At 39.7% G+C, this 67,789-nt stretch overlaps 2 protein-coding genes across 5 annotated transcripts; one reads left to right on the forward strand and one right to left on the reverse strand.

Moving 5' to 3' along the window:
* Positions 1-5,221: 5,221 nt before the first annotated feature.
* Positions 5,222-42,697, forward strand: SCG3 (secretogranin III). Its single transcript, XM_068536125.1, has 12 exons — positions 5,222-5,614; positions 6,300-6,352; positions 6,852-6,897; positions 6,993-7,208; positions 11,930-12,072; positions 12,899-13,048; positions 15,927-16,104; positions 18,601-18,717; positions 22,813-22,896; positions 24,774-24,911; positions 37,923-38,003; positions 42,374-42,697. The coding sequence occupies exons 1-12, from the start codon at positions 5,524-5,526 to the stop codon at positions 42,490-42,492; spliced, it is 1,416 nt and encodes a 471-aa protein (XP_068392226.1). The 5' UTR covers positions 5,222-5,523; the 3' UTR covers positions 42,493-42,697.
* A 3,082-nt stretch (positions 42,698-45,779) lies between these two features.
* LYSMD2 (LysM domain containing 2) lies at positions 45,780-57,844 on the reverse strand. 4 transcript variants are annotated; one of them, XM_068536129.1, is made up of 3 exons: positions 57,572-57,844; positions 47,258-47,586; positions 45,780-46,230 (listed from the first exon to the last, which is right to left on the reverse strand). In XM_068536129.1, exons 1-3 carry the CDS (start codon positions 57,842-57,844, stop codon positions 46,188-46,190), a joined length of 645 nt encoding a protein of 214 aa, XP_068392230.1. In that variant the 3' UTR covers positions 45,780-46,187. The 4 variants fall into 4 exon arrangements, with proteins under 4 accessions (XP_068392230.1, XP_068392257.1, XP_068392238.1 ...); XM_068536156.1 differs by having other exon boundaries at positions 57,585-57,609; XM_068536137.1 differs by lacking the exon at positions 57,572-57,844 and adding an exon at positions 57,228-57,338.
* Between the last annotated feature and the right edge of the window lie 9,945 nt (positions 57,845-67,789).

Raw genomic sequence — 67,789 nt, forward strand, 5'->3', positions numbered from 1 at the left:
AAGGTGATAAATTCCATTCGACAAACATTTACTGACTTCCTTATAATATACTAGGCACCAAGATAAAAAGATGAGTCCTGACCAGCTCCTCCCCTCAAGGAGGTCACAATAAAAAGGAAATATAAACAATGACCACGCACTGTAAAAATCATTTAGAATGGCATTCAAGTAGTAGCAGAATGTCATAAAAGACAAAAAAACCCTTGTACTAGATTTTAATTTCCCCTCTGCTGACCTTATCACAATCTATTCTCATATCCCAGAAGAAGATAATTCATTACAATTGTCTGAAACACAATAGAATATGTTTTTAGTATATAAAATTGAATTATTGAATTGAATTGAATATAGATTATATTGATTTATTGAGTTTTTTTTCTGATTATAAAACGAGTACATATGCATGTTGAAAATTCAAGGAAAAAAAAAAAAATTCAAGGAATTCTGAACTGCCTAATTAACAAAGAAAAAGAATCCTAACCTGGCAACCACTGTGACATTACGGGAAATAAAATTTTCAAATCACTATTTACGAACACACACAGGCACACACACACAATTTTTATAATAGGAATCATACCGCTAATAGGCAACTTGATTTTTTTTACTCAGTAATGTTTAATCTATCTTAAATATCAATTCTACAGCGTAGTGAGCATCTGTTGTTTTTGTTTGCCTTACGCCCTCCCCTGATTCCTTCTGGGAAACTGCTCTACACTTGTATGTCTGGAGAGAGCCCTTGTATGACTCACACATTCCTCCCATGACCTCTGGAGCAAGAGATTGACACAATCTGGTTCAATCATGGTACAAATGAGGTAAGTGAACAACAAAAATCTTTGCCATCCAGCCGCCTTCTCCTCCTTCCCACTCTCAGATTCAGTGTTGGCACTTTGCGCTCTGTAGGTGGCCTATCACATCTTGTCATTTGGGCCCATTTTCTTTATTCATATACTCTTTTCACTTCCATGTTTTTACTTTCCTTGTTTTAGTCTTTTTATTTACTCATTTCCGTCATCCTTGGTTACTTCAACTTTCCTCTAATGGTGAATTTCCAGATTCCAAATTTCTCTTTTGAGCTACACCAGTAGCCATCTCTAGTGTTGGCATCCTGTGTCAGTCTTTTCAACAGCAATGGATCCATTCCTATAGCTCTGTAGCTGTGTGAGCCTTTGCCAGCTCTGGCTCTCTATTCTTAGGCCTTTCATGAATACTCTTCTGCAAGACTACTCTTCTGTAAAGAAAATGCTGAGTGGATAATCATGCTGACAGAGTGACTAACAGCTCTTGAAGGAACTGGCAGCTCCTGGCCCTGCAAGACTGTCATGATCCTCCAATGTGGGACAGCCATCATGGTCTCAGCATTTGAAGACCAAAGGTAAACAGGCAACCCTTCATCACTTCATTAATTTACTTAAGCAAATGGATTTCCAGATGCTGTAAGAAGGGCTGAGAAATGAAGGGTAAGCAAGATAAGATCCTTTCCCTTAAAGAGTTCACAATTTAGTGGGATAGACAGCTAAATATGTAAGGAGATAATTACAGTGAGAGATACGATTTTATAAATATGTGTGTAAAATATCTTCTTAGAAAAACATGCACCAAAAGGAAATATGCCCAAAGTTAGCAGTGGTTATCTCCATCAGACGATTTTTCTCCCTTTTTGCTTACTGTCTTTTCAGAATTTTTCCTTCAGTGTATATTTATTATTTTTGAAATGAAGAGAAAAGAATCATGTACAAAAAGCAGCACAATGGGATACATGCTACATTGGAAGTGTGCACAGTATTATAAGGAAGCAACTTGTCTGGGGAAGGGAAAGAAAACCTTGCAATATCTTATACTCATATGGGTCTCTCACATGCCAACCAAATGCAACATATGGCCTTATTTGGATTCTGGTGTAAGCAAACCATCTGTAAAAATATTTATAAGGCAAGTGGGGAAATTTGAACTCTGACTGGATATGTGATGATACTAAAGGAATATTATTATTATGAGATATGATAAAGGTATTACAGTAATGCTAGGACAAAAAAGAACCTTATCTTTTAGGTAAACATACTGACATACTTGTGGATGAAATGATATGAAGTTTGGGATTTTTACACGTAAATCATCCATTGGTTGGGAATATAAAATAAAAACAGTGGTCATGAGTTAATGATTATTGAAGTTAGGTAATGAATTCAAGGAGTTTGTTTCAGTATTTTTACTCCTTTTGTGTTTGTCTGAAATTTTCTATAATAATAATTAATATAATTATATAATTAATATAAAATTAATTATAAAATTAATAAATTAAAATTAATAAATTATTAATATAATCATATAATTAATATAAAATTAATTATATAATTAATTATATAATTAATATAAAATTTTTCCTCAAATAAATATAAACAAGTTCAAATATCTCTATCTTCAAGACTCAGCACAAAAGGCATCTTCTATACCAGTGAATGAGCATACAACAATCAATCCACGTGTGTGTTCACACATATACAAGCAGCATTGACAAAGTCACTGTGCATTGTATGTTGTCTATTTCATGATCACCTGATCTGTGTCAATGACACTTGTCTTGCAACTTCAACATATATTTTTATATTATTCAATGTTTATAGTGTGCTTACACACAATAATCAAATATCTTAATTTTTTATTATTAAGGAAAGAGATCTTCTCTTTGAAACCTTTCCTGATCATTCACTCCATTATTTGCACCCCACCTGAACTCTGCATGTACAACAGGGAACCCATAACACACTCTCATGTTTATTTGTTCACTTACATTTAAGTGAGATCAATGTGTAGCACATGAAACCTATTCAGTAAATAGTTGTGGTGGTGCTTTTATAATCACAGTCCTTTCTTTCAGGCTATAAGACCAGCAGTGACCATACCTTACTTATCTTTGTATACCCAGCATCTCAATACCTGGTACATTTTGAGTACTCAATAAATATCTCTTAAATGAATGAATGAATAAATGAAACTTAGGATTACTCCACTCATAGACCTATACTACATCTGGCAGAAACATCCGTAAGACTGAGGAATGTAAATGAATTCATGCCTTACAGTTTACTCAGTGCTCCACAGCTCATTTGGTCAGCAACAGAACATGTTCTTAGATTTAACACAGTCACTTTGAGTACAAATGGCAGAGAAAAGTCAAATACCTTTTTCATTTTTGGCAAGCAATACATTGTGCTCAGTAGCCATCCCTTCCCTTAATTCCATCCTGAGTCCCTCCCAACTGCAAACATACATTGTGGGGAGAGGTAAGTTAAGGACAGGACAAAGGATGCAGTGAGGCTGAGGCGACAGAGTAAATCTCAGTGACTGGCTATTTCACCTAATATTTGGTAATGTTTCTGAAAAGCTGAAAACACTTCATAACTTATTTTTTAGGCTGTGTCAAAATATTCCTGGCATCAAAATGATTTGATCAAGACATGTACTCAATTGTTCTCCACAATTACACTGTAAGGTAAACAGAGCCTGCCACCTCTGTTTTAAAGAAGAGGAAAATAAGGAAATTTGCCCTTCACTTGGCTGGGATTTCAAATTGGGAGACAATTTTTTTTCATTCAGCCTACTGGGATATTAATGCTATGTCATCACTGCCAAGAAACAACTATTTGTTTTGAAGTAGGTGTTAGATCTAAAGTACTCTTTAGATTCTTAAAGAAAATATTTGAGTGATATCCAAGTTCAAAGACCTCCAGAATGAGGGAGATTCATTTGTTTATTTTTAGGTACTTGAACAACTAACTTGCTCCTTGAAAAGCAGGGGTGCAGAAATCAAAGGCCTGATTGTGCTGAATTCTTCTCTTTGGTCATTATTCAGACTAGTTCCCAGCATGCCACAGTCCAAAGGAAAGGGTCCAAGCTCTGTTTAAAAATCAGAGACTAGGGCTTCCCTGGTGGCGCAGTGGTTGAGAATCTGCCTGTTAATGCAGGGGACACGGGTTCGAGCCCTGGTCTGGGAATATCCCACATGCCGCGGAGCAACTGGGCCCGTGAGCCACAACTACTGAGCCTGCGCGTCTGGAGCCTGTGCTCCGCAACAAGAGAGGCCGCGACAGTGAGAGGCCGCGACAGTGAGAGGCCCGCGCACCACGATGAAGAGTGGCCCCCGCTTGCCGCAACTAGAGAAAGCCCTCGCACAGAAACGAAGACCCAACACAGCCAAAAATAAATAAATTAATTTTAAAAAAAAATCAGAGACTAAACAGCTTACTCAGCACCCTGCTCACATTAGTGTTGCTTGTATTCATCATTTTAAAGTCTTTTTATAGCTCCTTTTATGCAATAATCTTAGGCTTCTGGGAATATTCTCAAAATATAGGAAGAACCTCCCTGACCTAGTTATGATGAAAAATGCTTTTCATGACTACCCACTCTCTTCAAGGAACGCTGGAACAACCAAGTCGTTAGGCATAATTGAATCCTAGGGAAGAATTTTACAAAACCGCTGCTTTTTTTTTTTCTTTTCTTTTTTTTCCTTTCTTTCTTTGAAGAGGGGTTTCCCATGGTGAGAAAGGGGAAATTTTTTATTGAAACTGGCCCCCTATTGCTCACCTACCCTGGACTGATGAGGATATTCACCCTTAGGGGAACAAACAATGATTTTTGTTGCTGTTGTTCTGTTTCCTCATCTAGGAGAGTGAGAGTGTGCTGCAGCAATCTATTTGAAAGAATGTTCCTTAAATATCCCAATTCAAAGGACTCCACAGAGCTGAGACACAAATAAGAGCACTAAGGGAGCCCTGGTACGTCAACCCAAATCACAAAAGGCACGGCTTTTCTAAGAATATAAGAATTATATCTACCTTTTAGGTACAGAAGGTGGAATGGAAAGAAGGGCTTTTTAGAGAAGGTATCCCAGAATAATCTCTGAGCAGAACCCCTTGCACAAGGTTATGTAGCTTTCCTTGACAGGTGCACGGGCAGAGAAGGCATTTGGTCCCTGAGGTAACGTTTACTTGGGAGGTTACGACAACAATGTCCACGCTTACAGCAATCCAGGTGACCGTGAGCGCAGGAGCACCCCTAGGACTGCGGCGCAGAAAATACGCTACCTAGTCTGCCGTCCTCCCCCCTTCCACTCGCTGTGGGGATTGGAGCTGCGTCGGAGTCGCTGACGCCATCCCTTCCCGCCTCTGGCTCGCAGGGAGCATGCGCTTCGTCCTCACTTCCTCTCAAGGAGGGAGCGAGAAGAAGGCAACGCCCTAGCAGACCCGCTGCCCGCTCCGCGTCACAGGAACTTCAGCACCCACGGGGCGGACAGCGCTCTCCTCCACCTGAAGGCCTGAGTCCCGAGCGCCCAGAGTCTTTCGAATCCCTTTACTCCGGAGCCCCAGAGAGCTCCACCAGCTCCGAGTCCCCGCCACTCGCCCTCCCCGCGCCCGCCCTCCTCGCTCTTCCTGTTTTTACGCCTCCTTTTCATTCATAACAAAAGCTATAGCTCCGGGAGCCCGGCGCCAGGCTGTTTCTGAAGCCAAGCGTGGAAGAATGGGGTTCCTTTGGACCGGCACTTGGATTGTGGTGTTGGTGCTCCACAGCAGCCCAATTCAAGCTTTCCCCAAACCGGCAGGCAGCCAAGGTACGTGGACGCTTTTCTTCCCACCTCCCTTTTATTTCGCCATGAAAAGGTACAGCTTGGTATAATCCGCGAGCTGTAAATCACCTTGCCTCATTTTCTGATCACGTCATATCCGTGCATGTTGACAGAGAAATCAGTTCGAATTTAGAGCCAGAAGACAGATTTTCCTCCCTCACTTTTTACATGATAGAACAATAACATAAGTTGTTTTGAAAGATCTTATTTTGAAATTGGGAGGCGGTGGCTTTCCCGCCTAATATATGGCTTGTTTTTTGGTTTGGGTTTTTTTTTTTTTTTCCTAGTCATCTTACAACCTTTCTCAGATATTCTGTTCATAAAACGTGCAGTGTATGAAGAAAGCTGTTAATGTGCCAATAATACCAATCCAGACTATGCTCTGTCTAGTTGAGAACAGCTGGTAAACCAAGTGTTAGAACAATATGTTAGATTTCTGGTCAAAAAAAAAGAAGTGTAATTCTATTAACTCAGGAAATACACCAAGATAATAAGCAAGGCAACACTGATAATCATCGTTATTGTATAATCTTGATAATCTTTGTTAATATATATTTTTGTTTCACAGTCATCCAAAAATATTCCTCCTTTTTTTTGAAGATTTTATTTAATGAGACATATTGTCTTTCCAATGAACAATTAAATTTGTATTTGTGTGTGTTTATTCCAGACAAACCCCTACATAATAGAGAATTAAGTGCAGAAAGACCTCTGAATGAGCAGGTAGGTCAGAAGTAAAATGATAAATGCTATTCCATTTTATTTTAGTTATTATTATTTAATGTAATTATGCTGTGAATTTCTAGCCATTTTGAATTCACAAACCTCAGGAGCTTAATAATAAACATTGAAATTATGAAGGGAAATATAATTTTGGTAATTTCTCTGTCCCAACAGTTAAATATAGAGTTCAGTATAATACAAAAAGCTGACTGCATAATAACCCAGTAAGCTCAACATCACATCCATTCTATTGTAAGATTTCTTTATCAGAGATTTATCTTTTACCAATATTATCAGAGTGGGAATTAATATTTATAGACCATCTGCCCTTTATTTTATCTCATTTAATCCTTATGACATACTTTGAGATAGAAATTATTAACTACATTTTACAAACAAGAAAGCTAAATCCCACGTAGATTAAATTATTGAGCTGTCATATTTGGTAAGTGGTGGAGTAATGATTTAAAACCAGGTCTATCTCCTGTTTCTTTCACAGATTGCTGAAGCAGAAGCAGACAAGATTAAAAAAACATACCCTTCAGGTAATAAGAAATTACACTGATGTTAATTTAAATAATGTAGGCTATGAGAAGCTTAACTAAAATGGGTGTGCCTGGCTCGGGGGCTTTTCTTCCAGAAAACAAGCCAGGTGAGAGCAATTATTCCTTTGTTGATAACTTGAACCTGCTAAAGGCTATAACCGAAAAGGAAAAGAATGACAAAGAAAGACAGTCCGTAAAAAGTTCTCCAAATGATAATAAATTGAACCTGGAAGATGTTGATTCAACCAAGAATCGAAGACTGATTGATGATTATGATTCTACTAAGAGTGGACTGGATCATAAATTTCAAGGTAAATGAAGAAAAAGAAGTTTTGCTACCTATTTTCTCTAATTTGGAGTTTCCCATTATGGGTTAAGAGAAAGTCCTATATTTTAAAAATATCTCTTACACACTTACAATCCTTTATTAGTCATGTCCAAAATTGAGATAAAGCCCAAACTTACTGATAATGTGCAAAGCTCCAGCTCCACAGAAGCCCAGATGTTATTTTCTCTTTAAAGGTTCCTTTACTGATGCTTTGAAAAAAATTTAAATCTACTCTCTATATTTTATGTTATTGAATTCATTTTAACATTCCAATTTAACTATTAGTACAAGCAAAATATCATAATTCTCAAACAATTAAATCAACAAAATACCCCCCCCTCCCCAAGTGGAATATTCGTTACTCCTTTTTCAGTGTTCTCTTCCTAGCTATATCCTTTCTCCCTAGGTCATTCTAACCTTTCCACGGCTTCAGTTACCATCTATATCCTGATGTTTCATATCACTAGCCCAGACTTCTCTGAACTATAGACCTATATCTAGCTAACTACTGACTTATCTTCCCTTGGAAGTCTCAGATGCACCTCAAACTTAACATGTCTAAGATTAAATTCATAATTTCTGTACACCTTACAACTTAGCCCTCTTTCCTGTAGGAAAGGCACTACTATACATCCAGTTTGTCAATACGAATCTATGAGTCAAACTATTTCTTTTTTTCCTTACCTCTCAAATTCTAATCCATCAGTCTTAGCAAGTTTATCTCCTATGTATCTCTCAAAATTTTTTTCTCTATCCCCGGTCACCTCCATCTTTTTCCAAGCTCCAATCATGTCTCACTTGAACTAGAGCAAAATCTCCCAATGGATCTTCTAGCATTCGCTCTGACCCTTTCCATCTTATTCTTCATGTAGCAGCCAGAGTGATCTTTTCAACACACAAACATGAGCATGCCACTGTTTTGCATAAAACTGTTAATATATTCCCATTTCTCTTAGGATAAAACCCCAAATCCTTAACATGGCTTCTACAGTCCTACATGGGCTGTCTACTTTTCTAGGTTCATCCAGCACACATGATCTGATAGAAACCTTATTTCCTTCCTTCATGGCACTTATTGCAGTTTGTCATTTTACATCCTTGAGTATGACTACTTATGATTTATCTTTTTCTCCTAAACTAAACTGAAAACTCCATGAGAACAGAGATGGTGTAGTCCAAGTGTCTGGAGCTCATGAATTTGTTGCATGAATTGATAAATGAACAAATGCACAAATAAAAGAATACATGAGGGAATAAATTAACTATTGTACCTAGGCACTGAGGTCTTCCTCAGTGTGTCTTCCATTCTGAATACTGGTGCTTAGGAGTGACTACAGATTTTCTTATGTGTCTTAATTCTTTTCCACGGACCACAAGAGAATTATACTGATTATCTCTGTCAGAAAACAACTGCCAATTAAATGACTTTTATAGGCTATTGTAGCCTGAGGAGAATTCAGAAGTGTGTTTTATATGTATCGGGTGGGGGAGATGGTCTATATTTTGACACATTTCATATTGTATACTATTCAGGGAAATTTTTTTGGTTTTTTTTGTGTGTGAGGGTTTTGTTTTTGTTTTTGTTGTTGTTGTTTTGTTTTGGCTGTGCTGTGCGTGGCTTGCGGGATATTAGTTCCCCGACCAGGGATTGAACGCGGACCCATGGGAGTGGAAGCGATGAGTCCTAACCACTGGACCACAAGGGAATTCCCAGGGAAATTTTTTTTTGAATTCTACTTTTTAAACTAAAGTATTTGGGCTAGAAATAAATAGGCACTGGGCATAGCCCCATGAAAAATAGATTTAACCCCTTTGATTGAATCAACCATTTGATTTAATAAAATAAAAAAATAGTCTAAAGTTTGTTTGACTGCATTTTTTGGTCAGATGGGCTGTACATGCAGACAGAGGCAGATCTGTTTGTGATCTATCACTAACTTGAGCAACTTATGTTTAAATTGTTCAACATTTTATTAACATGCAAATAGGTTCAGAACTACCAAGTGCTAGTTTTGATGGTTCTAGGTTTACCCTAGGGGTCATTTTAAGACCACTTGAGTATACAGAAAAGATTCTTGGAGAGAATGATATGAGTGAATTGCTGATTTTCTCTCATACCCTGGTAATCCTGGAACCAGAAGGTTTGGGACCACTCAGGTGACTAGAACCTCAGAGGTATGCAGACTTACATCCCAGAAGGGAGGGCAAGGGGCCTAACTTCTGCAGGGTGCTTTTTATACCTTTAGGAAACCTGTAAATGGGCTTGTGCTACAGGACCCACCAATTCTCATTCTCAGTGTTTTCTACAGTATGTATGATGCAGGATTTTTGTAAGTTTCTTTTAGGAAATAGTGCTTTGTGGCTCCTGTGTGCATTCACCAAACAAATATTCATTGAGCAATTACTATGTATCAGTCTATGAGCTACACAGTAAGCTCTGTGCAGTTAGGGACCACATCTAAACTCTTTATCACTCTATTTCCAGTCCTGGCCCATATTAAGACTTTAATACAAATATATTGAATAAATGAAGGTCAAGTGCCATATTAGATGCCTGGAGATTCAAATGTAACTGAGCAGACGACAACTTTGAACAAGGCCCTTTTGCATCCACTTAGAGTTGTAAATGCTTTAAAAACTTATAAATGTTGAACTCATGTTTGGTTTCCCTCTGAGGTCTGTATAGGAGGGTGAAACACCCCTTCACAAGCAGTAGAGAAGCCATTCTGAGTAATTCTGTCCATTGTAGAGGAGCAGGGGAAATCACTGGAAGGCAAGGAGCATTGCCCAACTGCTCAACTATCAACCCCGTCTAGCTAAGCTCTGCTAGGGGAGCCTGAAGTTCCTGGCTCAGGAGAATACAACAATGCAGAGGAGGAGGCTGTTTCTTCAGAGTGTTGCTAATGTTCTTCCTGTTGTGAAGTAAATGAACTGAAAAACAGTCATCTCGTTTATTTTCCAGCTTCAGCAGGCAACCACTATTCTTCCTTTTTCAGATCCCGAGGGATAAGTGGGAAGGGAAATAAATGCTTCCACCTCTGCATAGACCCAGGGAAGTTTCTGCTCCACATATTCCCGAGAGTCTGACTTGCAACCCACAAATGGAAAAATCAAACCTAAGTGACAGTGAGTCTCTGCTCCTGAAAAACATGGGTGATGAACCCAATTTTCAGTCAGCCAGGAGGGGAACTGATTTTACAGGGTTTTCTAAGGGACTTTTCTGCTCATTCGTCACTCTGCTACACAGGACTCAATGGGCTCACAGCTCATGGGTTGGCCAACAATTCAGCAATCATATACTGTCAGAGAACTTCCAGCCCTCTGTGTGTACTCACCCTGCTCATTTTCCTAAGCTTCTTTCCAAACAACAAGAAGAGGATATTCTGCCTGAGGCTGCACATACTTCCAGCTTCATAGAGTCTAGAAGAAGTCTACGAATCCCCAGGAGCTATGGAAGAAAAGGAGAGAATCAGAATAGAAATATGTACTAGGTTCTTCTTTCTTTGAGTGAATATGATCAGAATTATTAGGGCAGGATTTGGCTAGGGATGCAATGTCTATTTTCTCTAGAAGATAATTGTAGTTCCTTTATTTCAGGTACAAATCTACGGTCCATCATAATAAAACTACGTTAACTTTCATACGATACTTTGCAATTTAAAAGGTGCTTTTACATCTTATTCCATGTGATCCTCACAATCCCATGAAATAGATACTCTTATTAACTTCCTTTACAGTGGTCCAAGGATATATAGATAACAAGAGGGATCACTGGAGCTAAATTTCTGATCTTTCCAAGCTGCCTAGAAGTGACAGGTTAAGTGCCTTGTAAACTTGCATATATGAATATACTGTTCCATGTGGCATAGATTGGAAAAGACCAATTAATTCCTGGGAGTGCTCTGTGGACATAGTGCAAAGCTTCCTTGCCACCAACCCTACTGTATCCCTCCTTTCCCTCAGGAAGGCCCTTGCTTTCTTTAGTCTGGAGTAGTGCTGCCAAATGTATTCCCAGGAAAGCCAAGGATACATATCTGCAAGCTTCTCTGCTGAGATTTACATAGATTTACATATTGCTTTGTGCAAACCTGTGATCACATTTTAAAAGCTTAAATTCCAGGCACATAAAATAAGTTCCCTATTCTCTGGAGAAAGAGGCTTGTCACATTAAGCTGCCTTACATAAAGGTGCCCTGACACATACAAGTAAACAGTTATTCCAGGTAAGTCATAAAATCTTCAGTACATACTCTCTGATTCTGGGTGTAAGGCAGACTTCCCCACCCTCAGCCCAGGAATTTGCCTGCAAAGAGAGTATATGTGCAGATAATACCAATCTACTCTTGTGGGGAAATGGAATATCAAATTATATAATAAATAGAAGAGTGCTTTGAACAATACTGCATACTATCTAACAGTATTTTACTTTTTGTACTATTAGTGCTACAAACGGAGAGGCCTTTTGGGTTGTTTTCAGATCTTCCTCTTATAATCACATAAGAAGCTTTCAGAATTTCCATTATCATCCTAGGTTCTTAACTTGAAGTCAAATTTTATTTTAAACCAAGAGTTTACATGGACTAAGCACCACCTTAAACGTATTCCAAACATATTTGAGTGTACAAGATATAGATTATAAATCTAATGTAATCCAAGAAATAGGTCTGTGATCACCACAACGTGAAGTTGTGATTGCTCTGTCTAGATGATCCAGATGGCCTTCATCAACTAGATGGAACTTCTTTAACTGCTGAAGACATTGTCCAGAAAATTGCTACCAGGATTTATGAGGAAAATGACAGAGGAGTATTTGACAAGATCGTTTCTAAACTGCTGAATCTTGGCCTAGTAAGTCATATGTATGAGAATAAACCAAATCTTAGGTTGGAATATGCTAAGAAGCCAAGCCACTTCATTCAAAGAGCCAAATGTTTATAATGCATCTACTTTATACCAGTCACCATGGGTCTCGAGGACAAGTAAGACACCATTCTTTCCCTCTAGGAATTTATGGTTTATCAGAGACACTAGACAAGTACACAAGTGCTCATGATGCAAGGTGCCTAAGAACCATCTGAGTGGTTCAGTGTGCCAGAGGATGGATTATATCCAGTTGTGCAATAAGGAAAAGCTTCAGAGGAGGAGGTGTTTGAAGTGAGCTTAGAAGGATGGTTAGGATTTAACCAGCAGAAGTTTAAAAAAAAAATGTGTTAGATGAGAAGGAAGTAAGATGCGCAAAGCCACGCAATGATTGGGAAGCCCTAAGCAATCCAAACTGACCCCGCCCCAGCTTGGCTCCCAGATACTAACACAGACCTGGCAGGCTTTAGGAGAGCACTAAATTTGCAGGTTTCAAAGGTTACCTACTATGATCTGCAGCTGAGGACTGAGAAACAACCCTCAAGTTGTTTCTCAAATTAAGTATTCTGTGGGTTCCAACAGACAGGACTGATGCTTGCACAATGGGCCCAAAGACACTTCTTCCCAGGAGTGCTGAGCAGTCACTGTGAAGGCCAGCATGTAGTAGAGGCATAATCAAGGGATGTTCAGAAGAGGGACCAGAACATTCTCTTGTCTTCTAAAAATAGGTGTTCAACTGAAGAGTTTAGTCTAGATTTTTTTTTAAATCACAAAAATGGGAATAACAGTTATATGTTTTGACTCTCTATAACAGATCACAGAAAGCCAGGCACACACACTGGAAGATGAAGTTGCAGAGGTTTTACAAAAACTGATCTCTAAGGAAGCCAACAGTTATGAAGAGGAGATCAGTAAGCCAACAAACAGGACTGAGAGTCAGGCCGGAAAAATACCAGAGAAAGTGGTATGTATATGCAAATGTATATGCATCTATTATGTATGTGTATATGCATGTGCATGGATGTGTGTGTATACTTGTATTTGTATATAATTAATACAATCTGTGTATAATTAATACTTCAGTTTGTGCCAAATAAGAACTGGGGTATGTGACATTTTTAGCCCCCTTAAAATATATACATTAATGAAATACCAATGAGTTTAAAGATATAAATGAACTCCACTTTGAAAATAATATAAAGATGCATGTTATATTACATAGTAAAGATTATGCCTTATACCCCAGAGTAAAATAACACATAATATATCGTGAAACGGTTATTTCACATAATAATTCATATAATCACAGTGTGCTGGATCCAAGTATTTCACAGCAGAAGTTGGTATCCAACTTCTGTTCACAGTGGATGTCATCATCTGCTCCCAAAACCCCAAAAAAGAAACTTGGGCTGATTTGATCCTTTTCCACACCAGCTTTTATATTCCTCAGAGCTAGTTGCCTCATGCTGCCTCTCTGTCTACCCTGTGTTCTTCCACTTGCTCCTTCCTCTTTCCATTGGCTCAGAGGCCTGTCTGTCATCCTTTACTTAGACTTGCCATTCATTCGCCCTTGTCCTTGCTGGACTCCCTGCCTCTTCATCTTTTCTTTGGCCTCAGCCAAACTACTAAAATCATTCTCTCCTCCTTGAATTCTTTTTAAACTTCTAGATGGAGCTAACTATAGGAGGATATAAGAGGATATCAAACTCCTCACCTCTCCTTTCATTTTCTCCACCAGAGCACCCATACCCCATGGCTCTCCAACATCCTATCCCAAATACACGGAAAAAGGGTGTATAGACTTATGGTCCTATTTTAGGGAAGGCTAGAAAACAGAAATTGCTATGGATTGTTTTTGTTTTGTTTTTTTACTGCTAGCCAAAAATTCTCCTTTGCTCTCCCTACTTCCAATCCCCACCATCTGCCATTTTTAAAAACAGCTTTTGAAGATCCACCCACCCTAAAAAAAAACTATCGAGATTTATCACAGAACTCATGGCTTTTACTCAAACTTACCAAACTGAACTAAAACTGACATAGCAATTTTCATGATCCTTCACTCCCATTATGTACTCCTTACTTCCCATCTCTAAAATGTCCATATGCTTGACCTGCTCACTCATATTATCTAAATGCATAAATGCAAACAAAATATTCTTTCAGTAAATGTTTATTGAGGTACCACCTATGTACCAAACACTGGGGATACAATGCTCATTTAAAAAGATATAATCCCTGCTCTCATGATGCTTAAGGTCTAAGGGAAGAGGTAGATGGTCTTCAAATAGTCATGTATTTTATTTTATTTTACTTTATTTTTTTAATAAATAAATTTACTTATTTATTTATTTTTGGCTGTGTTGGGTCTTCATTGCTGCACGCAGGCTTTCTCTAGTTGCAGCGAGTGGGGGCTACTCTTCGTTGCGGTGTGCGGGCTTCTTGTTGTGGTGGCTTCTCTTGTTGCAGAGCTCGGGCTCTAGGCGCGTGTGCTTCAGTAGTTGTGGCACGTGGGCTCAGTAGTTGTGGTTCACAGGCTCTAGAGCTCAGGCTCAGTAGTTGTAGCACACAGGGTTAGTTGCTCCACGGCATGTGGGATCTTCCTGGACCAGGGCTCAAACCCATGTCCCCTGCATTGGCAGGCGGATTCTTAACCACTGCACCACCAGGAAAGCCCAGTCATGTATTTTAATTGTGACTGCATTAAGTGCTCTGAGAAAAGAAACATGGTTCTACTAGACCTCATAAAAAAGGAACCTGTCTTGGACTTAAGCTTGGGGAAGGCTTCCTGGAGGAGGTGACTTGAGCCAAAAACTGAAGGCTGAATAGGAGTTAACTTATGAATATGATAGGCAATATGTAGAGAAGGATGTGTGGAGTACCCAAGTAACTGAAACAAGGACAGTGTGGCTGAAACACAGAGAGAGCAATGAGAGATGGGACTGGGGAGGTGGACCCAGGCCAGATCAGCAGGGTCTTATCAGCCATGTACAGATTCTGATCTTTATCATAACAGCAATGGGAAAACACTGAAGGATTTTAAGCAAAGGAGTTACATGATCATATTTTTAAAAAGATAACTGGCTAGAACGTGGAAAATGCAGGGCTGGGAATAGATTGGAAGGTGGGTGGTGTACCACTTAAAAAGTAAGGAGTGAAGGTAGCTTGGACTAGAGTGGGGTAGTGGAGAAAGTGAGAAATGTACAAATTTGGGATAAATTTAGACAGTATGGCCAATAAGGCTACTGATGGATCGAATGCAGGGAGATGAAGAGGAAGAGGCAAGAAAGGCTCTTACATTTCTGTCCAGTTCACTCAGTGGAGAATGGATCATTAAGATAGGGAACACTGGACACACATCAGGTTTAGGAAGAAGAGTCTTATGTACCCTTCCAGCTGGCGTTTAAAATGTCACCCAGGAATCACTAAGGTATGACTGCTCTGCTAGTATTAGACATTGTGACAGGCTTTCCTGTATCTTGGCACCATCCCTCTTGGTAGATTCTATAAACTCAAAGCTCCCCTCCTTGGTGAAAGGCAGTTTTATGAAGAAACACTCATGAGAACTGGTGGAGGGAAACTTGGCCAGAGCAGGAACCTGTCTATTCTCCCCTGAGCAGGAGCCAGGGTCTTCAGGTCAAGCACCTGTCTCTAAATCCCAATGACCTTCCCATGTAACTAGATGCCCACATGCCTGCAATAGAGTTTGATCCTGCAGGAGCTTACAAAGGAAGAGATGATCTTGCACTTCACATTCAAGGGCATCACAGAGGAAAGAATCATCCTGGATTGTCATCAATTCTAACAAAAATGTTTATTTTGTATTGATTTTTCCCCCACTGGAGACTCCAATGGCAGCAATTCAAGATGGTTTTGCTAATGGAGAAAATGACGAAACAGTATCTAACACCTTAACCTTGACGAATGGCTTGGAAAGGAGAACTAAAACCTACAGTGAAGACAACTTTGAGGAACTCCAGTATTTCCCAAACTTCTATGCACTACTGAAAAGTATTGATTCAGGTAAACATTGTTTTCTGACCATGTGGAACAGAAACAGTAATTCCAGGAAATGTGTGGGTGGGTTTTTTTTCTTCCTGTTTTCAATTTCTAAATTCAACCATCAGTGACATATATTATGGCCTCGGGGAAAATAGTTCACATTGATTTTTTTCAAAAGAAGTGTACTAGCCATGGAAATATTTAGGAAAGGGTAATCAGGAAAGGTGGAATTTCTGGATAATTTAATCTTCATGTTAACAGAGGGTTCATTTATTTGTTCAATAAACAGGTATTGAACACATGCTGTGTTCCTGGGATTGTAGTGAACCTTGTACCCATATAGAGATGAATCAGAGAGCGTTCCTGGCCTGACCCAGTTCAGCCTCAACTTTTATTGCAAGTCTCTTTTCAAAAAGGCTTTATTTTCCTCTCGTAGTAAGAAGTGTATGGAACATAATTTATTATTTTTAAATGATTCAGAATTTTGCTTTTTAGATATTTTCAACTTGTCTTCAAATGAATTGAACTAAACATTGGACTAATGAAGGTCAGGAGCCCAAAACACGCTTGGGAAATGTTCTGCTTTTTTTTAAAAAAAAAGTCCTTAATGTGTTGCGCTCTTTTCTATGTGCACCAAAATAAGTTGACTGAAGATTTCAGTTCATGTTTATTTTTGGTTAATCTGCAAGGAGGATAATAATGTGCCAGTTTTCTGTTGTTATTGTCCAGATAGCCGCCCTGCGCTGCCTTATAGCTTTTCTTCTTTCTGTTTAAAGATTCATCCCCAGATTGAACATTTGTAATAAAGATTTCTGTAATTGTAACATCTTTCCCCAAGAAGTGACCTTAGAGTAGACTTCATTTCTGGGGAGCATCCTTTGGTCCTTCAATCCCAGACATTGGCCAGATGGCACCAGCCCCCCTGCTGGTGCCTGCAGGGCTTGTACATCTTGAGGGTCTATTCCGATCCATCTTGCCCCACTGGTTGGCAGATACCCAGCTCAGAACCTCTGTCATCCTGGTGAGTCATTTCTTGTCAGTGAAGTGTATCAGCCTAGTACCAAATATTTATATGGATGTGACCTTGAGCAAATAATGTGATTGCTGAAGTTATTATTTACCTGCCCTTTTCCAGGATTTCTCTCCCCCACCTCTTCTCCCACCTTCCTCTCTCCCAACTTTGTGACTTTTGTGGTATTTTTAAGATTCCACTGTATGGAATATTCTTTATTTTGTGTGTTTTTATCTTTCAGTTTCCTTGACTCCATTCCTTATTGCCTTTGTTTTTATAGACTTTTAATTTAAATACGTACACTGAGGTCTTTGATAGTACCCATCTTTTTTACCCAAGGTCTGAACCAATTGAGAAATTTTAAAACAGACAGAAAACCAAAATATCTTTGCTACTGATACAGACCGGGTTGTAGAATGTAGCTTGGTGTGAGAGCCAGCAGTGGGCTTGTCTACTCCCTACCCTCAGTCTAGCTCTTGGAACAGCCGATCCTGGAAGAGTTTGAGTCTGCACAGCAGGCACATTTTTCAGGTCCCTGCCTTCCACTGTTCCAGGGGAACAGAAAGAAGAAAGATTCCAAATCCCCATCCATCAAGAAAAGTAGACTAATGGCTGTTGGCTACCAACCTCATCTGTGAGGAGGATGAAAAAATGGGGGTAGAGGCTAGAAGTATGTAGAGAAAATCCTTCCTGGCAGCTGAAAGAATAGGGAAGCTGTCCTCTAGCAACTTAGTTTTTCTTTCCTTCAAAAATGGAAATAGATTTTTTTTTCTGATTTTAGAATTAATATAGCCACTGAACTATTATGGAATCATTGGCCATCTTGTTCTATCAAGATACAGAACAGTATGTCAAATATGAAGAGTTTCCCAGAAACTGTTAATAGTGATTGCCTATAGGAAGTAGGAGCTGTGGGGAGGGAGAGGAAGAGAATATTGCTTTCACTGTTCACTTCTGTACCATTGGAATATTTTCACTATATGCGTTTATTCTTTCAAATGAAATAAATGTTAGAAAGCAATATATACTACTGTTAAAAAATCAACACTGCATTTAAAAAATAAAGAAACATGTGTGTTCCTATTTCAAATATTAAGCTTGATTAATGAAAACAGGTCATTCCTTCCCTCAAAAACATACAACCAGAGTAGAGAAAGGTTGTTGGGTTACCAATCTTCTAACTTTCCTTTTGAGTTTATATTATCTCAGGTTGCAAACTGTCTCTATCATCTACTCCATCAATAAAATATTTTAGATTAAGGTAAACCTTTTTGGAGAAGTTATAATTACCCATTTCTGAAAAAGTTCAGTATACCTGTACATTGTTCTGTATTCCCAATCAAGTCTTGGGCTTTTCAGAAATTAAATATATTTTAGCTATAAATGGTTTAGCTACAAATGTAGGGAGAACTATTTCAATAAGATGCTGTATTTCATAAATTAACATTGAAAGATGAAGCTATACTCCACTAGTTTTTAAAAAATTATTTTGTCCTTTTATACAGAAAAAGAGGCAAAAGAGAAAGAAACCCTGATTACTATCATGAAAACGTTGATTGACTTTGTGAAGATGATGGTAAAATATGGCACCATATCTCCAGAAGAAGGTGTTTCCTACCTTGGTGAGAGTCCTACCACTTTTGTTTTCACAGTGGTTAGTTTTCATTGTCCAAAATGAATGAGAGATTGGGCAACAATTATTTTACTAATTTGATAATTTATGCCAAAGTAGCCTGAATCATCTGGGTAATCAGAATTGCCCAGCTTGACAACGCATACAAATAAAATTAACCAGACGTTTTCAACTCTTTATATTTATAGATCCAGTTCAAATACAAACATTTTACCTTTGTTATATTTTGTCATATTCACATGTTCAAATAATCTCCTCAGAGATAATATTATTAAAATTTGACTTTTTTTTTTTTTTCCAATTGTGTTTGCATGGTTGGGACAAAAAGAGTCTTGATTTTAACCAGTGCGGCATGTGTGTGGTGAGGAGGAAGGAGCACTGGACTAGGCATCAGAAGTTCTGCTTCCTGGTCCCAGCTCTGCCTCAGACCAGGTCTGTCATGCTGGGGAAGGCACTCACCTTTCTGGACCTCAGTTTCTGTATCTGTGAAATAAAGGACTCTGTTTCCTCTAACCGGGGCTGGTAAACTACTGGCCAGGGGCCAATCTGTCCCATCACCTATCTTTGTATAGCACACAAGCTAAAAATAGCTTTTACATTTTTTAATGGTTGAAAAAAAATCAAAATAATAGTGTTTTGTGACATGAGAAAACTACATAAAATTCAAATTTCAGCATCCATAATCAAGTTTTATTGGAACACAGCTGTGCTTCTTTGTTTTAGTGTTGTCCATGGCTACTTTTGTGCTACCATGACAACGCTGAGTAGCTGCATATGGCCCACAAAGCCAAAAATACTTACTAACTGGCCCTTTATAGAAAAATACTTACTAACTGGCCCTTTGATTCCTTGAACTTTATAGATCAGCTGAAACAATCTTTGATTCTGCATGTAGGTTGTTAAAAGAAGAAAAGCCTTTTGTTTTCCTGCTTGGTTTAGTTAATCACCAAATACCATTCATCTCAGAGGTCCTTTGGGCAAGATGAACTCATGGCCCCTTACTCTGATCACTGATGGGGGAGGGAGAATTAAATGGAAGAGAAAATCTCATAGGATAGAGTAATCCAGAGTTGTTCTGTATAAATGCCATTTTTTTCTACATGAAAACTAGTTTTACTGTTTTTTTTCTGATTATAAAAGAACATATTTATTTTAAAAAATCAGTCAATGCAAAAAGATATTAAAAGACAGTGAAAAATCACTCATAATACTAGCATCCAGGTAACATTCTGATTTATATCCTTCCAGATGTTTCTGTGTGTGTGTGTGTGTGCGTGTGCGTGCACATACACATACATACCTATGTCATTTTTTTCTTTTATCTTATTTAACAAAAAATGGGCTTAAGTTACACACGGTGCTTTGTGGACTACTTTACCCACTTAATAGTAGATCTAAAACATTGTTTCAAATCAATCATTGTTTCATATCAATACCCTGTGACTCACATTTCACACTTAAGTCATTTATCCTATGAAAATAAATTAGAGATGCCGCAAAGCCTTGTGTGCAAGCCAGATATTTCCACTATTATTTATAGCTGTGCTGTCCAGTGTGATAGTCACATGTTGCTATTTAAATTAACAGTAATTAAAATTAAGCAAAATTAAAAATCTGGTTTCTCAGTTGCTCTAGGCATATTTCAAGTGCTCACTTGCCACAGGTAGCTTGTGGCTACCATACTGAACAGCACAGAAGTGAGTATTTCCATCATTGCAGAAAGTTCTATTGGACACCACTGGCTTATAGAAACAAAACAATAGAAATAAACTTGCTACCCCACAAGAGGAGACTATATAAATTATTAATTCTTGGGCTTCCCTGGTGGCGCAGTGGTTGAGAGTCTGCCTGCCAATGCAGGGGACACGGGTTCGAGCCCTGGTCTGGGAAGATCCCACATGCCGCGGAGCAACTGGGCCCGTGAGCCACAACTACTGAGCCTGCGCGTCTGGAGCCTGTGCTCCGCAACAAGAGAGGCCGCGATAGTGAGAGGCCCGCGCACCACGATGAAGAGTGGCCCCCGCTTGCCACAGCTAGAGAAAGCCCTCGCACAGAAACGAAGACCCAACACAGCCAAAGATAAATAAAATAAAAATAAATTTTAAAAAAACCCACAAACTTTAAAAGAAATAAAATAAATAAAAAATAAATAAATTATTCTTATTTAGACTAAATTTTATTTTTTAATGTTTGCGTTTTTAATCATTGTATGTTTATAAATTGTGTTTTAATATTGTTTATAAACAATATTTTATAAACAAATTTTTAATAATTATAGTGTTTATAAACAATAAATAAATAAATATTGTTTATAAAGACTAATGATGGGGGAAATGTTCATGATATACTATTGAATGCTTAAAGCCATTTAGAATATGACCTTAATTTTGGTGTTAAAAAATGGATATGCATAAAGAAAGAAAGTTGGAAAAAAAAAAAAGTTGGAAAGAAATATACCAAAACATTATCTGGGCATAGTAAGTGTTATTTTTTCCTTATAATTTTCTGTTCATTTTCGTATATAACTTTTACAATCAGAAAATGAGTTGTATGTAGAGAATTTTTCTGTACAAGCATGTTGGCTTTTGACTGTCGCTGCCATGAAGGTACACCCTCAGAGCCTCGAGGGCTCAGGGGCAGCATGGGTAGAAGAGAGAGGATTAACTAACCTCCTCTCCTCCATCTCAGCATGTGACAAACAATGATCAGTGATCTACCCTTCTGTTCTGCTCCCAACAATGTATGGTGACTACAAAGTTTGCCAGCTGTGGTCGCTATTTCAAAGAAGAAAGCAGAACGTGTCACACAATAGGATATAGTGATTTTCTTCTCAAAAAGGGATGGGGTAGGGTAGAAGGAAGAATTTTCTTGGGGAGAAGTAATACAAAGTAATAATGGAATCTTTATAGACTAATTGCAAAGAAATGCTTGTTTGCAAATAGCCCTGTCCTATTAGTAAGATGGATATGTGACTGGTTAAATAACTGAATACCAGGGTTGTGGATTCTAATTCATTGACTGCCTTGAGGTGGTCACAGTCTAGATTCCTGCCTGGTAACACCTACAAGATGTTACTCCAAAGAGCAGAATTAGGACAAAGACAAGAATACAGATTTCAGCTTAATATGAATAGAGAAATTCTCGCCCTTAAGACATCTAACATGATGGAGGTGTTAGCTAACCGTGGTAATCATTTTGCAGAATATAAGTGTATCAGATCAGTATGTTGTACTGTATCTTAAACTTACACAATGTTCTATCAGTGAAAAAAATATTTTTTAAGACTAACAATAGAACTGGCTGCCTCATGAATTAGCAAGAGCCCTGAATGACAGAAATCCAACTGTTTGGCTTAAGCAAGAAGGGAATTTATTTCCTTATGTAACTGAAAAGTCCAGGGGTGGGGGTAGTCTGGCTTCAGGTTTGTGAAGCCCACCACAGTGTGAGGAATCTATCCCTCCCCATCTCACTGACTTTTTGTATGCTGATTCATTCCAGATAAACTGCTCCATTCTGGAAACAAGATGGCTGGTACAGCCCCAATCTCACATCCGCCCAGTATAGTAATCCTAGTGGAAAGAGAGCCTCTTTCTCTTAGCATTGAATCTCACTGGCATGGCTTGAGTCATGTGCTCCTACTTGAACCAATCACCATAGCCTGAGGGCTGGAGGAGCCAGGCCTGGGTTATTCAGCCACCAGTGGAGCAAATATGCTGAAAGTGGGAGAGGTCTGGGTTCTCCAGAGGAAAATCAAGGTGTAGTTACCAGAAGGTGTTGAGTAGGCCAAAACCACAGCTGTCCATTATAGGCCCCAATCCTGGATGTTTTCTAACAGTGGTCACAGAAATGTGGAAGGGACTTCTGCAATTAACTGAGTAGGAAGCTGAACTTGAGGATCTCAAATTGTATGCCTTTCCATCTTGAGAGTCAATGAAATATAATCCATATCAAAGCCCCTTACTGGCAGTGCTAATATTGTGGAATTGCTGTTGTGCTATTTCTGGTGAGATTTAAACATTTTTAGTAAAACTTTGAAATCGTCTTTTAGGACATAAAATTTTATTTCTTCTCCTCCCCCCTCCAGAAAACTTGGATGAAACAATTGCTCTTCAGACCAAGAACAAGCTAGAAAAAAATGTTACTGACAATAAGAGCAAGCTTTTCCCAGGTATGATTTATTTTAGTATTCTTCCCCCAGCTTTTAGCAAAATAACCCTTTTGAGTGGTAAATCATGAACTTCAATAAACACTGATAAAGAATTACAGATTTCAAAAAGTTTGAAAACCTGAAATCCAACCATGGGATTAAGTAGCTATGACCTTGGCTAGTCAGCACAGAAATTTAATCCCAAGAAGCATTGAAAAGAAATGAGGACTTTGGGCTTCCCTGGTGGCGCAGTGGTTGAGAATCTGCCTGCCAATGCAGGGCACACGGGTTCGAGCCCTGGGCTGGGAAGATCCCACATGCCGCGGAGCAACTAGGCCCGTGAGCCACAACTACTGAGCCTGCGCGTCTGGAGCCTGTGCTCCGCAACAAGAGAGGCCGCGATAGTGAGAGGCCCGCGCACCGCGATGAAGAGTGGCCCCCACTTGCCGCAACTAAAGAAAGCCCTCGCACAGAAACGAAGACCCAACACAGCCATAAATAAATAACTAAATAACTAAAATAAATAAACCCCCCCAAAAAAAAAGTTAAAAAAAAATAAAAAAAAAAGAAATGAGGACTTTACTGAAGTGGTGGCTGGTGGGCAAAGGTGAGAGCTATATCACAAGTTGAGCAATCCTTCCTAAAATTCTGCTTTAGGCATCTGTTTTCTCTCCCCAGATCACCACTGTCCCTGACCCTCTGTCCCCTCCTGCTGCTGCCTCCCATGCTGTCCCCTCCCAGCTCTTCTCTCTCCTCTGGGACAGTCTGTGCCCCCGTGTGGTATGATTTATGCCCTTCTCTTGGTTTCTTCACTTCTGCATCTCTACCCATCACCCTGCTTAGCGTGGCGAACACCATGGAGCAGAGCTGTCTGTGCAAAGGAGAATTTCAAGGATGAGGAAGGCGCAAAAAGAGAAAAGATCACAAACTCTTAACACTTTAATTTTGTGTGCCTATCACAGAAATTATGTACCCATATTTGATAGAATATACAGCCCTTTAAAATGTTTTCAAGCAGTTTTTAATAACCTGGAAACATTCTTCCATAATGATGCTAATGACAAAAGCAAGGAACAAAACTGTGCCACAAGTATGAAAAAAATATGCATCAAAAAAGTATATATATATATATATACTACAACACTAGTACTGGATGTTTAATGAGACAATAACTGATTTTTCTTTTTTCCTATTTTTCTGAACTAATAAACCTTTTATTGAAAAAAGAAAAAAGCTTATTAGACTGCTTGACATTCCCTATTTTACTGACTACAGGCATGCATTACCATTGTTTTCAAGGGGTTACCTACTTCAAGTTTTATGATTCTTTAATTCAATATAGGATTTCTAGAAGGAAGTATAGTTATTTTTAAGTGAGAAGTGAGCAAGCGTTATTATTGACAGCAAGGGTCCAGCTTAGGTGCTACTCTGAGTAACAGACTGTTCTTCAGAAACAACATCAAGGAGAGATGGGGCAACTACAGAGTTATTTTCATTTGGAATCAAGACTCAAATTTACTTTGGAAACTGACCTATCCCACTTGAATGCCAACATTGATTAAAATAAGGAGAATAATCTACACTCTAATAACACAGTGTGGCAGAACAGAAAAAACGCAACCAGAATCCAGAAAGCTGGGGTTGGGGGGTGTTGGCCCAGCTCTTCTGCTAACTCAACGGGTGGCCTTCGGCACATCTCTCCCCACTTTGGGCCTCAGTTTCCTCTTCTGTGAAATGGTGGGGAGGGAGGAGTCACACTAGATAATCACTAAGATCTCTTTCAGCTCAAAAAATGATCTGACCTCAAACTATACCTTTTTAATAAAATTTATTTCTACACTAGGAATTAATTAATAGATAGGAAATAGGGTTATAATAGTGCACAATTCTGATTACAGTGCCATCAGAGAAGAGTCATGAAGAAACAGACAGTACCAAGGAAGAAGCTGCTAAGATGGAAAAGGAATATGGAACCTTGAAGGATTCCACAAAAGATGATGACTCCAGCCCAGGAGGAAAGACAGATGAGCCAAAAGGTATGGAACTGACAGCTCTACGTTGACAATGAAATTGGGGAAGCAAAAACTTTCACTTGAAGGGTCATCCAAAAGTCAAGCCCCACCAAATCAGAGAAATTAACATCATCTGTAAACAGAAGATTCCACATGTGGTACCTTTATTTGAATAGCAATTTTTTTAATGGTCTTGAGTCTCCTGGAATGGCAAACTGGTTTCATCTTTTGATGGACTTTAACGTCCAATGGGCTTTTGCACTTTGGGAGGAACACTCATGACCATTTGTGCATTGTTCAATGTCCAATTTATGATCTTATGAATTTATTAAGCAATATTCATTTAAACATAATTGACACTCCTCTTAATAGTCACATACTACTTATTTAACAAAGTCATCAAAATTTATGGATTTAACAAAGCAAGTTTTCTTAATCATTTATACTGATTGCAATCTGACACTTTCAAAGACTTGATTAAAAATCATAAATCAAATATATTACATTTCCTTAAACAACCTAAATACCTTAAAAAGCAAAAAAGCACACACTAAACTAGCCCAGTAATTATAAAACTTGTTTTTATCCTTATTCTTACACATTCCTGGGGTCAAATTTTTACTCAGCTCTAGTAAGTCTATATGATATAAATTCACATCTTCCAAGGTTTGAGAAACTTTACTATACCCAAAGAAAAAGACCCTATGAAGTTGCAAGTTCAAAGTCATTAACCTTCTGATTTCAGGTCAGGATGCGGGATCTGGTTGCACAGTCCAGTGTTTCAAGCCCCTTTAATTACAAAGTGTGCTGGTGACATCACAGAACATTTATGTCTGTATCTCAGATAGATATTCTTTTTCTGAAACTCAGTGTCTTTACCAGAAGCTGTGAACAGATGGCTTAAACCTACTTTATTTTTTTGTCATGATATATTGAACTCTTTGGTGTAACTGGAACCCTATTTATATCTTTTCTGTATCTCATTAGTAGGGTCATCTAGAGGTTTCCTTCCCTCATAGCTCAGGGAATGGGTCATTGCTCTCTTGGGGGAGGGGGTAGCAAGTGTGACATTCAGCTAATTTATCATCTGGAAACACACCATTGGGCTCCCTTTTCATTGTTCAGTACATATAATCATTAGTGGCAATGAACTGACAGACTTTGCTTATTCCTTGCTGTAATATGATATGAGACCACAAAAGCTGATCATGTTCATGGTATAGCTCTTAATTTTGAAGAGACTGCTTGGCCCACATACAAGTTCCCAATCTCTCTTGCTCATACAGATAGAAACAGGTTCACATTCATACTTGATAATAGACCCATGCTTAACAGTGTCTATGTATTAAGTAGAAAAGAAAGAAGATAGCTATGTATTTAATACCTTGTAACTTAATAACAGCAATAAAAGTACAAACTACTTCTCTCTTATATTACTACTCTTTGTTAACACTTTATATTAAATTTCTCCATTTATGTAAGTTGTTCCAGTTAATGATGATAATGACGACGATGATGATTTTTCTGTTTAAATTGGTGTAGCTTGGGCAGTAACCCTGCTTCCAAGTTTCTCCTTTGTCCTTTTTGCCCTGTACCCAGTGGTTTTTAAAGCAGCTATGCTCTCTGGCAACAACAGGCTATTTGTTTTTTAACTGAACTACAGAAAAATGTTGTATTAGTTTTAGGTATACAGCAAAATATATATATATTTTTTTTTATTCAGATTCTTTTCCATTATAGGTTATTACAAGATACTGAGTATAGTTCCCTGTGCTATACAGTAGGTCCGTGTTGTTTATTTATATATAGCAGTGTGTATCTGTTAATCCCAAACTCCTAAACAGGCTATTCTAGACCTACTCTGAATTTTCCTGTCCCAAAACTTGAAATCAATTCTCCTTCAAAGAGTTCTGGTTCCTTTATGTAGAAAATATAGAAAATCCAACCTGAGTTACATGAGCTCAAATGAGTGGTGATATTGGCCAAAGGTACTGCTTGTATTCCAGTTATTGGGACTTTTTGACACAGGGCCGAAAAAGAAATTTTTTCTTAATATATCAAGTTCATGTCGAGTTTTCCTATATCATGAAGTTTTAGATTATTACACCCTTCTTCTCTCTAGGATGGATTTCATAGACCACCACAATTTTCTCCTATATTGACATTACTGACATATGAACTCTAATTGTTTGCTAGTAGCCTATGTTGGGAAAGGTTATGAGGTTGCATCTGGACTCAGGAGGAAAGAATGTTGCGATGATTAATAAATAATGTTTGTCATGGGCATGGAAACGAGGAATTGGTGATATATGTGTCGCCTTTGCTGACCAGTCATGCTGCCTTGATACTTCCAATCAACCCTAGGCCCACTTTGGATGAGTGGTAAACTTTTTCTAATATCTTTTTAAAATTATAGTAAAATATACATAACATGAAATTTACCATTGTAGCATTTTTAAGTGTACAGTTCAGTGGCATTAAGTACATTCATATCATTGTGCTACCATCACCACCATCCATTTCCAGAACTCTTTTCATCTTGCAAAATTGAAACTCTAAACTCATTAAATAGTAACTCCTCATTCCCCATCCCTCTTCAGCCCCTGGCAACCACCATTCTACTTTCCGTCTCTATGAGTTTGACTACTCTAGGTACTCCAGATAAGTGGAATCATGCAGCATTTGTTCTTTTGCGACCAGCTTATTTCACTTAACATAATGTCCTCAAGCTTCATCTATGCTGTAACGAGTGTCAGAATTTCCTTCCTTTTTCAGGCTGAGTAATAGCCCATTGAATGTATATACCACATTTTGTTTATCCATCTATTTGCCTATGGACACTTGTGTTGCTTCCACATTTTGGCTATTGTAAATAATGCTCCTCTGAACAAATATCTCAAGACTAAAAAATATTCCATTTGGGCAGGGGGAATATTCCTAGAAGTGGAATTTCTAGATCATATGATAATTCTATTTTTAATTTTTTGAGAAACCACTGTTTTCCATAGTGGTTTCACCCTTTTACATTCCCACCAACAGTGTGCAAAAGTTCCAGTTTCTCCATATCCTCACCAACACTTTTATTTTCTGGTGGTTTTTTGTTTTGTTTTGTTTTTATGGTGGCCATCCTAATGGATGTGAGGTGGAGGATGAGTGGTAAACTTCTGAAAGATAGCTAAGCAGGAAAAGAGTAGTCCTGTGGCCTGAGATAGAGAGCTAGGAATTGGGCAGCACAAAGGACTACAGCTCAGTGTGCCTGGATCATCTCCTCCGGGAGCAACCCACGTGTGATGACCATCCTTCCCTAGAACAGAGCAAGCCATATCTATCTAGGTCAACTGACTCGCCGAGGCAGTATACTCATTGCTTAGGACGACACCTTATATCGCTGTGCAAATATCCCTAGGAATGGGTTCTACCAGGTCTCTTACTTGTTTTAGGAAAGCATTATGTAAAAAAGGAATATGAAGGAGTTGATTCTTGGTAGCCCACTACTTCCTATTTAGGGTGTGAGTGTGTGGAGACTAATGATGAGGTTAGATTTCTCATTAGGATTTCCATCAGGTAATAACGGGGAGAGAGAAGAGTAAAACTCCATCCAGTTAGTGTTAATCTTTGTAATGGCTCTCCTGAAACATTAGGAAAAGTGTAGGGATTGGGGCTAAAATTAGTCCCCCCCTCCATTATTTAGAGACTTAATTTACTCATGCTACCCGTGATCCTATTTACTCTGGGATAAGAAAAACTGATTCTAGTATGGTTTAGAAAACACCAAACTGAGCTTAAGCCAAGGGCCAACATTTCTTGGAAAAGATGTAATTAATGCCCAAAATGACATATTATGACATGTATCTTTGTATTCACAGTTGCTTTATTTGCACTTTTCTCAAAGGCTATTTTGCTTCTCTGTTATAAAACCCAGGGAGAAAACACCTGTTGTCTCTAGGCAGAAAAATAAAAGAATCTACGTGGGTGAAGGCAGGGTTGGCTGGGTTTCTTGAGACATTTATTCAGCAATAAATAAACACTTATTCCAATGGCATGTCTGGCACTGTGCTCAGAAAGCTACAGAAGGAATTTAAGGACCAATGCCTGCCTTTGAGGACTCAGGCAAGCTCTGAAATGACCTAAGAATAGAACTTAAGTCATATGTAGGCAAATACAACACAAGCCACATATGTCTCTCCCTTACTGATGAGTCAGCAGCATGCAGAAGAGGCTCCCTTCAGAGAGAAAGCTGGAGGACATTACAGAGCAGAGCAAGAGATGAGGTAATAGCTAAAACCACTTAAGGAAATAATTATAAGCAGGACACATTGTCAGGAATATCTGTAGGGAGTCTGTTTTGGTCTTGCGATGTGAAGTGATGGCCCCATCCAACAAAAGCAAATATTGATTAACCATGCCAAGCATATGCTGAGGCCTGTGAGGAAGAGGAATAACAACAACAACAAACTACATTTATGTCACTCTTCAACTTACAAAGCAAGTTTACATGCATCTCACTTCAGGCTAAATGTAAAAAATCCAATTTAATTACCAGTGATGAAAAATGACACGTTTACCTTTGAAAATATTTTTAGACTATTTAAACCCTTGCTTTCTACAGGGACACTAAGAATAATATTTTAAGATATCGATTTCTAGTTGGTGCAGTTATTTGAATGATTTGATAATTATTCCTAAATATAGGGATATGCCCAATGAAGTCAAATTTACTCCAATTTCAACCATATCTATAATGGTGCTTAATTTTTCAAATAAATTGCTCTCTGGAGACCGAAGAACTTTAAAGTTTTATTCCATGATCTAAGTGGGGCTCTTTTTGCCAGTTTGATGTTTACTTATTCACTTCTGCTCTATGAGTCACTGAAAATCTTCTTAAAAAATCATCCAAGGGGTGAAATAAGCATTGCAATACCCATAAACTCATTCCAATGCTATCATTTGTCAAGTTTATGGCTAGATAATGGAATTAAGATGAAAAGGTCATCTCTAAGATAACTTTGCCCTAAATATCCTATCATCCCCCCCTTTTTTTTTTTTAATCTTTTAAAAAATTTATTTATTTATTTATTTTTGTCTGTGTTGGGTCTTCGTTGCTGCATGCGGGCTTTCTCTAGTTGCAGCGAGCAGGGGCTACTCTTCGTTGCAGTGTGTGGCTTCTCATAGCAGTGGCTTCTCTTGTGGAGCACGGGCTCCAGGCACGCGGACTCACTAGTTGTGGCTCGCGGACTCTAGAGCACAGGCTCAGTAGTTGGGGCGCACAGACTTAGTTGCTCTTCGGCATGTGGGATCTTCCCAGACCAGGGCTTGAACCCGTGTCCCCTGCACTGACAGGTGGATTCTTAATCACTGCGCCACCAGGGAAGTCCCCCCGTATCTTCTTTTCAGAAGCCAGAAAAGAGAACACAGCTTATTTAATTAATAAATTGATAATAAGTTGACTAACTCACGGGGATGCTTTTATTTTTAAAGCAACACAGGAGGGGAAAATTCGTGTCTTTATTCAAGCCCCAAGGCATTCTGTTGGAAATGTCCAAAAATAGTGAGGCCGTCGTCTTCCCTATGAGTCAGCAAGTGTGCCAGGAGCTAAGGCAGGCCAGAGACCTACCACCAACACAGGATTTTCCAGGACAGCAAAGGAGAATTTCTCCCCATGTACAGAAACCGCGGATCTTCTTTTCAGAATTAACTCCTTAATTTACAAATAAGTAAACCAAGCCTTAGAAAATGAACAGTCTCTCCCAAGAGCTCATAGGCAAAGAGTGGCAGAGCTGGGGCTTGAACTTCTGTCCCTTGACTCCCACCAGCACTCATCCCAGCATCCCATGCTGCATCTCGCAGGCACGTCAAATGGCATCATTTTGCACAAGTTCTTTTTTTTTTTTTGGCAGCACCATTCGGCTTGTGGAATCATTATTATTATTTTTTTTGGGGGGGGCTGCGTTGGGTTTTTGTTGCTGCCCGTGGGCTTTCTCTAGTTGTGCGAGTGGGGGCTACTCATTGTTGCAGTGCGCGAGCTTCTCATTGCTGTGGCGTCTCTTGTTGCAGAGCATGGGCTCTAGGCTCGTGGGCTTCAGCAGTTGTGGCACGTGGGCTCAGTAGTTGTGGCTCGCGGGCTCTAGAGCGCAGGCTCAGTAGTTGTGGTACACGGGTTTAGTTGCTCTGCGGCATGTGGGATCTTCCTGTACCAGGGCTCGAACCCGTGTCCCCTGCGTTAGCAGGCGTATTCTTAACCACTGTGCCACCAGGGAAGCCCAGCTTGTGAGATCTTATTTCCCTGACCAGGGATTGAACCCAGGCCCTCGGCAATGAAAGCGCCAAGTCCTAACCACTGGACCACCAGGGAATTCCCACAAAAATTCTTTAATTGAATGGCTCTGGAGCCCACCTTGACATCCATGATACCAGTATCAGTTGCTTTGTTCAAACCTATAATCATATAATCTTTACTATATGGAATTTTAAGCATTATATCAAACAATTTTCATAAGCACTCTTTTCAAACATCTAATATCTTTAGTATATCCAATATTCAGTAGGTTAAAGCTATTGATTTCTACAGAGTTGTTTGTTTTGTCTTGGTTTGCTTTGGTTTGGTTTTTTTGAGGGGGATGTTTGCAGATCAGGGGAGCATATCAGGATCAGGACAAATTCATGTATAATAAAGGATATTTCTCTTGCAGGGCTGAGAACCAGAACAGCCAGAAAAATAGGGCTGCATCTTGACTCTGGCCCTCTTCCCATCTGCTTCAGCATACGTTTTAAGGCTTGTGCCATATTACCTCAGCCATGAGCTATTTTTTTCCAAAGGAAGCTGAAATTAATTTGAAAAAAATAGGCCAGTTTTCCAAAGTGGACTCTCATGGGCTTTTAATGCACACTGTGTAAATAGAAGATTTGCTTTACAGCTCCCGAGAAGAGAAAATGTAAACAGGAACCAGCTGCTTGTCTCTAAGAGCAGAGGAACACCTGCTTTTATTCCCGTTGTTTCCAGTCCCCCAGCAAATGTGTGGAGGTCCCACTACTGGTGGCAGTGGTTCCCAAACTTTGCCCCACATTCGAATCATCTCAGGATTGCTTTAAAAAAATCCTGATACTTAGTCCCTCCTCCAGATATTCTGATCTATTTGGTATGAGGAGTTACCCGGGCATCAGAACTTTTAAAGCTCCCCCAAGTGATTCCAATGTGCAGCCAAGCTTGAGAACCACTGCCTGTTGGCCAGTTTGGTAATGACAACAACAGTCACTAAATCTCTAGTCGAAAAGGTGAATTTTTACCCAGTTCCACTCATTAGAGGTTCCAGATTCATTCTGGTTCAAGATCAGGCTCTGACCCTTACTCAGCTGTCTGCTTGGGCACATCACTTAGCCTCTCTGAGCCTGAGTTCCCTCATGAGTAAAATGGGAACAATAATGCTTATTCCATAGAGCTCTGTGAAGATTAAGTGACACATGGATATAGTATGTTTAGCACATTGGTAGGTGTTTTATTTATTTATTTATTTATTTATTTATTTATTTATTTATTTATTTATTTATTTTTGGCTGCGTTGGGTCTTCGTTGCTGTGCACGGGCTTTCTCTAGTAGCAGTGAGCAGCAGCTACTCTTTGTTGCGGTGCACAGGCTTCTCATTGTGGTGGCTTCTTGTTGTGGAGCATGGGCTCTGGGTGCTTGGGCTTCAGTAGTTGTGGCACGTGGGCTCAGTAGCTGTGGCTCGCGGGCTTAGCTGCTCTGCGGCATGTGGGATCTTCCTGGACCAGGGCTCTAACCCGTGTCCCCTGCATTGGCAGGAGGATTCTGCCAATGCAGAATCCACCTGCCAATGTGCCACCAGGGAAGCCCTCGTAGGTGTTTTAAGTTGTTTCTGATGTAATTATCATTTAAATTCAGAATCCATTGAATTTCAAGTCTTGTAAATAAACAATTCATTTTTTGAGGAAGGAGGGAAGGAAGGAAAGAAGGAAGACTTATACCATTTATTCTTTTTAAAAATTGTAGTTTCCCTAGTTTGGATTCCATGCTCACCAAACAATCTTCTGATTATGATTAGCTTCTATATAAGAAGCCTTCATCCATTTACTCACTCAACAAATATTTACTTAGTGCCTATTGTGTATTAGGCTTTATTCTAGGCATGGGAGTACATCAGCAAACAAGAAATATTTCTAAGGGAGGAAGACAAATAATAAGCTTAATAAATAAACTATGTGATACGGTAGAAAGTGATACATACTATGGATAAAAATAAAGCAGAAATGGGAATGAGGGTGATGGGGGCGGGGGGATTCTATTTTAAGTTAGAGAAACAGCCCTAATCATGTATGTTATGATCCACAAGATAGTAGTCTTTTAATGGATTACAGCCTAGCTTTCTTTAAGCTGCAATAAACTCAGTCTTTATTGTGGGATGATAATGTTAATATGGTGAATAAAATTATTTTTCATGCATTTCATACTTCTAAAAATTCAACACCATTTTTATAGGTAATTGGTCACTGAGCAGAAAGCAACCTGACAAGATGACGCTGAGTCCCCTACTTCCAATTATCTTAGGTTGGGTTCCCTCCAAAGCAGACTTAGAGGAGGATTTGAGGTGGAGTTTTTAGTTGGCAGGTGACCCCAGGAAGCTCTACTGGGGGATAGGTCCATGAGACAGGGAAGGGAAAGAAGCCACTGTGGTGTGTTAATGAGCAGACTTCAGCTGTGGGTGTGGGGCTCAGTCCCGTGAGGACCTCTGGGGACCATGTGGACCGAGCCCGAGGAGTGAGGAAGCTGGGGTGTGTATCTGCCAATCCTGTCCATCACTGGCTGAGGGCTCCTCTATTAGCATATCTAAAATACGGGAAGCATGAGGGTGGGGAATCAACAGTGTCTGCTACACTATGGCCAAAACCTCATATTTATATTTTATGCTCCTAATTCAGAATTTTTAATATAGTGCCTAAACAGAGTCTAAGCTGGGATATTCCTTTTCCCAAATAAGCTCTCCACAGGGTGTGGAGAAAAGGGAAACCTCCTACGTTGTTGGTGGGAGTGTAAATTGGTGCAGCCACTATGGAGAACAGTATGGACGTTCCTTAAAAAACTAAAAATAGAACTACCATATGATCCAGCAATCCCACTCCTGGGCATATATCTGGAAAAAACCATAATTCGAAAAGATACATGCACCCCAATGTTCATTGCAGCACTATTTTCAATAGCCAAGACATGGAAACAACCTAAATGTCCATCGACAGATAAATGGATAAAGAAGATATGGTACATCACTCAACCATAAAAAGGAACAAAATTGACTTATTTGTAATGAGGTGGATGGAACTAGAGTCTGTCATACAGAGTGAAGTAAGTCAGAAAAAGAAAAACAAGTACCGTATGCTAACGCATATAATATGGAATCTAAAAAACGGTATTGATGAACCTAGTGGCAGGGCAGGAATAAAGACGCAGATGTAGAGAATGGACTTGAAGACACGGGGAGGGGGAAGGGTAAGCTGGGACAAAGTGAGAGAGTAGCATTGACATATATACACTACCAAATGTAAAATAGATAGCTAGTGGGAAGCAGCTGCATAGCACAGGGAGATCAGCTTGATGCTTAGTGACGACTTAGAGGGGTGGGATAGGGAGGGTAGGAGGGAGGCTCAAGAGCGAGAGGATTTGGGGATATATGTATACATATAGCTGATTCACTTTGTTGTACAGCAGAAACTAACAACATTGTAAAGCAATTATACTCCAATAAAGATGTTTAGAAAAAATGTGGTATGTAAATGGAATACTACTCAGCCATTAAAAAAAATGAAATAATGCCATTTGCAGCAACATGGATGGACCTAGAGATTATCATACTAAGTGAAGTAAGTCAGAAGGAGAAAGAGAAATATCATATATCACTTATATGTGAAATCTAAAATATGACACAAATGAACTTATCTATGAAACAGAAACAGACTTATAGACATAGAAAACAGACTTGTGGTTGCCGGTGGCAGGGGAGGGGATGGATTGGGAGTTTGGGATTAGCAGAGGCAAACTATTATATATAGGATGGATAAACAACAAGGTCCTACTGTACAGCTCAGGGAACTATATTCAATATCCTGTGATAAACCATAATAGAAAAGAATATGAAAAAGAATGTATATATATATGTGCATATATATAACTGAATCATTTTGCTGTACAGCACAAATTAACACAACATTGTAAATCAACTATACTTCAATAAAATAAATTTTAAAACTTAAAAAAAATTAAAAATAAGGGGACTTCCCTGGTGGCACAGTGGTTAAGAATCCTCCTGCCAATGCAGGGGACAGGGGTTCGAGCCCTGGTCCAGGAGGATTCCACATGCCGTGGAGCAGCTAAGCCTGTGCTCCACAGCTACTGAGCCTGCAGTCTACAGCCCGTGAGCCACAACTACTGAGATCACGTACCACAACTACTGAAATCCGTGCACCTAGAGCCCGTGCTCCGCAGCAAGAGAAGCCACAGCAATGAGAAGCCCATGCACCGCAACAAAGTGTAGCCCCTGCTCGCTGCAACTAGAGAAAGCCCACGCGCAGCAGTGAAGACCCAATGCAGCCAAAAATAAAAATAAATAAATAAATTTATTTAAAAAAATAAGCTCTCCATATTAGGATATAATATCATAGGTAAGATTGTGGGAAGAATGCTTAAAGTTATTCAAAGAGCAAGACTTTCTTTTTTTTTTTAACATCTTTATTGGAGTATAATTGCTTTACAATGGTGTGTTAGTTTCTGCTTTATAACAAAGTAATCAGTTATACATATACATATATCACCATATCTCCTCCCTCTTGCGTCTCCCTCCCACCCTCCCTATCCCACCCTTCTAGATGGTCACAAAGCACCGAGCTGATCTCCCTGTGCTATGTGGCTGCTTTCCACTTGCTATCTATTTTACATTTGGCAGTGTATATATGTCAGTGCTACTCTCTCACTTTGTCCCAGCTTACCCTTCCCCCTCCCCGTGTCCTCAAGTCCATTCTGTACGTCTGCGTCTGCCATCTGCGTCTTTAGAGCAAGACTATTTTCACACATCCTCAAAAGTTTCAGAAGCCCTAATTACCTCACGTGCTAATGACAAATCATTATTATCTATTCATTAAAGCAAGCCCTATGAGAACCACTAATTTGATTTAAATTCTTTAAAAATAACGAAGTTGCATTCTTTAGAAATAGTCTAAGATTTCTTTCCTTCTTCAAAATGCTTTTTTCTAACCGAATTAATTTGAAATAATGCTGTGTTTTTTGGTTTTGCTTTTTGTTTGTTTTGTTGTTGTTACCAAATCTGATGACCTTCTTAGCAAATGGGCAACAGACTATGAAAATCTCTACATTCATTGTGCTGCAATGTTATAACATCAGTCAGGAGGACATTGGTCTTTCACATGCTCTAACATTCTTAAAAGCAAAGAATTAAAATCATTTACACAGGCAATTGAACTGAATAGGGGCTGAAAATTGTGGCTCTCTCCTTTTGTCCACTTACCCCTTTTTGCAAAGGAGTTTCTTTGTGCTTCACTGGGGACCAGGTAACATGGAACCCCAGTGGTGACGTAAGAGTGAGCTCACAAGATCAGGAAGAAAGATGCTCAGGAAGTCACTTAAGTAAATGTTGTGGTGGAAATTGGAACATCAGCAAATCTTAAGGCAATGTTACTGTTCATGGACTGTAGTCAGATGTACCCAGATTCAAGCCTGGCTCTACTACTTACTAGCCTTGTGATCTTACTTCACAAGGCTAGTAAGTAGTAGCCTTACTTCCTCTCTCTAAGCCTCAGTTTCTTCACCTCTAAAATGGGGATTAAATAGGACTGCGTCAAAATGTTGTTGTGAAGAATGAAAGAGAGAATGTATTTTGGAGCACAAAACACAGCCCCTGGCACATAGTAAGCACACAGTACAGGTAGCTCAACCAAGAGGTCTGGGCAGTAGACTAGGGGTAACAGGGTTCAAAGGGGGTTCAGAACAGGTGGTCACCACACTGAGCTCTGACAGCCATTGCTTCTGCAAAGGCCCTGGACTTTAAAGGCCTCTTTTCTTAGGCCATCCGGTACTCTCCAGATCACCTGATCTCTTGGTGCAGACACTCTGAGCATTAGGGACCCACCTGATTAAGGGGATGGTTGATTTCTTTGAGACAGAACAAAGGTACATCAGTGCTCATGTCTGAGTACAAGTTTTATCTTTCAGATAGTGCAGGTAACAGAAACTTGGCCAGACTAGAGTCCAAATTTCACCTCTGTTATTTCCTGTATGGCCTCAGCCAAATCACTTAGCTTCTCTGAGCCTTAGTTTCCTCATCTCTAAGTTAATGATCATACCCACTTGCAGACAACAAGGCATCTAAAGGGTGTCACAGGGCGGGTGCTTCAGTGATGCCTGGTATTCTCCTGCCACACTTAAAGCCCATCAGAGAATGTTTACATCCAGGGGAATTTTACTAGAAGGAGTTCTAAGTTTCACTATCCAGCCTTGAAATGAGGTTCAGGTCTCTTCTTCATCTGAGTTTTTACATACTCCCTAACAGATTGGGCAGAAGACCTGTATAGCAGCTTACACAAAGCCACAAACTTGGACTTACTTATCATTTATTTGGTGATGGAGTCTTAAGTATCTGCCACTCAGATTCAGTTCTTGACCTGATAATACTCTTCAGTTTGAAAGAACCATCCCTAACTGGAAATGACCCAATCTGAGACTGGTAGGGACCCACCCATCCAGTGAACTGAATCAAAACTCTTCTCTGCCAGGACATCAAACTATTTATTTGTGTTGGGGGATAATGGCCTCTTGACATTGCCAGCCTGGATCTGCCTCCTGGACTCTTATCCCACCCACACACAGAAATATTCACACCACCTCCTAAGGGACGGTCCCCACCAAGTGCTTGATAAGTCCAATATTTGTTCATGGTCTCAAACATAAGTGTGGTCTTTAAAAAGGGATGCAGTGATATTTTTATGAGTGTTTAATATGGGTTCTCTTGCCTTTTCCAGGGAAAACAGAAGCCTATTTGGAAGCCATTAGAAAAAATATTGAATGGTTGAAGAAACACAACAAAAAAGAAAATAAAGAAGGTAAGGAATTAGTGTCATTATAAATTGCAAACTTCACCAATTTGTCAGGAGCTCTTATTTTTTATTTTTTTATTTTATTTTATTTTATTTTGGCCGAGCGGCTTGTGGGATCTTAGTTCCCCAATCAGGGATTGAACCCGGGCCCACGGCAGTGAAAGCATGGAGTCCTAACCACTAGACCGCCAGGGAATTCCCAGGAGCTCTTATTAAAGATTCCCACAATCAAAGTAGGCTAAAGTCCCCTCTCAGAGCCCAAAAGACTCTAGGTGCTTCTCAGATGCGGAAGGGAATAGACCTCCATTTCTCTTATTTTTCAAATCAGCCTTTCAAGCAAAGGCATTTTCTTTTCTTTTCCATTTTATTATAAAAAATGTCAAACAGGAGCAGAGAACAGTATAATGAATTACCATGCATCCATTACCCACCTTCAATAATTATCAACATTTTGCCAATCTTGTTTTGTGTACCCACCCGCCCCCCTTCTCTTGGAGTATCTTAAACAATGATGTTTCCTGAGCACGTATTAGGTGCACCCTGCAGTCACAAAGGTAGCCGCTCACTTAGTTAAAACAAAACACAACCAGACTCTGTTCTGAGTGCCAGAGATGTGAAGGACCATAAGATGCAGCCCCTCACCCCCTGCCAGGTTGCTCACACCATCAATAAACCTCCGGCGGGCCCTGCTCAGGGCTAACACAGATAACATGGTGGTGCAAAGGAGGTGAGAGGAGGGGGCACATCTTACATCGGGAGAAAGAGCTGCAGGAAAGCCTTTGCTGGAAAGGCAAGGAAGAATTTACGAGTGAGGAGAGATAGAGGCAGAGGGAACACTGGTGCAAAGACATGAAGGGACAAAAGAGAGTGATGCATTACGGGAACTGGAGCCAGTTTTCCAGGAGCACTGAGGTCTGCAGACAGGGCTGGGGAGGTGGGCAGCGGCCAAGTCAGGAGGAGGCTTGTGCACCCTGCAAAGGAGGTTAATTTTAGCCCAAGGGCTTAAAATTAGGGCTTAATTAGGTTAAGGAGTGAGAAATCTCTCTGGCAGCAGTATGGTTACAGATTGAAAAAATAAAACCCCAGAAGCCAGGCAAGAGATGGGAAGTAAGGATCTGGAGCAGATATAATGCGGCTTAAACCAAGGCAAAGCAGAGGAAATAAAGAAGAAGGGAGAGGCTCAAGAGCTCTGTGGAGAGAGGATTCTAGTATGATTCCCAGGTGTCTGGCCAGAGCAGTTGCAAAGTGATGCTTTTAAAATGAGATTAGCAGTGCTTTTCGAACTTGAAAATGCATTCAAATCACCTGTGGAGCTTCCAAATATCCTAATGCCCACAAGACCACTAAATCAAACTTGAGGGGCAGGACCCAGGCATCAGTATTTTTTAAACTTTCAGGATTCCACTGTGCAACCAAGTTTGAAAACCAATGAGATAGAACCAGTGGGAGCAAGAGGTATGTATTTTCAGCACCCCTTTAGCCTGTGATCGTACAAGTTGAGTGAGATGGAAACAATTATCAGGTCTTCACACATACTTTATTTGGTTCAAAATGATATGAATTTCTGGGCTATCAGTTCCATTAAAATTCACATGAACCATATTTCATCAAATCTGTCATTGATTGAAAAATGCACCATTGTTTCATGTACCACTACAGAAGAAAACTTAGAACATGCCATCAATTATGGCAAAGACTTTAAAAATTTTTTAAAGTTTATCTTAGTGTAATACAGTGTGTACCAAAATGCATTCTGAAACCAATGTAAATTGTAGGGACCAACCATTTAGAGTATTTATGTTATTTCTTTCACTGACTAACACATGAATCTGACTCCTGGTCATAATCAGCAACATCCTGCAATTCAGTCTTCCAGTTCCAGAAGCGCCCAACCTAGTAAATCATGGAACTCTAGTGCATGCTTATTGAAGGCTCTGTGAGCAAGCTTCCCAATGACAGTGGTGGGTATGAGGCTCCCTTCTGCCTCCAGGAAGTGAGGGTGACATGCAGTTCACCCTTCTGAAGGCAGAAACAGAGAGCTCTTCTTCCCCTGCCTTCATATGTGCTCTGCCTGACTTGGGCCATCTGTCAAAGCCTGTGGGGACCCAGTCCTAGAGCCATACAGCTTCTGCAGCTGTGGGAGCAGGAAGTCTTACTATTAGTTCTGACCTTCCTTAACCTCTGCAGATGCCCTTTGCTTGACAGGGGCCTGGGTGACCTGAATCTCCTTCCCAAATCCAGGAAAGGGAAGTCCATGTGATGTGACAGTGAGGAAGATGATGAAATCTTATGGAGCCTTAAAAAGAAAGTCTGTACTTTTAGAAAAGTGAATTATAGCCCTTATCTCTTTTGAGCCTTACAGCCTTAAAGCCTCTTTTAAGTAGCAAGTTAGCTACTCCTGGTGTACTCTAACAGCCAGCTAGGGCAGAGCTGGGATGGACTCCAATGGCCTTTCCTCTGCACCATGCCAGTTTTCCCATGGCACACAGTGACAGCCATGTCATCAAGAGACCATTTTTCCATTTCAAAAGAAAGCAAAATATTTTCCTGTTTGTCCATTCAAATCACCTGGACCACTTCACAGCTGTTTTGGGGAGTCTGCCTTTTGTCCCACTAAAGATACTGACCCAGAACCGATTCTGAAGAACGAGTGATGATTAAAAGGTGCCCCTTTGTGCCCTATGAGTCGGTGAGGAATCAGCTCGGGAGGTGCACACAGAATGTACACTCAGCTTGATTCTCTAACTCGCGCCTGAGAGAAAGGGAAAGTCAACAACCAAAACAAAACTGAGCCTCCAAACACTTATTGAATGTTCTGCACGTGTTAGATGCTTCATATTCACTACTTCAAGGCCGTAGAGTGGTCAAAGCAGTGACTACAGACAGACCTGAATTCAGAACCTGACTCTATTATGACCAGAGCAACTGACTTACCTCCTCTGTCCTGTTTCTTCATCTCTGAAACGGGGACGCTAATGCTTTCCTCATGGGGTTTTGTGAGGAGCAAATAAGATGATGGTTGTAAAGTGTCCAGTGCTGGGAGTTCTCTCTTCCATTCTCATGGCCGAGCCCAAACTGAAAGGAGCAAATGCCCTCCTGGGTGGAGAGGAAACAACCTCTCTCTGAGCCTCAGCTCAGCGTGGTATGATAAACACCTGGTCCTTGTACAGAGGTCCTTCAAGTCTGGTTTTCCTTTCATGCAGGGGCTTAAAGATGCCCAAGTGACCCAGGTTCAGCTTCTATTCAGGGTAGCTAAAGGTGGCCATGGAATGCTCTGAGCTTTTGTATCCCCCTCTCTCCTTTCTCCTCCATAGGATGTATTGTATGTAGCCATTAAAAATGGTGTTTCTGAGGAATATCAATGCTCACTGTGTAAACTGAGTGACAGGAATTAGGTATAAGGTTGAATGTACCCTGTGATCATAACTGTGTTGAGAAAGATACATCCAAAAGCTAAAAGGAAACAGAACAAAATATCCACTCTGGTTATCAATGATTCATAGAATTCAGGTGATTTAAATTTTATTTTCATGTTTCTGTATTTCCCATATTTTAAAACAATAAGCATATAACACTTAAAGAATCAAGGGAAGATGTGGGTTTTTTTTCAAGCCTTCAGAAAGATGCCACCAGCAGCCTCCTTACTTGGTTGAGGATCTCTTTGTTTTTTGTGGACGGTTCAATGGTTTACCTAAATTTTTTGTTTAAGTAGGACAGAGGAACCACAAAGAGGTTATGGTTTCGTTTTTCACTCCATGCATGTAATTCAAACAACATGAAAATCAAGGTAATTCTTAATATGTAAAAAAAAAGTGGGTTGTCACAGCAACATGGGCTTAACCAGTGTAACAAGTTCAAGTCAGAACACCTGGTTCTGATCATAACTTTTACTAGCTGTGTGACCTTGAATAAGGCACTTAAGCTTTAGGGTCTTGTTACCCCAAGTGTGTTTCCTGAACCAGCAGCATCAACATCTCCTGGGACCTTGTTTAAAATGCAGAATCCGGGGCACCACCTCAGGCCTACTGAATACAAATTTGCAACTTTCCAAAAGCCCCAGGTGATTGGTATAAATATTAAAGTTTTCCAAGGCCTGGTTTATGAGCCTGTTCCCTCTCTGGTCAAATGAGGGCTGTTCTCCCCACCTGAACACCTCGAAAAGTTGTGATGAACAGCAGATGGGATAACATAATGCGTGTAAACATGATTTGAAGCTGCAAACTACAGCACAAATGCCAAGAACTAAAATGCCTTCCAACGTGAAAGACAGGGCATGGTAATGACGTTCTACAAAATGCTTCTTCGTTAATGGTAATCACTGTAATGGGCTGTGCTTTCCTTATCTTTGCTCATGATACTTTAATGATATTTTCCAGATTATGACCTTTCAAAGATGAGGGACTTCATCAACCAACAAGCTGATGCTTATGTGGAGAAAGGCATCCTTGATAAAGAAGAAGCCGATGCCATTAAGCGTATTTACAGCACCCTGTAAAAATGGCAAATGACCCAAGAGTCTTTTAACTGTTTCAGAAAACATAGTGTAGCTTAAAACACTTCTAATTCTGTGATTAAAGTTATTTTGACCCAAGGATTATTAGAAAGTGCTGAATTTACAGTAGTTAATCTGTTAGAAGTGGTTAAAACATAGCTTTCTTGCCATAAAAACTATCCAAAAAGTAAAGTTGTACGTAAGCTGAGATTTTGTATATAGAATCCTTATTTCCTTATAGACTTACATTTTATAAGCAGATATATGTTGCTTTGGAAAAGCCTGTAATGGACTGAACTTAAAACTGAACCCTCATCCCACTGTGTCACACGTACAAGCACCCCCTGAAGAATTAGGGGGTTCTGTTTTCAAGGCATGCTGCGTACCAAAGCACCTCATAGGATATCTCTGTTATGTCATTTCCATACCTCTTCACTTTGGGGAGTTGAAATAAATTCACATTTCCTCATAGCCTCTATAGCTTAAAGTATAGCTATCTGCTTTTCGCCTGCTCCTGCTGGCTCTTTATCAGGCCCAATGGCACAGAAAGGAACCTGAAAAATGGGCATAGGATTTGCTGGATTTATTAACAATTCCCCCCCACTCTCAACATTTTCTATTAGTGAGTTTTCAGACATTGAGTTTTTCTCTTAAGAGGGATACCTACCTATGTACTCTCCAAGATAAATGAGGTCATAAATGCTACATAAAGCAAGATAAAAATTGATGCCAGGTCTGAGTTATCTAAACGGAATTTGATCCAAGCCAAGATTTCTCAACAGAGAGCAAGAGGGCCAGGAAGTAGGGTAGATATAGAGATAAAAATCATTCCCTCCCCTGTGAACCACAGCTGGTAGATGAGTTTCCCTAGAGGACAGGGTTAATGAATGTCAGATCCCTGCAACCCCTCTTCCTCGGCCACCACCACCAACACAGTCCTGGAAACAACACACAGTGACCCAAGGTCCTCCGGAAGTGTTAATGCTTCGAATTAACAAACCAAAGAATGCTTTGAAAATGTTATTATTCAGTATAAATTAATTACATAAATATTTTTCTATACATTTCAGTTGAAAATCATAAAAGTAACTTAATGCTTTGTATATCAGCTGTCACTACTTCAGATGGCTTCTGACACCTGTCTTGAACGTCCCTACCTCATATTCAGTTTTTGGAGAGGACCGGGAAACATACCGGGAAGCTACAAGAGGCTGTTTTCACAGGGAGGAGACCACTGCTGCTCTTCCCCACCCTCTCTAGAATTGCAAAAACAAAAACCACAGCCTGACACACACAGAAACAAAACTCAGTATGTTCTAGAGAAGCCAATACCCACTGGTGAATAGTGAGAGGGAACTAAAAACGTCTTTGCCGGAACTATACTTGCCAAAGCACAATGAGTCAGACTGTTTGAATGAGTCATCTTTGATAACATGGCTGACTCGACTTCACCATGGCCTGTAGTCCAAACACGCTGCTTCTACCTTAGAGAGAATTAACTGATTGTGACTCAAGCATTTTATCCATTCACTTTTCTATAGTTTATCTAAATATCTATGCAGTACTTTTTAAAATAAGACATTTACTAAGGGAGTTCATTGTAGCTTTCAGAGCACATTGACATTCATTAGCTCCTATTGATAAGGACAGAAGGGAGATCTTCAGTCCTGTTTCATACATGAGGTTCACAAAAAGAGCACTGGACATGCTCAAACTCTGATGGCCAAGAAGTGGTAAAGCCAGGATTAGAACCCATGTTCTTGTCTTAGTTCCCTCCTCCACAGCACTTCCGTGTGCAAGGCAGCGACTAAAGAACTCTAGTCCAGGACGTTTCAACTGTGGTCTCAGTGAATTCAGTTTTTAGTAACTTGAAGATGAGGGCAGAGATGTTCTGGCTAGGAATTGCTAAGAGAGACCTTAGGCAAAAATAAAATACTCAGAAAAATGTTTTTGAGATTGTGGTCTTCATTTCAAATTTGAACTTATGTCTTTTGGATAGTGTTTTTGGATTTGTGTCTTTTGGATTACTCTCAAATTTCAGATTATTTTATGTTAAATAGCATAAAAACTATTAACATTCAAAAAAAATCCCTGGACTTTTTTTTAGAGGCCTTGACCTTTTCTTACATACATAACTGTTTCCCTTCCTTTATTTTTTTCTTTTAGCTTTCTGCTTTTCCAACTACCTCCCCATAGTTCAGGTAGTGGTGGATACAAGAAAATAGCAAAGCATGACAAGGAGACCACCCTATAGCAAAGATGATAATAACGTGAGGAAAAAAAACCATGAGAAATAAAAACAGGTTATCATGAGAAAAAATAATGAGGAAAAAAACCCAAAATACAAGGGACTGTGGACGTTATGAACAAACAAGAAATTCAAGACATGGGCAAACAGCTACTGTTTTCCCATTCATGTCCCTGTTAGTCTCAAGGGGTGGATGTACGCAGTTCTGGTTCTACAAGTTCTGCTGCACCAACACCTAAGGGCACTTGTTTCCTGCTTAATGGAAGACCTGGAGGAGCAAGGCAGGGAGAAGAAAATGAGGAAAAAGAAAAGAGGGAGAAGAGAAGGGTAACAAGGTCCTTCTTGCCTCACAAAAAGCAGACTCCTTTTGCGATGTTGGTGAGGGATAAATACAAGGAATTTTTGTGGAAGCTTAAAGATTTATTTAACCTGATACTTGAATAGAAATGGAGATCCAAAAAAATTTAATTGCAAATAATACATTGCTTAAACTTTACTGCTGTAACCTGTACATATAAAAAACTAAGACAAATTATGTGAATAAAAACCTAACCCTTCAATTCAAATGAGCATTTGACTGTAAAATGCTGTAAAACATTCTATAAAGTGACTTATCAATGAAATCTAAGCTAAAATTCACCAGTGTATCCAGTCATGGTGTTGTTTACTTCTTCTTTTGATATATTCCATGTTTTCACTGTATCTGAAACACACCAAGTCAGATATTATTTAAATGCAAAGGTTACTAGTAATTGCAATGTATTTGCTTTTAGATTATTGAAACCTTTTTCAAAACTGCAGTAATAATAATAAGGACCATTAAAGTAGAGGAGAAGCTGTCACCTATAAAACTATAATTTAAAAATCAATTTAATATTCCCATTTGTTGAAAAAAATTGAAGACTAAAATATGAAAACATAGTTTATTTTCTCATTCAGACTTTTGGAGTTTATTTTTACAAAATAGCAGACAAAATTTGTTTCTTTATAGTAATACAGAATATGTAATACATATCGAAATATATATATATATAGCACTTAAGTTATAAACACATAGCAAAATCAGCATCACTTAAACAGCAACCATGTTTTTCACATAATTAGGATTTCTCAGGAAATAAACATTTTTACCTTGAATATGTAAACAGTCTTTGTGGCTTTATGTCAACTAGTATTTACAAAAGCTAGTCTAAAAACTACCACCGCTTGCAAAAGTGATGAGCTTTAAGATACAATTTTGCTATCATGCCATAATAAAGACTGAAAATCATAGAAAGCCAGAGGGAGCTAGTAACGTCAGTGCAATTGCCGTAGGTGGAACTACTTAATCGTGATTTAAAGATGTATGCTATGAGAATCCAAAAGGGATGCTTTGGAATCATCATCAGTTGTTGGTTTCTTTATGATCTAACCATCTCTTAACCCAGGTTAGATTATGCCCCCTGATCATCTAACTGTGATAGAGGGAAGCTGCAAAGGGACTTTCTTCATCTCTGCAAAAAAGAAACACAGCATAAATCAGTGTTTAAAAACTGTACTCAGAAAACTAACACACATATTCATTATACAACTTAATATCCACTTGCCAAAGAAGGGCAGGAGTTATATCAACTTATAATATCATGCATGCCTTGAAAGTTGTACGAAATGCAAACACTCACTAAGGAATACTTCATTGTCCCCATTTTACTGCTGTCTCAGTTATTGGAATAAAGAATGGTACTTGTTATATATTTGTATGTGTTTATATTATATAAATTTATATTAAATTATAAATTAATTATATTCGCATTTATATTTGTTTATAGTTTTAATATTCTACCTCTTTCTCAAAAGGATTTGAGGTACCTACAACAAATGGCATACATATAACATGAATAAAATAGAAATTAAAAATCACGACTAAGGAAAGGAGGATACAAATATATTAACCATCAGCAATATTGTAGTAGTTGAACTGAGGACCAGTTTTGGCTGCAAGCTTCCTCGTAGCCAGGGCAAAAAAGAAAACACAATAGGTTGTGCCATTCTTGGAATGATAAAGGAAGAAGGAAGCCAATTCTATAGGAGAGAGAAAGTTTTGCCCTAGTACCAAATTAAAGAACAAAGAAAAAAAGCTCACAAGAGATCTTATATAGGAAACACCTGGTAACAAGTAATAAATGTCTTTGGCAAGTTTTATAAAGAACAGTATTTTACAAGTATTCTCTAGGGCACTGCTTCCTCTGATGGTGTCAACTAGATGTCTACTTGGATGCTCTCCAGAACTGCTAGCTGGATAGTTATGCTATTAAAGCAAAGAAATAAACTTTTTATAAGAAGTAACAAAAACAAAAGCACTGCCGCAGATAAAGCTTTATGCAGAATGCAGTGGCTCTGTTTAGACTTTATACATTAAAAATGCCTGTCTAGAATTAAAATCTAGCTTTTAAAGCAAAAAAAGAAAAGAGAATTTGACCAAGCAAGGACATCTTAAGAGTAATTTGTTCAGCCTCTGACATTTTTCCAGCATATTTTTACCTGCTCTCTTCCTTTAGTTTCTTGGCTGCCTGTGTTGATAACTTAATCTGCAAGTCCAGCCTCTGCAGGAAATCTCTGGCTGACACTTCCTCGGGCTGCATGGGCTGAGCATCAGATTCTTGAGGACTGGGAGGGGAAAGGTCTTCCCCAGCCGCTACCAGGTCTTCTTCATGAGAAAAACTATCAACAGTTTCATTTTCTGGAGAATCTATCGAGTTAAGTCCATTAAACAGCAAAGGCTTCTCTGATATAACTGGGATGTTCAAAGTTTTCTTCAGAAATATACAATCATTGGTAAACAGTTTATTTGCCCTTTTAATCTGCTCCATCTAAAATATTTTAAAAAAGCAACAGAGTTACATATAAATAAATCCAAAAGTAGGGTTTATTACACAACACAAAATAAAATATTCATAAGCAAAATGTGTGCAATGCTATCTGGATCTGAAATTCTTAATTCGGGGTTAGTCACCTCCCCAGATACCCCCGGTTATTTCAAGAGGTGCCAGAAAATTCTTTCACAATTTTATAAGAAGAAAGACTAGTTTTTCCCCTGCTATATTATTTCCCCTACAAGGCAGCTTTTACCAAGCAGCCTTAAATCCCTGAAGTTAAAAAATGTAGAATATTTAGCCCTTATTTAATACACTTCAATCTTATTTTAACATTTCTATTATCTGATTTAAAAAAACAAAATTCTTAGTGCTGTGATTTTCCTTATGGAGTGCTTCCCATCTCTAGAATTGTGTTTGGTAAATTTAATGGATACAGGGGGTGGTAAAGAAAAAAGTACAACGAGAATTAGGAAGAATGGTGTAGGCTGGGGCTGCAGTCATTAAGAAAGGCCTCATGGAGAAGGTGGGGTTCCGATTTTGATTCTTTTGACTTTAGATGGGCCTTGAAGAATGGGTAGAAGTAGGACAGGTAAGGAAAAGAGGTAGGGAGCACTTTACATAGAGTATCTTATTTTTTCTACCTTACGGATTAGGTATTTGAAGATCCACTTTTCAAATAAAAGAAACAAAACTCAAGGAGATTATGTACCATGGAATTATCATACAACCAGCAGATGAAGAAGCTAGAATTTAATACAGGTTTCAAAACTTCAAACTCTTTCATACCCTGTGAATTCCTCCAAACCAAAGAAATGGGGATAGCAGGTAGGGGTGAAAGGGGGAATGGAATTTACATATATTACCTCATTTAACTTTGCTAACAGTACTGCAAGCTAGATATTATCACCTCCTTTTTACAGATGAAGAAAGGGAGACTCAAGGGAGTTAAGTGGCATGCCTAAATCCACAAATGTGGGTAAGTGCAGACAGGACTCCTGCAGAGTTGTCGGAGGAATACCTACCCTCATGTTCATCACACCGGACTATCATGCATCTGCAGACTTCTCCACCCAACTAGCCTGGTAACTCGCACCATGCTAGGTTCTTTACATGCACTGTACCATCTAATTTTCTTGTGAGGTATTGTCACCAAGACAGCTTGGTACAACAGCTAAGCACACAGGCTTGGGAATGTGACAGAGCTAGTTTCAAATCCCAGCTCCACCAACACGAACTGTCTGAACGTAAGCGTGTTACTCCTCTCATTGAGCCTATTTCCTCATGTGTAAAACAGGTATCATCTACCCTTCACAGGGTTGTTGGAAGGATTAAATGAGAGTTTATACATGTATATGCATAGAGGATATACATGTAGGTGTAAAGATATAGATGTGAAAGGGAGAGACAATTTAGCAGTAAATGGTACTTACTGTCCATTTTCCCATGAAGAAATTAAGGCACACAAGAGATGGCTGATTTGACCAAGTGCATATGGCTCCGCAACTGTATAAGCCAGAATTTCCGTCTGACTCTAAAGTCCATACAACACCAAGATTAAAGTGCATGACTAATGGAACCCAATTCTGGGATCCTTTAATGCCAAATCGACTGAGTGAAAAAATTAGATTTCCACTTCAAAGAGCCTGAAAAAATAATGGTTGAATAAAATGGGCCCTATTCCTCCTGCTTTCTAGCTATAAGCTGAATCCACACAAATAGTACATTCAATGCTTTCTTTTTTCTTTTAAAGATACTACATTAAAGTATCTTTTGTGTAGGGTGGTCTTTTATGTTCTAGTTTCTAGTTAAAGGAGAGAAGGCAAGGGTGAGAAAGAACATGAATAGGCAGGTACATTTTTAGAGACAGAATTAACATCTAAAAATCCTAAGTATCTCTGGTCTAGTTTAGGCTTAGATTTGAGCGAATTAAAGAACTTGAAAACTTATCCATAGCAGGTTCAGGTATATCCTAGTCTGCCTTTAGTACCTCTTGTTTTCACCATCTCTCTTAGTATAAGGGCTTCCAGGGGCACGGAGCCCTCCCCTGGCTCCAGGGTGAGCACATGACTCATTCCTGCCCTTTGAAGCATCACAGTGCCCAGGCTCCTGAAAGGTCACAGTCCCGTCTCAGAACAATTCAGAGATGCAAGGAGACTTCTGCTGAGTCTGGGAGGTGAAGAACCTCTATTTTTTTCTGTGAGAAAGAGATGGGCCTGGAGCTGCTGGCAGCCATCTTTCCACCACAAGGAACCTAACAACAACGCCACCTTGAAGGAGAGCGATCAGACCTCTGAATCAAAACCTGAAGCCAGAATACCCTCACACCCTTCAGTTCCAGTAATGAGCCAGTAAATGCCACTCTGTTTCATTTTTATTGCTTAGGCCAACTTGAGTTTTCTGTCACTTGTAAATGAAAGAACCCTCACTGAAACAGTGCCCTTGAAATACTTATTGGCAGGGGCCTACAACTGCTAATAGACACTGTTTCCTGGGAATAATGATGGAAGACAGAAACAGCCAGGAACACCGGGATCTGATTGCGGAAGCTGGGCTGGGAACATCAACCATTAACTGTGAATTCCCTCAGGTCAAGACCTGTTATTTCTATAGCCTCCCAGGTTTAACAAAGATCTTATGCACACTAAGTGCTTAGGATGGATGGATTAATTAATTAATTAATTAATTAATTAATACAGGTCAGAGAAACAGGCATAAAAGATGAACCCAGAGAAGTAACCAGAAAGGGGTGATAAGTTATCTGTTGTGTTGGTTATTCTCCCTTTAAACCCACCCTCACCTCCCAATCCATTCCCCAGTCTTCTTGAACTTGTTCTAACCGCAGGAGGCTGACCTCTTCAGAACTGCACTCCCCAAACCCCCTCGCTCTTGGAATTCCAGTCAGTGTTCCCAAGGAAGGCACCAGCAGAACAACTACACCATGACTCTGGTGCCTGCAACCCTCCACAGCAGAGTTCCTACCAGGCAGCCCCTTGTCCACTCCTCCCGTTCTCCTCGGTGTCGGGTACCCCACTCCTTCCCCTGGCCCTCAGGCCTAGGGGTAATGTCTCCCTGCTGTTGCTAGTCTCGGGTGCTGCACCATCCCTTCCTGGTTCTCTTAATCCTATTCACACTTCTGTAAATGCCCCTGCATTAAACCCTCTCTGGCCACATCCTCTGAGTGTGCTAAACGTATTCTGTGGGGACCCTGATACATCCATCACTCAGAGAAAGACAGGCCATCATAGCCAGGCAGGGGGCCGAAGACAGGAAGCACAAGACAAATGGACTGAGTAAAAGGCTGGGTGTAGTCAGGGAGTCCATAGGGAGTGAAGGGCAGGGCTCTCCTAGCTCTCGTGCATGCCATTCTACCATTGATTCACCAATAGAACTGCCTCTTTTAACAAGTCTATGCGCTTCCCAATGTCAGGGACTGCTTCTTCTCCATCTCAGCATTGCCAGCAAGCATTTAAGGTGTATGTTGACCCTTACGGTCTAGACTCTAAGATGACACGTGGTTGCCAGCATCAAGGACATCAGGGATATCCAGACACTGTTAGCATCAAGGTGGGAACCAATCTAAGGATGGGCAGATTTGAAACTGAAGGTGAAAACAGATAAAAGAGGTTAATATAAGGTAGTAGCTAGAAACAAGGGCTCTGGGGCCATACTTTCTAGGTTCAAATCCTGGCTTTACCACTTTCTAATCATCCCCTATGTCTATTTTCTTTTCTGTAAAGTAAGGAAAATAGTACTTTCCACGCAATATGATTATCATGAGAATTAAATGAGTTAATTCATGTAAAACACTTAGAACAATGCATGGCACACAGGAAGCACTCAAAAATGTTAGCAACTATCATTAAACTTGGTTAAAAGTGAGAAAGCAACAAGTAAGGGCAGATCCTAACATGTATTCAGCAAATGAGAAGGAAGGAGGTAGGAATTTTTTCTCCATAAAAAATATTTCTCCCACAAAGTAAAAATATATAAAGAAAATTTCATATAAACAAGCCCAGATGAATAACATAATATCTTGTCACTGCCCTGAGGTGTGAGCGTTTTTTTTCATAAGGTATTTAATTTGATCTTAACTTGTTCTCCTTTACAACCATAGGCTCCAAACTCTATTACCAGTAGTGAAGTTAAGGAATGAAACCAGCCACGCAAAAAGCCAGGGAAAAAGAAAAAAAGGAGTCCTTCCAGAAAGAGTAGTTACAAGGCCCCAGAGCAGGAAAATATGGTGTGGCTGAAATAGGGAGTAATGAGCAAGCTGCAGGCCACTCATATAATAAATAAAATTTGGATTTTACTTTAAATGTGATGGGAAGCCATTGGAGGGTAAAGGAAGGGAGTGACATGATTTGAATATCACTCCAGCAGCCTTATGGAAAATGGATTGGTAAGAAGGAGGCATTAGTGGAAACAGGAAGCCCAGTTATGGAAGAAACTGCAATAGCACAGATAAGAAATATAAATAATCCCAAACAGTGAAATGATATTTTAATTTGCTTTGGAATGTTTTATAGTTTTATCTGAACTTGGATGGGTCTAATGTTCTGGGAATTTCACCTCACATAAAACTAAGAAAAGTCATGATCCAATACAAGGAAGAGCTGAAAAACTACAGCTTTACCACCTGCCCTCTGTTCAATATCTCCTACTACCCAATGAACGCTGAGAATAGAAAGTGTGACCTTTTCAAAGTAATGCAGAACTACCCTCTGTTTCTTGAGAGCAAATGACTAGTGGGGGAGATACAGCAACCAAATGCTTTCATTTTAAAACTCTCTCCTAATCAGGATTGAGTAGCATGATTCAGTGAAATTTACCATCTGCTTACTAAGAAACAATTTATGGAATAATCAAGTAAGAGCTGACAAGATGTCCACAAAGTCCACCGTGGCGAAATCAGGTAGAACAAATACCATCAACAACTTGTTTAAAATGACTTCCCTGTAAATACATTTGTAAAGGTGAATTCACTCTGGAGGGAACTCACAAAACGTCCCCCGCCCCCAAGTTATCTCAATAGCTGCTGCTGGGCATGATCAAGAACTCTCCCCAAAGGCTACTTTCGATCAGCTTCATTAGGCCACCTGCCTAACTGGGAATGCAATATTCAAAGCTTCTTTTTCTTCCTCTCCATTCCTTAAAAAAAGACAAACTGTTCTGAAAACATTTCAGGACCCATGATAACTAACATTTACACAGCACTGTGTTGCTTATGGAATATTTCCATACACACACAACTCTCATTTGATTATTATCATCATTATAGAGAAAAAGACTTAAACATTAAAGCATTCTCTCAAGATCATGTTCTAGTAAGTGCTGGATTCAACCTCCTCACCCCACTGTCTCCTGTTAAGTGCTAGGTGTTGGCGGCGATCAGCCTCCTCCATTGCCATGTGCTAATAAGGGAAAGGATTTTTTCTTCTCCATGCTATCTCAGAAGAATATATGAGATCCCATTTATGAAATGTCCAGGAAAGGCAAATCTATAGATTAGAAAGCTGATTCATGGTTATCTGGGACAATAGAAGAGAACGGGGAGTAAGGGATCTTTTCGGGGTGATGGAACTGTTCTAAAATTGGATTGTGGTGATGGTTGCACAACTCTGTAAATTTACTAAAAGCCCTTGAATTGTACACTTAAGATGGGTGAATTTTGTAATATGTAAATTATACATCAATAAAGCTGTTTTTAAATAAAGAATGCATGAGAGTCTATTAAAACCTAAAACTACTAAGGGCTACTTTACCATACTTCTTACTACAGGTGGCACTATTTAGTTATGGTTCTCTTCCCTTTGACCAGCAAAGGTCAACAATTTCCAGCAAGAGCAGAAGCTAAAGTTATAAACACAAAAGATTTATATACACTTATATTTCTAACTCACTGCACTTGCTCCCCCTAAAATGATAATCATTTCACCTTTTCTCAGCAAGGTGACATCTGATAGGAGAAGTGTGAAAAAGCAAGTGGGCTTAGCAGCTCATTGGAGGAGAAAGAGAAGACCCCGGGAATAAAATTGGATAGGAAATGACTCAGGATATGGGGGGCAATGGTCTGGAGAGGGTAGAGGACAGGGAAGTTTCCAGGGGGGAACAAAAAGATGAAGAAAAAGTTTGTGCAAATAACAGTTTCCCTCACTGCCTTTCACCCACTTTCTGTTTATATATACAGGGCTTCCTAACAAAAAGTTCACAGCAGCTGCCTGGAGCTGGTCAGTTCCCTCCAGAGGCTTGCCTCCAACTGAAAGAAGCTGGGATCACCACAAAAGCTGTAGCAAAATCTAGAATACTGGGTTGGGGGAGGAGACTTAATGTCTCAGTGGAGATAAGCAAAGCCCAGGAAATTCCAGCCCAAGGTCTGTGTCTGAGATCTGAATTACATTTAATAGTTTCTCAATTCATCCCCAGCAGTTTCAGTTTCTCTCTGTGAGGTCTTCCACAGCCACACCATTTGAAATTGCAGCCACCTCCAGCAACCCTGTCTCCTTTCCCTTCCTAATTTTTTTTTCATTTTGCTTATCAATACCTGATATATAACATATTTTGTTTGTTTACTAACTGTCTCCACTGACTAAAATATAAGCTCCATGAGGGCATGGATTTTTATTTATTCACTAATGTATCACCAGAAAGGTAGAAGCTGGGAAAAAAGAGGAAAGAAAAATCAGATGAATGATAAACACTGTCGAGAAAACAAAACAGGAAAGGGGGGAGGGGCACTGGGATGAGGGAGGGTTGCAGTCTGACATGGAGTGGTCTGCATTTACACAGACTTGAAGGCAGTGAGGGAGCAAGTCACACAGCCAATATCAGCTACGTGATTTGTAGGTCCCAGAGAAAAGTGAAAACGTGGGGCATCTGTTCACAAATTATTAAAAATTTCAAGACAGCAACAGCAGAGCATTAAGTGCAGGGCTCTTCTAAGCATAGGGCCTATGTGACTACACAGGTCCCACATCTGCACGTACCTGTGGCCCTGCATGCAGCTATCAGGGAAAGTGTTCCCAACAGATGGATGCAACAGCAAAGGCAAAGACCCCAAGAAGGGGCAGTGCATTGGGAAAGAGCAAAGAGGCCCTGCTTGTAAAACAGGAACATTCCTGGGCTCCTTTACTGGATATTCTGATCCAGCAGGTTCAAGGTAGGCTCTAAATTTCCAACATCTCATCACCTACTCCTTTAAACACTAATTTAAATACAATGTGGGTGGGACTGCCCTGGTGGTCCAGTGGTTGGGACTCCCAGCTTCCACTGCAGGGGGCGTGGGCTGGATCCCTGGGGCTGGGAGGGGGGACTAGGATCCCCCATGCCGTGCAGCCAAAAAAAAAACCAAAAACAGTCTAAATACGATGTGGGTGATCTTGGCAGTCAATATTAGAAACTTAACTCACTCAACTAATTTCTGTTCAGTTGGGGAATGAAAAAAACATTTCTGCCTTTTTAACTTCCACCTAAAATATCAATTTCAATGAGTAAATCCGATTAATGTCTGTAGTTAATATCTGCAAGAATATCACTTCACTGTTATGGTGATTATCTTCACTTTCACTAGTTCTATAGAACCAGTGGAAAGAGTCTCTAACAATTGCATCAACTAGAGTTCAGGGTCCAAAGTAAATGAGAACCAGTGATTCTCAACCAACAGTGAGTGCTTCTCAGGGAATATCTGGCCATTTCTGGATGGGGGGGAAGGGGGCAGTGCTACTGGTATCTAGTGGGCAGAGGCCAGAGATGCTGCTAAACATCCTACAATGCACAGAACAGCCCCCCAAGACAAAGAATTATCCAGTCCATAGTATCAATAGGGCTGCAGTTGAGAAACCCTGAAACAGACTGTCTGCGGCTACAGATTATAGTTCCCAATTCATTACACTTGAGCTTAACATCTTAAAATCAAGTCTTTATAAAGGTAATGAAAAACCTGATTTACGCTTTAATGAAAAGGGATAAATTTATAAGTAACAGGATCTACATCAGTGAAAACAGGAATTAGAAAGCATTTGATCAGGACTTACCTGATGGCACAGTGGTTAAGAATCCTGGTTAAGAATCTTCCTGGTCTGGGAAGATCCCACATGCCACGGAGCAACTAAGCCCCTGTGCCACAACTACTAAGCCTGTGCTCTAGAGCTACTGAGCCTGCACTCTAGAGCCTTCGAGCCACAACTACTGAGTCTGCGAGCCACAACTACTGAAGCCTGCACGCCTAGAGCCTGTGCTCCACAACAAGAGAAGCCACCGCAGTGAGAAGCCCGCGCACTGCAACGAAGCGTAGCTCCCACTCGCCACAACTAGAGATAGCCCACACTCAGCAATGAAGACCCAACGCAGCCAAAAATAAATAAATAAATAAATAAATTTATTAAAAAAAAAAGAAAGAAAGCATTTGATCAAAGGTGGAGAACCGCAGTGAGCAGATGTTCGGGAGCTCTAAGCAACCCAAATGAAGTCATGGAGGGCAGTGGGATGCAGAGAGATTGCTGTGGGTAGGGACCAGGGAAACAACATTTCTCTGGGTATCATGGATTCCTAGGTGCAGTCAGCCTGGCCTAGTAGATAAGATGCACAGAAACCAGACAAAAAAGACCTCCCTTCTTCAGATGCTAAGAGAGCTCTTGATTAAGACTAGGATAAAAATAAGGATGGAAATCAGAAGTAATACCTAGGGCAAAGCAAATGCTTTGTCACTGTGCTAATTCAAGCTGGTCTCAATGAATAAGCATACTTGGAAAATATCCTACCTCTCATCCACCTTCACATCTGTAAAAAGGAGATTAATTACACCTATCTCCAAGGCTTACTAGGAAAATCAAATTGAATAAGAACAAGATGGAACAAGACAAATGCAATGCCTGGCACACAGCAGGCATTCAGCAGAAAGTAGCTGCTGATACTTCCCAACGCTGCTTTCCTCTGGCTCTGACTCAAACGAGGCCCCATGAATGCAAATACAAGAATTGAAGTTCTATGTTCACATTTAGAAACTCCCAAGAGGGCGGAATAGGACTAACCATGGCATGAAGTCTTCAGTACATGCCTGCACAGCAAGATCCCTGCTCTCAAAATGTTTAAAGGCTAGAAGGACCTGCCAGGTAAACACATACCAGCGTGGGTGTGCAAAGGAGATGACTCAGTCTCTGTCACTGGTGAAGGGCCAGAAAGAGTTTCACTTAAAGAGAAAGATGAAGATAAGATCACCTTTCTTCCCATTGCTGTCTAGGTTGCTTCAGGAAAGAACATTGAAAACTGATATAGAACTCAAATGTAAAAAGGCCACCACATAGTTCAGAGTTAATTATAAGTAATTTTAATGAAACAGTATGTTCCCTCAGCTTTCCATGTTCTTCCTAGAGGTGTAATGCAATAGGCCCAAGACACACACATTTATAAATTTATAATAAACACAGCTCTTCAGCTCACCTAGACCACATTCTTGGCCGCTGCTTAGCGACAGGAGTCACATTCACAGTTGCCAGTGAGCCCAGGGGTGTAATTTCACTTCTAAATAAAGAAGCATAATCAATAGAAACAGAACCATCCTGCGGGAACAACTGTACCCTTCCTGACTCATCACAGCGCTTGTTTACCCAGAATACAAAATTCTCTGCCCAAGTCCGCACCTCAGTTCGGCTTTCAGGAAATATATAGCAGTACGACCGGGACTCAAAATCGGGCGAATTTGGCTCCCAGGGTGCCAACGCCCTGGTCCTCTTTGGCCTTCCTTCCTCACGCGGCAGATCCGGTCCGAGTGCGGGCAGGGTACCGAGAACTGGATGCACCCACCCGGGGAGGGAGCCTTGGCGGCCCGCCCCTCTGGCTGCAAGACAGGCTCTGGCGACCGTAGCTGTCCCGGCAGCGCGCGCTGGGCGAGCGCTCGGGGCCGAGCCGCCGGGGGACGGCTGGCTCCCTCCCCCACGCCCCGCTACTCGCTGCGCCCCCGCCCGCAGCCGCCAGCACTGCTCACCGAGACTCCGTACTTCAGCGCGATGCCCTGCAGCGTGTCGCCGGGGCGGACCCGGTGCTCCACATGGCGCTCGATGACGCCGGCGCCCAGCGGCGCCCGCACGCTGGCCGTGCTGCCGTACGAGCGGGTCTTGGTCCGCGCCAGGCTCAGCGACAGCTCGGCCTCCTCGGCCTCGGAGAGCGAGCGCGACGGCGGCGTCGGCGAGGGGGCCGAGGGCCGGGGCGCGCGGGGTCCGCCTGCCCGCAGGGACCGCGCGGGCGAGGAATCAGCCATGGGTCCTGCGGAGGCCGCTGGGTCGGGAAGCTCGCCAAGAGGGCGGCGCCTCGTCCGCCGCCGCCTCCTCTTCCTCCTCACAGGGGCTGCGGAAGGCCGTTCCGCGGGGGCGGCGGGCTGGAGGCCGCGGCGGAAAGCTGCGGGCCTGCCATGGCGGGCACCTGCTCCTACGCGTCCCGCCTTCCCCGGCGCACCTGCAGGGAGGAGAGCGAAACGAGCTCCGGCTGCTGCCCAGCCGACGCCCCGGCTCCACCCTGCGCGCCGGGACCCAGCTGGCCCTGCGGTGCGAGGAGCGGGGCGCGCTAAGGCCCCTCGCCGTGGATCTACGGGGCCTCATCCCTAGGCGCCCTCGGCCCCGGAGGGAACCCCACGCCGGGCCGACACAGCCTGGTTAGAGCTCTGCCCTGCACACAGCAAAACACCAAAGCTTTGCTCTGCCTACTTTATTGATTCCTCAGCAGGCGCCCGCTTTCTCAGACCTTAAAGCTCCCTCAGCCAAGGGTACTTCCCGCTCCCACCCGATTACCCCAGGACCTCACAGAAAACATTAAGACCATTAAACACACACAGTTTCTCCAGGCCCATCTCAACAGCCTGGAGGGTCCGGTGTACTCAACACTCCAGGGGGGATAGTGCTTCTAAGGCCGGGTGGCTGACCTCAAACTAACCCTCCAGTTGCTTTGCTTTCACTCTTCATTGCACACCAGTGCCAATTTTAGTCCTGTGCTGCCTTGAAAGTCTGCCTAGCTACCGTCCATTCTCCTGGCTCACTGCTTAGAATTTACTATCTGCACCCAATTTTTTCTTATGTTTCCTCTTTAATACCCTGAAATCATGACTCCCCAAAGTTTTGTCATTAACGCCATCAATGACCTCTTATTTGTAGTCTTTATCTGAACACCCTCTCCTCAACTTTCTGGCTTCCGATCGTATTCTACACAGAGTGGGTGTGCGTTTACTAGAATCGAGCGCTCAGGATTCTGTTGTACTCTGGACAGCTCTCCAGGAGGAAGTACCCTACAGGCAGGTTAGGAGACTGGAGGTTTGATTCATTGGCTGAAGTTTTGATATGTTGCTGTGCTGGACAGAGGCAGAGGAACTAGAGTTTAGGAGACAGGACGAGAGTGGGGGAGGAACACGTGGACCCCCAGTCACCCTCCCGCTCAAAAATGCTTCAGTGGCTCCCTGTGGACAGCAGTTTTAACTCACACTGGCATTCAACTCTTATTTCCATTTTTATTATTCACGCTCTGGCCGTACCCCATCTACAACTCATCCTGCAAACTCCATATACTCCTGCCACTTGAACTTCTTACCCTCATGCCTTGCATATGCTATACCTTCCACCTGTAACCCCACTCTTCCAATACTCTCTGTCTACATTTAAGAAAATATTAAGGTCCATCCCAAATGAAACATCCCAAAATGAGATCTTTCCTGATTCTTCCCACCTGTCCCCCTCCCCCAACTGCCCAATTGTTATTGTTTCTCCATTGAATATCAAGGTGGTTTGTACCTCTTGTTTAGCATTTAACTCGTGTTTTGTGTCATGTGCTTGTCTTATCTCCTCTATACATACTCCTGGGAGGTATAACTAGATCTTACTCATCCTTTTTAGCTCCAGCAGTGCCTACCTAGCTCAGTGCCTTGAATAAAGCATCAAAAGTGGTTGAATTGAGGTGTAGTAAAAAGATCCTGAAAGCTAAATTAGGTAATTTAGCAAGAGTCTGCCATAGATGAACTCTTGGGTGGTATCCAGTGTGCCTATCCCAGGGCCTAAGAAAGAGGCAGAACCCCAGAGTTTCAATATATAAATGAGATCAGGTAATACTTCAAGAAAACAGGAGAAATTGCCCTCAGAGTTGACAGTCTAGTAGAGAGATAGCATATAACATGTCTTCCACTAAAGAAAAGTTTACTGAAGAACTGGAAGTTTTTATTTGAAAATTAATGAACTGGGTTCTATAAAGTATTATTAGGTGTTGTTTGAAAAGGGTTCCATGATCAATTAATTGGAGAAACACTGCGATATATGCTTCCCTTTTGGAGATTCACAGTGCACATTAGGATACTGAAGGCTCTATAAGTCCTGTAGTAAAATAAGATATTGGATTTTGCTTGACACCATATTTCCCAAACTCATTTGACCATGGAACCCCTTTTTTTCTCAGAATTTTTACAATTTTGGAAATGCTGAATTAAAGTGGGGAAAAACAGGCCTAAATAAGGAACCAGGAAGATAGCTTTGGGAGTCAGAGATTCCCAAAAGGCAGAACAGTATACATAAGTAGGCAGAAAATGAGCCAGGAAGGAAAAAGGCTAGGTGATGATCACTTAATTCCTGTACAAAAAGACCAAGTCCTCTGTAAAAGTGCAAGGGAAAAGTTATCACCAGAAATGTATGGAGATTCGAAAGCCATCCCACTTCTCTCTTATCAGAGCTAATTTCTAAGCTGTCCCTAGTTATTTTCAATTTCTCCAGCCATAAGAAATCCTGGGTCAGAAAACACCTCCAGAACAATTCTAAAATGCTCTGAAATAAACTCAACACAGTTCTCAGAATTTTCTCCATGATTCCTTTCTGTGATCTTCACTAGCGTTTCCTCTAGCTCTCAGAAATTAATCGGCTGAAATAAGTACTTATTTGATGTTGCATGGTTAGGGTTCTTTGTGAGTTGTTTTTTCCTAGATAGATTTGAGCTGTTGTCAAATATCTAGTGTTCCTGTGAATTTTTTTAAATAAATTTATTTATTTATTTATTTTTATTTTTGGCTGTGTTGGGTCTTCATTGCTGCACGCAGGCTTTCTGTAGTTGCTACGAGCAGGGGCTACTCTTCGTTTGGTGCACGGGCTTCTCATTGCGGTGGCTTCTCTTTGTTGCAGAGCACGGACTCTAGGTGTGCGGGCTTCCGTAGCTGTGGCACACAGGCTCAGTAGTTGTGGCTCGCGGGCTCTAGAGCACAGGCTCAGTAGTTGTGGCATACAGGCTTAGTTGCTCCATGGCATGTGGGATCTTCCCAGACCAGGGCTCGAACCCGTGTCCCCTGCATTGGCAGGCAGATTCTCAACCACTGCGCCACCAAGGAAGCCCTGGCCGGAGGATTCTTAACCACTGCGCCACCAGGGAAGCCCCTGTGAATTTTATATCGATCTCTCCCTAATCCAAAGTTAATATCTACAATTTGTGGCTCAGATTGAATTTTTTGTACATTTATTTTTCCTTCTTCAATCAGAACTTCAAAATTAGTTTTATGTATATCTACCTACAACATAGAACAAACCTCATCATTAGTAGTGAACATTAGAAGCACTCCCTTTGAGATCAAGAATAAGAACAGGAAGGCTTCTGTTACTACTCCTGTTTAATTTTGTTCTGGAGGTCCTAGCCAATGCAATAAGAAAAAGAGGGAGAAAGGGAAATGAAGATTGAAAAGAAATAAACTGTTATTTGCCAATAATAATACTAAAATGTTTACAGGTAACACAGATAATGTCTACATTGGAACTGTTCAAACTATAAGACATAAGACTATAAGACACATTATGCCAATATCAATTGCATCAATCAATCAGAAAATATTTTGTGGAAAAGACAACATTTTAGATACCAAAAAAAAAAAAATTTAGGAATAAACTTAACAAAAGAGAAGCATGCTTTATATGGAAAAATTATTACATTCTATTAAAGGACATAAAAGAAGATTTAAACAAAAACAGATATACCATGTTTATAAATGGGGACATGCAAAATTTTCATTTCCTTCCCAAACTAATATATAAATTCATTGAAATTCCAACCAAAATCCCTATAGGATTCTTCAAAGGACATGACAGGCTTATCTTTTTTTTTTTTTTAATGTAAGTGTCTTATTTATTTATTATTTTTTTAATAGTAATCTTTTATTTAGTTAGTTATTTTTATATTTATTTTTGGCTGTGTTGGGTCTTCGTTTCTGTGCGAGGGCTTTCTCTAGTTGTGGCAAGTGGGGGCCACTCTTCATCGCGGTGCGCGGGCCTCTCACTATCGCGGCCTCTCTTGTTGCGGAGCACAGGCTCCAGAGGCGCAGGTTCAGTAGTTGTGGCTCACGGGCCTAGTTGCTCCGCGGCATGTGGGATCTTCCCAGAACCAGGGCTCGAACCTGTGTCCCCTGCATCAGCAGGCAGATTCTCAACCACTGCGCCACCAGGGAAGCCCCATGACAGGCTTATCTTAAAATTCATATGGAAGATAAAGGCTAAGAAGAGCCAAGACATTCCTGAAGAAGAATGAGGAAGGGAGACTTAACTTTACAATCATCAAGATTTACAAAAAAAGTGATGAGAACTAAACTATTACAGTAGTGATGCTGGGAAAGACAAATAAATGTAAGAAGGGGACAACAAAGAAAGCCCAGAAGCAGACCCACACATACCAGAGAAATGAATCTATGACAATAAATGCTGCTGCCACAATTAGCCATCCACGTGGAAAAAAATTGTAGATCTCTACCTTATACCATATGCCAAAATCAATTATAGATTGATTAAATATATAATTGGGAAAAGCAAACTTTAACACTTTTAGAATATCTTTATAACCTTAGGATAGCAAAGAATTTCTTAAGCAAGATACCAAAAATACAAACTACAAAGAAAAAAACTGGCAAATTCTATATATAAACATAAAAACCTCTGTCCTGAAAAAGCACCTGAAAAATTTCGATAGACAAGGTGTAAAATGGGAAAATATATTTGAATACCTATAACTGACAAAGTATTACTATCCAGAGTATGTTAAAATGCCTACAAGTTATTAGAAGAAAAACACCCACTAGAAAAATGGTCAAAAGATATGAACAATTTACAGAAGATAAAACTCAAATGGCCAATGGAAAGATGCACAACCTTACCAAAAAGCAGAGAAATTCCATTTAAAACTACAATTTCATAGGCATAAGACTAGCAAAAATTAAAGAACTGGACAATTCTAAGTATTGGTAAGATTCCTGTTGAACAACAGAAATTCTCAGTGTTGGTGGCAGTATAAATAGGTGCAACCACTTTGAAGAGCTGTGGGACAATATCTAGTAAAGTTGAAGAAATTCATATCTGGTTCTGGTTCTGGCAAGCTGGAAGTCTAAACTAACTTGAAGTCCTCCTAATATAAGTATTTATAATTTAATTTTTTAATGAAATTAATAATTGAGCTGGCAATTAAAAAGGGACAGCCTTATGTATCAAAACAAGAGGGATTTGTAAGCTAGAACCATAAACAACTTGCCTAAACTAATACGTGGCAAAATAGAAAGTCTGAATGGTTCTATAACAATTAAAGAAACTGAATCAGTACTAGAGTTAAAAATCTTGTTACCAAAAAAAAGTCAGCATCAGAAGATCTTATTGGAAGATTCTATCAACCTTTCAAAGAACAGATCAATCCAATTTTATGTGAACTCTTTCAGAGAAAAGAAGTAGCAGGAACAATCTTCAACTTAGTTCGTAATATAACCATACACCCAATCCCATATCTATCATGGTATAACCATGACCAAAACCAGTTGAGGAAGGTATCACGCTCATAAAGATGGATATAAGAATCTTAAAATATTATTAAGCCAAATCTAGCAGTGCATACAAAAGATAATCCATCATAAACAAGATGACTTTATCCCAGAAATTCAAGGGTGCCTTAATATTAAGACATTAATAGATTAAGTGACAGAATAAATAGAACAAAGGAATGAATCTAATAAAGGATGGGCAAGACATTTACAGAGAAAAAAATTTTAATATATGAAAATACATTAAAGAAGACTTAAATAAATGGAAAAACTACACCATGTTCACGGACAGGAAGACTCAATATCATACAAAATGTCAGTACTCTACAAATTGATCGTATATTCTATGCAACAGCAATGGGTTTGCAAGAAACATGACAAGCTAATTCTAAAGTTGATATGGAAAAGCAAAGACCCACAGACAGCCAAGATATTTTTGAAGAATAAGGAAAGGGAAACTGCCCTACCAGATAACAAGAATTATTATGAAGCTATAATAGTTAAGCCAGAGTGATATTGATGCTGGGAAACCAATGGATAAGAGTAGTGCACCCAGAAACACAATCACAAATGTATGAGAACTTCATCTATGACAAAGGTTGCGTTGTAGGTCACTGGGAAATGGTCTATAAAACACATGATGTCAGGACAGTTAGTTATCCACATGGTAGAATCTCTACTTCCTACCACACACAAAATTTAAGTTCAGTTGAATTACAGATTAAATGTGAAAGATAAAACTTTAAAACTTTTAGAAGAATATAGAGAAAAATATCTTTATGATCTCAGGACAAGAAAAGATTTCTTTAGTAGGATGAAAAAATGCTCTATTCATAAAACATTGATAAGCATGACAACGTTAAAATTAAGAGCTTCTAACAAAAAAGATATCTTAAAGAAAATAAAGACAAATTAGAAACTAAGAGAAGAAACAGGTGTCCCAGGAACCAAAAATATTTGAAAAAAATGTTGAATTATCTCATTATCCAAATTCTAGCTAACTTTTATATGAAAATCAAGAATGAAATAGTTTCTGAAAACTAGGTATTCTTCATTATTTGAACTCTGGTTATCTGAATTCAGAAACTTCATAAATTCTGGTAGCAAGGAATGTCTATTTGTAACATATGCAATCAACCAAAGATTAATATCTAGAATATTTAAAGAGCTAATTCCTACATAACAATAAGACAAAGACATAATCCAATGGTATAACTAGAACTTTATAGAAGAAAAAATCCTAATTGTGAATAAACATATGAAAAGATACTCAATCTCATTAAAATCAGAAAAATTCACATTAAGACCACAAAGAGTAACCCCTTTACACTCACCAGATGGGCAAAATCTAAGTTTGGCAAGACCAGTTACCAGTGAAGATAGGAATTCTGTGCACTGCTGGGAGGAGTACAATTGGGTACAGCCACTTTGAAAAACACTCTGCCACTATCTTGCAAAACTGTACATGCGCATTCCCTACAAACCAGAAACTCCAATACTAGACACTGTATATCCTCTGTTGAAAATCTCCTACCTATACACCTACCTATACCTATACATCTTGCAAAACTGTACATGCGCATTCCCTACAAACCAGAAATTCCAATACTAGACACTGTATATCCCCTGTTGAAAATCTCGTACCTATACACCAGGAGACATGTTGTGAAAACGTCCATAGCAGCATCATTCAGAACAACAAAAACTGGAAATAATCAATTATTCAGCAGCAGAACAGATAAGTAAATTGTGCTATAATTATATAATTGCATATTTTAACACGCTTATTGAGAAATAGTTCACATACCATACAATTCACCCATATAAAATGTTTCACATTCACATTGCATTATTAGTTTTTTAACCACTTTAACCATTTTTAAGTATACAATTTAGTGGCACAAAATACCATTCACAATGTGGTACCACCATCCCAACACTGTCTATCTCCAAAACATTTTCATCACTCCAAACAGAAACTATAAACACTAAGCAGTGACTTCCGATTCCTACTTCCCACAGCCCCTGGTAACCTCTAATCTACTTTCTATCTCTATGAATTTGCCTATTCTAGACATTTCTTACAAAAAGAAACTTACAATATTTGTCCTTTGTGTATGGTTTGTTTCACTTAACATAATGTCCTCAAGGTTCATCTATGTTGTAGCACGTGTCAGAACTTCATTCCTTTTTATGGTTGAATAATACTTCATTGTATGGATATATCACATTTTGTTTGTCCATTCATCGGCTGATGGATACTTGTTGGGTTGTTTCCACGTTTTGGCAATTGTAAATAATACTGCAGTAAACACTGGCATATAAGTATCTGTTCAAGTCCTTACTTTAGATTTCTTTAGAGAGATACCTAGGACTGAAATTGCTGGGTCATATGTTTAGCTTTTTGAGAAACCACCAAACTGTTTTCCATAGCATCTGCACTGTTTCACATTCCCACTTGCAGCAATGTATGCAGGTTCCAATTTCTCCACATCTTTGCCAACAAATATTTTTCCCAGTCTGTGGCTTGCCTTTTCATTCTTTTAACAGTGTCTTTCTCAGAGCAGTTTTCAACTTTCATAAAGCCCAACTTATCAATTTTTTCTTTCCCGAATCTGCTTCTGGTGTTGTATCTAAAAAGTCATCATCAAATCCAAAGTCACCTGGATTTTGTCCTATGTTATTTCCTGTAAGTCTTATAGTTTTGTGTTTTGAAGTCAGGTCTATGATCCATCTTCAGTTAATATTTATGAATGGTGAGAATTCTGTGTTTAGATTTATTCTTTTGCGTGTGGATGTCCAGTTGCTAAGCACCACTGGTTGAAAAGACTATCCTTTCTCTATTGAATTGTCTTTGCTTCTTTGTCAAAGATAAGTTAACTGTATTTGCATGAGTCTATTTCTGGGCTCTCTATTCTGTTTCATTGATCTATTTGTCTATTTTTCACTAATACCACACTGTCATGATTACTGTAGCTTTATAGTAAGTCTTGAAATTTGGTAGTGTAAGTCCTTTGACTTTGTTCTTCCTCTTCAGTATTGTATGACTAGTCTGGGTCCTTTACCTTTCCATATAAACTTTGGAATTAGTTGGTTGATACCTACAAAATAACTTGTTGATTTTGATTGGGATTGCCCTGAATCTATAGGTCAAGTTGGGAAGAAATGGCATCCTAACAACACTGAGTTTTTCTCTCTATAAACATGAGATATCTCACCATTTAAATTTTCTTTGACTCCTTTCATCAGAGCTTGTCGTTTCCCTCATATAGATACATATACCTAAGAATTTTTTTTCTTTCTTTCTTCCTTTTTTTGGTACTAAAATAAATGATATTGTGTTCTTAATTTACAATTACAGGAAAGCAATTGCCTTTGTCTATTGACCTTGTAACTTAACAACCTTGCTATAATCACTTATTAATTCCAAAAGGTTTTTAAAATAATTCTTTGGGATTTTCTACATAGACAATCATGTCATCTATGAACAAAGACTTTCATTTCTTCCTTCCCAATCTGTATATACCTTCCCTCCCCTTCTAGTCTCGCTGCACTAACTAGGATTTTCAGTATGATGTTGAATAGGAATAATGAGAGGAGATATCCTTGCTTTGTTTCTGATCTTAGGGGGAAAGCATCCAGTTTCTCACCATTAAGTATGTCAGCTGTAGTTTTTATATATCTTCTTTATCATATCGAGGACGATCCCCTCTATTTCTAGTTTTCTGCGTGCTTTCTATCATGAATGAATGTTGGATTTTGTCAAATGCCTTTTCTATATCTATTGATATGATCATATAAGTTTTTTCTTCTTTAGCCTGCTGATGTGATGGATTAATTGATTTTTTAAATGGTGAACCAGCCTTGCATACCTGGAATAAACCCCACTTGCTAGTAATGTAAGATCCTTTTTATGCATTGCTGAACTCAATTTATTAATATTTTGTTGAAGACTTTTGCATCTATTTTCATGAGAGATACTGACCTGTAATTTTTCTTTCTTGTAATATCTTTGTCTGGTATTGGTATTAGGGTAATACTGGCCTCATAGAATGAGTTAGGAAGTGTTCCTCTGCTTTTATTTTCTGGAAGCGATTATAGAGAATTGGTATCATTTCTTCCTTAAATTCTTGGTAGAATTCACGAGTGAAACCATCTCAGCCATAGTAAAGATAATGATTATAGCAAAAATAAATGAAATGGAGACTAGAAAAACAATAGAGAAAATCAACAAAACCAAAAGTTGGTTCTTTGAAAAGATCAACAAAATTGACAAACCTTTACGTAGACTGACCAAGAAAAAAAGAAAGAGATGCATATACTAAAATTAGGAATGAAGGAGGGAACATCTCCTAGATCTTCATATCTCTACTGATATTACAGAAAGAAAAAGGATAATAAAGA

The sequence above is a fragment of the Eschrichtius robustus genome, chromosome 1 (assembly GCF_028021215.1).
Source record: "Eschrichtius robustus isolate mEscRob2 chromosome 1, mEscRob2.pri, whole genome shotgun sequence".
NCBI classification, from domain to species: domain Eukaryota; kingdom Metazoa; phylum Chordata; class Mammalia; order Artiodactyla; family Eschrichtiidae; genus Eschrichtius; species Eschrichtius robustus.

Coding starts and splice junctions, on each gene's coding strand:
- LYSMD2 (XM_068536129.1), bottom strand. CDS start 57,844: ATGGCTGATTCCTCGCCCGCGCGGTCCCTGCGGGCAGGCGGACCCCGC. Junction 47,587..57,571: donor CGCTGAAGTACGGAGTCTCG/GTGAGCAGTGCT, acceptor AAAATATTTTAG/ATGGAGCAGATTAAAAGGGC. Junction 46,231..47,257: donor AAACTAAAGGAAGAGAGCAG/GTAAAAATATGC, acceptor TCTTTTTTGCAG/AGATGAAGAAAGTCCCTTTG.
- SCG3 (XM_068536125.1), top strand. CDS start 5,524: ATGGGGTTCCTTTGGACCGGCACTTGGATTGTGGTGTTGGTGCTCCAC. Junction 5,615..6,299: donor CAAACCGGCAGGCAGCCAAG/GTACGTGGACGC, acceptor TGTTTATTCCAG/ACAAACCCCTACATAATAGA. Junction 7,209..11,929: donor ACTGGATCATAAATTTCAAG/GTAAATGAAGAA, acceptor TGCTCTGTCTAG/ATGATCCAGATGGCCTTCAT.